Below are 72,089 nucleotides of genomic sequence, written 5' to 3' on the forward strand. Positions count from 1 at the left end.
CTTGTGTGGAGCCCTTCCCCTTAGAAACTAACCGTGGAAGAGCAGAGGCAGGCAAGCAGCTCCCCTTCTATGAGCACTGGCTTGTTGCAGACTCAGTGGGATCTTAGGTGGTTGGGGACAGTGGAACTCGGTAAGAAAGGTTGCCACAGCTGGGCAACACAGCTTTAATCATTCGAGCTGTTTGAATTTTGTTTATTTTCTTGATTGTTATGTGACTATATAAGCAATCTGGTTTTAATTATTTATTCCTTATCCTTTCAACTTCCTCAGGAAAGAAAGGAACAAAAGAAATTTAATAAGCAAAGAGAGGAACCTGAAGTATTTCCAAGGCCTTCTGTCCTACAGCCTCAGGACTAGAAAGAGACTAAGTTAGCGAGTGTACAATTACAAACTACAATTACTACAAAAGTAGTTAGGATATTGAGAAAGCAGAGATATCATGGAAATAATCTCTGGTGCAGGGATGGAGCCCAAGACTTGCTACCAGGCTCCAAAACTTGCTTTCTTTCTTATCCATTCATACCAGATCCTTGACCCTATAATATCACACTGCTTCAAGAAAAAGCGTGGTCAGGCGCTCTGTGAAATCAGAGCTCTGAAAGAAAACGGTGGTCTTTAAACATCTGTTTCCTTTTTTTTCTTTTTTATTTTTTTGGCAAGTAATCACTTTATTTTACAAAAGATAACAGTAGCACCGTTTCCTTGCAAGACTGTGCTTTCATGGTTACCTGTGCCAACCTGTGAAAAAGGATTTGAGGCTTTCCCTCTCAATCAAACTGAGACATCTAATAAGTGTATCCATGTGTGCCTAAGCTCAAGAAAGGAAAGGAAATTCTGCCCCACAACAGCAGTGTGCCTACTACTTCTAGCAGGAGCACTTATTTGCTTTTTCAGACATACACATAATTTTTGCCAATTTGCCAGTCTTCCAGTAATTCTTACTATGTGAGTAACGGCATGGCCTATTTTGGCACTTCTCCTAAGGCCAAGAAGCAATGGTTTAACTGCCCTGGCCCTGTGAGCAGACAGAGTGGCATTTTGGAGAGTCAGGACTCTTTCCTCAGGCACAGAAACCTCTAGGAAATTCACAGCTGCTTGTCTGCAGGTTGAGTCTTTTATCAGAGGTATCCTCTCAGGAATTGCACTAATCTCTTCTCAAGCCACTGGGATCTTCTTTGACTTTGTAGGGTCCTAAAAAAAAAGTTCTTTCTTTTTAATTTGCCAGCATCAGGCATGATCTGGATATAGCTTTAGGTAGGATATGACTTTTTATGCTTCAAAAAAAAAGACCTTCATGTATAGCAAGCACAAGGTCTGGATTCGTTTACACATTAAGAATCTAGATCACTCTCTTCCCAAGCTCATTCCACTGGATTTTTGAATCTCATTTTAAAATCCTTCAAATAATTGCCCTATAATAGGCATAGTGGCAATGGACACAAGTTGGAACATAGGAAGTTCCGTTCAAATACGAGAAAAAACTTCTTTACGGTTAGGGTGACAGAGCACTGGCACAGGCTGCCCAGGGAGGTTGTGGAGTCCCCTTCTCTGGAGATTTTCAAGACCCACCTGGATGCAGTCCTGAGTAATGTGCTCTGGGCAATCCTGCTTTAGCAGGGGAGTTGGACTAGACGATCTCTGGAGGTCCCTTCCAACTCTGAAAATTCTGTGATTGCGTGATAATTTATGCTGATCTTTGCTTAACTCCTCCTGACCTGTACAGCTGCCACCAGACTATTATTCTGCAAACAAGGGGGCACGGCAGTTCATCTGTAAGAAAGCCAGAAAAAGGATAGACAGATGGAGCAGGTAAGAAACAGAGCAGAAACTATTTTAGGACTCCCAAAGGGGTTTTGTTCAGCTAACAGCAAAAGCTTGTTCTTAGTAATTAGCCTGTGAAACCAGTTGCTTTCATACCCCCTACCATAATTTCTCCGGTGTTCACTCCATCTCTGGCTACAGAAAAGGATTTGGTATCCCTGCCTCTACATAATTTTCTCTACCCTCCCGCTACAGGATTTCTACATGATTTTATCCCAAGAGTACTGAAAAACATAAATTCTGACATGGCAATCAAAGCTGTTAATGTACTGCTACGCAAAGGTACCAGGCAGACACATTTACCCATAGGGGACATAGCCCAGGTAGCAATAATATACAGTCTCACTATAAAAAATTACTACAGCTAATGAGATTAAGCTATCTATTTATACTAGAAAACAAACTCAAAACTTACAGCTTTGGTGCTGCACAATGGATAACTGATACCTAATAAGTATGCTCAGTTTTTACAGGAAAATCTGTGAGAGTGAAGGAGAGAAGGCTGTTGTAACATATGTAACTATAATAATACATATGCTTATTTAAGTTATCCAGAATATAATAAAATCACTCTTTAAAAGTGACCAAAAGAGAGAGAATTGCAAAGAGAGGACAAACAACTGTGCATTTACAGCCTCCAGAGCCAAAGAAACCTGGGGTTCCCAGCAGGGCAATTAGCTTTGCTAAACTGGTAGCGGCAGCCACCAGAACCAGGAGCCCTGCCTGCAGAAGGGAACGGGATCACACCGCTGTGAAGCACGGTGGGGTGGGATGGGTCTGTCCTTGCTCCCCTGCCCCCCTCAGGAAAAGGGGCTTTCTCTGCAGGGTGACCTATGCCATAAGAACAGGCCTGCTCCTAGGGAGCCACGTGCTAAGAACGCGTTAGAAACATTCTCCCTTTCTAAGAAGGCTGTTTCTTCATCCAAGAAGAGGCAAATGAATTCTCTCCACTCGGGTCCTTTCAGCCTTGTTCCTTTTTAATTCATTTTGGCTGTGTGACAGCTTCCCTTTCTTACCCCGTTGCTCTGTCGCCTCTTCCCCCAGCGAGCTGTCAGAGCTCTGCTTTCTCTCTCTGGCTGCTATTTAACATCTCTGTGCAAACCCCAGACCACAGGCTCTACCCCACAAGTCTTATTTTATTTTTTTTTTTTAATTTTTCCTCTTTTCCCTTGGACCGTGCTTACAGACTCTCATCTTAATAAAATATAATGGAAAAAGACCGCTCCTCATTTTGGCTCCTGTAGCTATGCTACCGTTATTGATAGGGTCTGCTGAAAGACAGGCAAGACGTGTGGGTGTTGGGGTTTGCACGTTGCATAGTGGGATGCTTCGACACCTCCGTCACAAACGCACCTACTCAAAACGTCCTTTTGGGCTGCGTGCTTGTGATTTAGCAGGTACCAACAGGTGGAGGCCACCGCTCCGCGGCAGAGAGCAGGTCCCTGTCCTTCTGCTCCTCCGTGCTGTCACATCTCCCGGCACTGCACCACCACCGGCAGGGTTTTACCCTCCCCAGCACTAGCTCATCCGCCTCCTTCCACTTTATTAACACCAGCAGACTTTTGCAGAGGTAAAACTATCAAAGAATCAAGTACTAACTTGAGTCTAGAAGGACATTTACAGCGACCGCTCATGGCAGATGCTGGATAACCACCTGGAAGGTACTAAGCCTCGGCTCAAGTGGAAACAGGTGATGGAGGGTGCCAGGCTCCCTTCAGCGCAGTGTCCAACAGCATGCAAAAACCCAGCGTACCACAGGCCTTCAAGAGAATTTTTACCCACTACTTGGATACTGTGGAAAACTCAGGCTGAAAAAAGGTCTACAGGAGCTCTTCGTTGGAACGTGACACTGTCATTGTACATGAGGATGACATATTTCCAGCCTGTTGGATCACACTTTTTTAACGACCGCGTGTGGGACCTCCATATGAAAATATTTTACTGTAATTATAAAGGTTTTTCTTGCCTGTGAAATCATGCGTTGAAGAGTTCTTATGAATCACTTTGTCCTTAACTTATCTCCCAGCTACTTTTCTGGGAGACTGTTTAAAGTGAAAACCAGAAATTTTGATTCAGGTTTGGATTAGTGGTTGGGTTGGTTTTTTTTCACAGTACTTTGGTGCTAGCCCAAGTACCATACTTTTTTTCCCTTCAAAATGCCGGATTTATACATTCAAAGTTAATAATCACCGTTGCATTCAGTTAAAATGGAAACATTATGATATTATCCCACTATGACTGGCTTAAGGGAGATAGACTCACAGACATGGGAAGAAATTTATTATTTTGTTTTTGTGAAGTGCTTTGAAACTCACAAACTATTAAAGAAAAAATAATCTTTCCAGTTTCATTACCATGTTCAAGTATAAGCCAAGTTTACAGGTGCCATTAACATGATGAAAAATCTATTTTTCAGTGAGTAAAGGCAACCTAAAAGGATAACAGAGCATATCAACATCACAGCCACCTTAAATCACGTCAGAGCTACTTGTGCAACCTTGACTTAACTGAATAGGGAGTCTTTAGTGATTACTCAATTAAATAGCTGCATAGTTTTCATCTGAGCAAAGCTATGATTGCCAATCTAGGTTAGAACCTTTTAGAAAATATCAGGAAAAAACAAACAAAACCCAGAATTACCTTTGTTTTGGAAAATGCTCCCATTAGATGCTTCCCAGTTAAATGGACTACACTTTGTGAGTGATGTCTACCACACTTACTGACCCTAATGATGCTGTCACTTTCAGAATCACTACTGTTTGCAGACATAAATATCACAAAATATGTACTTCAGCTATAAAATATCAAGTTTGGCAGGCTCCAAGGATACAATAAAAATTCTTGTGACCAAAGTCTCAAAACTCTTGAGCCTCTTTGTACTTTAAGTCTACACTTAATGTCTCAAAGAAATCCTTGATTTCTCTCCCACAGCCCCTCCAGAGGTCCGTGCAATCTCCTTTTGTCTAAGGACATTTTGAAGCTCCCTGGCCATTTACTTAAATTCTCAGTGCAGAGTCTCCGTCTCCTGATTAATTTGTATCACTCCTTTTTGAATCAGGACCATCAGGAGGAATCAGAGCACTTGGTGCATGACAGTCGATGTTCTTGTTATCTCACTGTACCTTGCCGGGCTTTTACTGCTATGTATTAGACTTGTAAGATTATGATCAGCAGTATTAGAACACAATACATAATGTATTCAAAACACAGCAAGTTGAAAGTGGAATCACTTCTATACACAGTAGTATAAAGCCATTAAAATGCTTTTAATAGTGCTGTGGCTTATTTTTAAAGGAAAAAAAAAAAAGAATGCTTTTTTACAACACACATTGGATTATAAATTCATGCTTTTCATACAAGAAAAGGACATTCTGTGATCCCTGACTAAAAAGACAGTTCATGGGGGAGTAACGCTTGCCAAGTTAACTAAAGAGGAGCCTCAATTCTCATCAATTCAAACAGGAAATGAGAGAGGAAGAGAGTTTTGTTTTTCTGTACGTCTTCTCGAGATCAATTCTTTAATTCCAAATTTAGAAGTTTGGAACTAAGCCTGGTTGAAACAATTGAATGATTTATTATTGTTTCAAAAATATATTCTACAACTGTGGAGTATACTATAAAAGTACTTCTGTGGTTATTTTATTCCTTAGGGTTTTTTTTGTTTTTTTTTTTTTAAGAGGGAGAACAATTCTTCCTCTAACCTCCTGCCACCAGAAGAACAATTCATGTTCTATTAATTAACAATGGTCAAATGCTTCTTGACTTTGTCTGGAATATTTTTCTTTTTCATTTTATGGTATTTCAAAAGAGGGGAATTAAAAAAAAGAAAGATGGTGTTATTACTGTATGTACATAAACTGATTGCTAAGTAAACGAGGAGTATATCACAAGAAAGGCATTACTTGGAAATGTCATTAGTCGTCTTCTGTTTTCAATTAAACATATTCCAGGCCAATTCCCATGGTACGGTTTTCAGTGGAGTAGGAAGAAGATGTACTCTCTGTATCAGTGAAAGCCAAAATATGATCCTCACGGGTCCCTTCCAACTTGAGGTATTCTATGATTTGAGGGAATTATTTTGTTGTCATGAGGAGCCCTGCATAAGCAATGTGGTAGTTATACATTTGGGGTGCCTGAACAAAGTTGGGTGCAGACAGGTCTATGTCTTCAGACCTACCACACAACTGTCACCCAGCCCGAGGAACAGATGTGAAACTGCTTCAGCCTTTGCCTTGACTGCCTGTCCTGCACGAGGTAATGTCTTCTTTTCTGAGAGGTCTCACTGTGCTCCATTCCTGCCTGCGATGAAAGAGTTGGCTGGCAAGTCGAACACGATCATACTTGGGTTTGTGGTTCCTGGAAGGGCTTTTTTATAGTGACGCATTCTCTTTCCACACTTCAGCTAGCTGTACGGGAGTTCTTCAGCGTTTATGAATCATCCAGACAACCATGTCTGGTGGAAATGCAAGCACAATGTTACAAGACTTCACTATTTGCCAGCTTGTCTCATCACCACAGAAAGAACTGGGTGGAAATAGGTTTCTGGTGAAATTTCTTTATCTGACAGAGGCATATTTTGAGCAGCATCCAGTACTCCTTGGATTCAATGCGCATCCAGCAACACGCGAGCACATCAGTCTTCTGTCCCTCAGCTTGCAGAAAGCTGGGTTCTACGCTGATTTCAACCGCCGTCCACAAGCCAGAGAAAGGCCACACTGTCTAGACTTGAGGAAAAAAAAAAAAAAAAAAAGAGGTTGAATGGCATGGCGTTCACCTCTCCAAGGTAAAAAAGTTTATAAACTGCTGGAAACTTTGTTCTACACATGGATGTGAAGGAGGTAACATTCTTTCTACCATGAGCTGGTTGACATACAAAACCAGTTTTCTCCCAAATGAAGATCCAAAGCTGTCTACAGAGACAGCAAATCAGCACCACCTTCTAACAGAAGAACTTGCTTGTCATGAGCAATCAGCCTGCAGCAGTTGACATCAACGCATAGTCCATTTCATGACTTCAGACTTCCATTAAGTCCAGAGAGGTTAAACAGTCCTTCCACAGCATTTGAAAAGACAAGGAACTGAACAAATTCCTTAGCTCATTATCCCAATATTGCTGAAGTTAACATTGTGAGAACAAGGAATTTATTAGTTGTTTGGAAAACTTTAAAATGGAAAAAAAAATATACTAAGAAAAATGCTTCATTTTTTAGTGAAATAATAATAAAAAAAAGTGAGCATTGTATATTGTATTTTCTGAACTTCTGAGTTCCAAAAATGTCATTTGGGATTAATGCAAAATACTGTTTTATTGTTTTGGCTCTAAGTGGCCCTGTGTGAGCAGGGGGGTTGGACGAGATGACCTCCAGAGGTCACTTCCAACCTTAACCATCCTGTCATTCTGTGAAATGGGCAAGTGAAAAAGCAAAACTTTTCCTAAGTATTTCCTTCCCCCCCTCCAAATTAATTTACCTAATTTGATCTTTGAAGTTCTGAGTCCCTCTGGTGTAACATAAGGCACTGAGTATGAGATTTAGAGAGAAAACTTTCAAAACCAAGAAAATAACACGTCCTCTCCCATTCCTGAGACGTAGCTATTCTTTAGTTTCAAGTACTCTCTCCACCCTTAGGAAGCTGCATCTGCCTTAAATCAACTACTTCATGGGTGGTGGAATTTTTTTAGTTGGTTTTGGTTTTATTCTTTTAGAAGTAAGAGGATACAGTATCAAAGGAAATAGGCGTTGAAGATTGCTATTTCACATAGTCCCATTCCCAATTTGAAAATAAATAAAAGCCCAACCAAAGAAAGGAACACTGCCTAAATGTGCTATGGGGATACCAGGAAACAAATTAAATGCAGATACAATTTTTTTCCCCTTTCTTGCCACAGGTAAATATTTTTTTTTTTTCCACTTTTCCCTTACCCAGAGACCCTCTTTTTCCAGCCAATTACTTACACCCCTACTTACTGACTTCCCTCTATCCAAAAAGTGCAAAATGAGATAGATTTGGTAGATGGAACAAGTGACATTAATAGGAGAAATTGCTTATTTTGAAGAGTTTTAACTTAATCATGTTAATGGAAAACCTTTTAAAGCATGACAGGGCTTTCTGAATAAGAAGTAGACTAACAAAAGAGAGACATAGTCTTTCATGTGACTCACAATAGTGCATTGTTTCAATCTGTAATTTATTGCTGCTATCTCCCATAACACCTTCAGAAGAAACAGGTTTTTCAATAGAATAAACAGAAATGACCTCTACTGAACATCACCCTCAGGGCAACAGAGAAACAAGTTTGAACATGAAGCGAGCACTTCCAAAACAATTCAGGAAAATACAGCTATGGATTTCTTTAAAGGGATCTAGCTGGAAGAAGCCAGTACATGCAAAAACTTTTTGGCAATATACGAAACCATATTGTAACTCAAACCTGACTTTCAAGGTGGCTTGTATTTTTCCTTCCAATACATCATATGCTATGGCCCTGTGCAGAGACCCCCCACCCACACTTTTGGACAACATATGTTCTAAAAGTCATTGACTGTTTCTGTAGTCTTCTTGCAGCTTTTCTCTTTTTAGCTGCTTGAAGCTATGCCAATCTAAGATCAACCAAAGAGATTTAGAGAGAAAAGTTATGGACTGAATTATTTTAAGTAGGGTGAAATCTCCTCCATTCAGTGTACAGAATACACTAGAAGCTTAAAGATATAACAAGGTAAATTTCCTATTTACATTTTAATTGTATTAATTACTATTATTGTTGACAGTTTGAAATCAGAAAAAAAAACAAAACAAACAAACCAAAACACAGAGACTCTAAACAAAGTTAAATAAGGACAATTCTGTACTGTTCCTGATTTTGGCACTGGCACGATAAGAATGCCTGTTTTTATTTTTGAATGACAATGACAAAATCATACGTCCACTGATCACTGAAGCTTCTTATTTTATACTTGGAAATTTGAAAAAAAACATTTTGCAACTCTTGTCTATCAGCACCAGCCTACTGAGAGTTTGTTTCCTAGGCTGTTAGGTTATCACTACTGTGAGGCTATTTTACTCCATGAATCCCATCTGCTGGTAAACTTGATAGCTATAAAAAGATATCCACTCTGCAGCAAACCCAAAGCTGAAAACTTGCTTATATTGGCAACTTCACTCTTCCTTTGACATCTTCCTTGCTTAACACACATACAGGAACACAGGCGGTGAAAAAGCCCCATGTTTTAAAGCTGTAATGCATCCTTTGCTTTAAAAATCCAACATGTCACATGTTGAACTTCAAGCCATTTAATATGTTTCATGTAGATACTTACTAATTTTGAATTTAAGAAAAAAAAAATAACCACAACAAACCCCGATACCGTTAACACTATTAACCCAGCTGCTCCTTTTCCACCCAGGTAAACACTGCTTTTTGGGGTAATAAGCCAGGTTTTACACTTCTATCAAAGACTTACACTTTAAAGTCATACAAAAGGCATTTAGACTATCAATGAATGGCAACAAACAACAATTTGTTTTCAGGACATAAGTGACCTCGAACACATCTCATTGATTTTTTAATGAAAGCATCCTAGTAAAATCTGTCTAATACAAAACAGAGGACAAGCTCTGCAGCATTCACCATGATCTGGACTGCAGTTTTGAGAAATGCCCTGTAGGTATCTCGGCTTCACTCTTAGACATTAGCTGGTGCCATAGCTACATTTTTTTCTATTACATAAGTTTTCACCCACGGGCGGAAGAGGAATGTGTGCTAACCTCCTCTTTTCATTCTTCATTCAACAGCTTCCAGTTTTAATCCCCAGCTGAAGAATTGAAATCAGTCCACCGTCCTGGTACCCATTTATTCAGACAATATCACTGTATTTCCAATCTTATATTTTACATCAAAAGCATTGATATTTTAAAATATCTTGTTCTTACATCAAATTAACAAATTTTCTTCATTTGACTGCCAAGTCAATGTATTGAAGTATTAAAATTTTTAAAAAATTAATGTATGAATTCCAAACCTGTTATACTTTGCATGTAAATAATCATCAGCTGTATAAATAAAATTTAAAATAATTAATTACTGGCACAATCTACAGAGCCTCAAAACAGACTTCACAGACATTTTCACAATCCAAAAATTTATTATCTCAAAACCAAGGGTCAACAAGAAAACCTGACTGAAGAGTAATGGTCACTCATGTACTGTTGGCCTGCTGAAGGGGAAAAAATAAAATAAAATAAAAAAAAATAACTCCCCATAAAACCCTCCCTTATCTCAATGAGCAGACAGTGAAATCAAAGAACAGCCACAGTCCCTAACAATGCTTACTTAATAATCCACCACCACTTTTTTTCTTGCATCGCCAAGATTTTGCTGGGGATTACATCAGTCACAGGAGCTTTACATAACAATTTTAAAACGGGTTTCCATTTTGTGTTGCTTTACAGCATATTGCAATAATCTTGCTCCCCAGTGGCAAATACTTTGAGAGAGAATAGGAGGACTTCAGCTACACTCAGTTATTGCAAATTCCTGTTCAGATCAACTAAGTAGTGCTTTTGATCCAAAGTTCATGTTCACAGCAGGGAAATATTTCTCATAGATCAGTTGAGTTAACGGGCTGACTTATTGCTGCTATGTGGATGATGGCTGACTGTTAGAAGGAAGCAAATGTCATGGCACAGGACTGCAGTGCTGCTTTAAGACAGAGCCCAGTAAGAAAAATCCTAAATCTGAGTATGTTCAAACCAAGAATGTATTAATCTGGAACAAACTTTGCTGTTCCTCGATAACGCATTTACATACGCACTCCCAGCTCAGTTCTATTAACACAAAGATGAAATAATTTACCTACTTCTATTTACTTACCTATGCTTATTTGTTGGAAAATGTGTTACTAGAATGGGTAAAAGCTTGACCAAAACCTAAGAACGGAATGTTGTGTAATTTAGTCAGCATGCCTCAAAGGAAACTGCTCATTAGTAGAAATCAAAGACATGCCACTTGTGAAGATTTTACTACACTAACACAGTTTAGCAGCCCTGTTTCAGTTAAATATTTTACAATCACCTTGATTAGAAGGGGGTCCAAAATTAACTTAAAATTTCTTTTTAATTGAGAAATTAAAAGCAGGTCAGAGCAATACTAGATATTACACGCACAATTTGAAACAGTCTATGTATGACATTTGTTCAGTGAACTTCAGAAGCACCGAACAGCTGAGAATCTTTTATTTTTGTATCCTAAAACAAAAATTGAGCTAAAACTTAACTTGTGAAGAAATGTGGTCTTAAAGAAAACTGCCATTGAAAAGTTCAGAGTTTTTCTAAGGCTCAGTCTTAGTCTTTGCTAAGATGCTCAGTTACACTCACAAAGCTGCTGAAAGAAAAAAAGACTCGGTTGTTCAAGGTGAGAAGACTTCAGTTTAGGCTCTGAAGGAAGCCAGACACACTGCATGCTCGAGCGAGCTGCTGCCTTCTTTGTGTGGTTTACAACAGCAGCAGGATTCAAAGCACAACCACCTCCTCTGCACAGCTTACGCTTGTGCAGAACAGAAAATTAAGAGGATGATGACTGTAATGCATTTGTTTCCTTCTCCAACCAAGAGTGTTTAAGTCTCTGGGATTTTCTAAACTAGACTAATTACTGACTAAAGATGAAATAAACTCTGACTCCTACAACTATCTCTTTTTATACAATACCAAGGAGAGCAGCAAGTTAATAGCTTAACAGACAGCATAAAGCTAGAATAGGCACGATTTTCTCTATAACATTTAGTGATAGTGCAAGTACATGTACAAGTATGTACTGTTCAAGTATACTAAGATATTTCTTGGATTAAAGTCCAATTCAAGCTCATTTGTTTCCCAAAACAGTTTTCTCTCTTCCATTTTCCTTCCTTATTACCACAGTCCAGCATACGGACAATACGCTGGAGACAAGAAGGAAAACATAAAAAAAAAAAATAAATCTCAAGTCGGTTAGTTAAGCTGAAACAGACCAAATTTCTCAAGGTATCTGTGATATACTCTTGAGAAACTAAGTAAATCAGACCAGTAGAGACAGCACCTGCACGGTGCCTTAGAGCTTCCCATACCAGAAGTAAGATAGACCTGCATTTTTGTGCTTCGGGTTACATATCAGTTTCGGGATTCCCCTCAGAGACTTCAGTGGCCTGTTCTGAATTACAGATGCGGTAAGAGATGCTTGGCTCCCAACTGCCCCAACAACTCATTTTTATTGGCACTGAAACAAATGCAGCAATTCAGATAAAACCATACCACAAGTCAAAGCTGGTATAACATAGCCCGACTTACTGCTAAAATTTTCTGTTGTCACGCTTTGGAATATTCCTGCACAAGACTAGAAAAATATTTGGACATATTGAAAGAAATTCTTACAATTCAGCTTGGTAAAATTTTACAATAGTCCTGGTTTCAAGGAGAAATATGAAGCTGAAATACATTCATGCGTGGCATTTCTTAAAGGGTAGATGGAAAAGAGTGGAAGAAAGAAGAAAAGCTAGACTCTTCCATTAGGACAGCAGAAGACCCTTTACCACCCCTGTGAAGAGCTGCTTAAATTCTGAAGCTGAGATTGTAGCAGCTAGCAGGAGTTCACAGGAGGAAGAGCTCAGTATGTGAATTATATACCAATTCACAAAGTATTGGGCCAGTCAGAGTTGCAACAGTGCCAGTTGCTTTCAACCATTTCTTATAATGTCATACTGTTACCAGTTAACAGTGGGTCACAGAAGGGTGGGTTCTTGTCAAATGTTGCTTTAACAGCATTTTGCACTAAAAAGGGCTAATGAACCATGAAAGTGAGACAGATTTGGGAGTAGTGAGTAACGCTATGTGAGTATGGTCCAGGCACAGTTATACACCAGCAAAACTTACCTGCCCCGCATGAGTGAAAAAGTGTATTTAAAACGGCCTTTGTTGGGTAAGATCCAGAGTTACACGTGCAGTCAAAAAAGATACAGTACTCGGGTTAGAACAAATGTACAAACACTCTACCACATGGCAAAAGGCTGGAGTAAGAACAAGATGCCAAACCAAATTCTTTACAAACACCCTGGACACTTGCTAACATTCAAAATTTTGGTATGTTTCAACTGAGCAGTTCTTTTGATTCATGTCAAAGACATGACTAAAAGCTTGCCAGGGCCCATTGCAGTGTTCCTTCACTTTCCATTAGCAGTTTCTTGAAGCACATGACATAGTGGTTTTATAAGGAAAAAAAAAAAAAAAATCAATGCAGAAAACTTAGAATTAAGCCAGGCAGAAAGAAAGCACAAAGTTGTTTTTGAAAAAAAACAACCCTTAACTAGTCCAAACTCTGTCCAGTTGGTTCTATGCCTACATAATTATCTCTGGAAGATTAAGCTATCTAATGGATAAGAAATAAAATACAATTGACCTGGGAGAAGTAATTGAACACCAACAGCTAAAAGAATTTTGTTAAAAACAGACTTTTGAAGTTCCTGATGGAAGATGAAATAAAGATTTAGTTAGGTGTGCCTGACATCATAAGAATATTTTTTGACGCTTAAAGAAACATTGAAATGAGTGTTCTGGACAGCGTTCAGGACATTAAATTTTGTAAATGTCAAAGCAATTAGGGTCATATAATCAAAGTTTAACGAGAAGTCTGATTTAACACTTTTCATTATCGGTGCACTACCTGAAACGAATTTAAAATACACTTTTGGTGCTTCTTCCACGCCAACTGAAATACATTCCACCACTTGTGTCTTGCTCTGGAAAGACCCAACTCCTGAAAAGAAGAAACAGTTGTTTTTCTACTTCTCTCCAGTTCATCATTTTTTTTGGATGAAGAACCTCTACCTCCTCCCTACATAAATGGAAGCAAACTAGGTTTAAACATTTAAAAAGATATAAAGGTTTATTAAATGAATCCAGATTTGACAGATATTACATAAATTAAACAGCAATAAAATTTTACTAGGGTTTATGTACAGATCACAGTGATTTTCGTTGTGCAATGAGGGCTGACTTTGTAACTTTGAACAGTACTTATACATGTGAGCTACAACAAGCAACCAGCAACATACAACATTAGTCCAAGTTAATCTCGCAAGTCTAGCAGTTCAAACGATTATGCAGTACACAAATGCCTGCTACCACTACCACTACTTACTATACAACAGAGTATTTATAAAGCAGTCAAGGTTTGCCATAGAAAAGTGCAAAACATGGAAAGTCTGTACACAGTACAGTACAAAAAGGAATCATGCTACAGTCATTGAAAGCTGAAAAATAATTCTATAGCATAGGAAGCACTGCATCACAACTCTTCTGAATGGCAAGCAGATGGGCTGAGGAACAGCCATATCTTAATTGCTTTCAAACCTGCAAAATCCCTGTTCATCCATTTAAACATAGTTTAGTACCTATATTTGATCCATTAACAATGACTTTCTACAGTGGAAGATCACATTAGTTAAAGCTCAGTAGCACACATATTCATTGATCAAGCTAATTTACAGGAAAATCTACAGCATGTTCTCCATTGAAATCATGAAGCATTTATATCATTTGGTTACAAGGCAATTGAGTTTACAATGCACGTTTATCACTTAAAACCTCAAATCGGGCAATTAAAAATATAGGTATCTAAAACTCAAAAATAAAGGCTGTTTTTTAATGTTTAACATTCTTGTTCACCGAAGCAGAATACCAAAGGCCTATGGGCTCTTGCAAGAAAACAGTCCTTATGCAACAGTCTATATGCAAAAAAGCATGTTAACAGAAGCAACCATAATAAGATGAACTTCAGAGAATACCATACTTGAATAGAAAGTAAGAAAGTGTTCTAGTCTGCTTAAGAAAAACATAAATTCATAGTTCTTAGTGCAGTGTGTATCTGGGGACTTCTGTGTGAGCACTCTGTGTGAGAACTACATTAGTGGGCCGTGAAGTCCCAAGCAAAGACTTAAAATAAAACAGACTCACTTGTGCAAATAAATGAAATGGGCAGGTAATAACAGCTCATTAAGTTCAAGACTGTAGAGAAAATAACTGATCACTTAAAATAATGCTTCAAAAATGTTTTGTTGTTGTTTTTTTTTTTTAGTGAAGGACTTTAAAAAAATTGAAAGCAGTTTTGTACTAGAAAGCATGTTGACGAGGTCAGTAGTTGGGCATATGTACACATGGCTCTGGAAACAATGTAAAGTCAATGGATTAGCATTACTAATAAGATTGTATTCATTTCTTTAGTCTCTATCATAATGAGTGTCAGTGCATCCACTGCCAGCAATGGATAAGATTCATAAAAAGAAAATCCACTATCTCCTGTTGTTCAAGCATTCAAAACTTCTAACCACCAATGTGGCACACTAGTCAAATTCAACTTCATTTCCTCAGTTTTGAAGACTTAAACAGTGCATTTTTAATTTGAAAAAAAAAATTATATTTAGCACACTTGCTTGTTTCAGTATGTACATTTTTAAATAAGAAACTGGTTTTGTAGTACACAGATTCCATAAAATACTGTAATCTTACACGTTAAAAAAAACCCCAACACCCTGAACTGTGCTTGGTCCCCTTAAAGAAAGTAATGTGTTTTATGTGCTTCAGTTTTTCTGATTGATTTGGAATAACCAATTCCACATATACAAATACAGTGGACCAGATTCATTTTTTCAAGAGAATAAGGTATTTTTACCAAGTTAAAAGGATAATTTTCTATGGATTTTCCTGTTTTTCATTATGCATTCCTACACAGTATTTACTGACTGGCAGCTGGGGCCGTCGACTTGTGGCACTTGCATAACATCAAGAAAACTTTGTGATATTCCAGAATTGCTACTTTGAGGTATCCTGATTTTGTGACACATTGTGCATTTTTGCAAAGAGTTATGCAATCTCTTAAAGTTAGACTTGCTTTATGAAGAAATAGATTGAAAGTTCTCACCAGCACTTCTGTACTATTTAGAGCTAAACAAAAGAAAATGGAGGTGACTTTTCCACAAGGAAAATTCTGCCGCAGATCTGTCATAAAATTATAAACATGGTAATTTCATTAGTGATTACTAGAATGTCTACTTCATAAGCACTCAGGATTTAGTTGAGAAAAATGAATCTTTGGCCTACATTTCTTATGCTCTTATGGCATTTCAGATCAAAAATGTGGAGAGCAGTTTGTGGGAGGAACTGTCTATGATCTACTTAAACAGTTTTACGTAGAACCATCAGTCATAGTAGTGGAACACCAGTGAGCTGATGTGCTTTCAAAAAAAAAAAGAAATTTTGGTCTAAATATCATAATTTCACTAAATTTTATCTAAACCCACCATATCTGAAAGAATGTAATTACATTTTGAAACTGAAGCACTTCAAAATCAATTCCTCTATATTAACACAAGTATCACAATATGTAACATGAAAAAACCCTAAAAAAAGAACCTGACTTCTATACAATGTACCTTCATGTTTATATGTATCCATGTACATAGATACATACATATGCACATACTGATACGTGGTGCTACTTAAAATGAAGCAGTATCACAAATACTTCCTAAATACAGTGTACTCGAGCTGCTAGAAATATGTTAGTACAGGATGAAAAAAGAGACTCTTAACATTTAAGGTTTGAACTCTATACATATGGAATTCCTGGCAGCGGAGTCTAGGACTTTTCCAAAAGCAGGAGCAGAAAAATCAGGCTCCAGTATATATTCAGTCTTCCCTCTGATAATCTGAAGTGCCAAGCATTCAACAACAACTATTTCAATAATGAAAAAAGTCTGTTATGGCTCATGCTTTACATTTGGAGAAGACAACAAGCTTGACAGAGAGCAACCCTTGTAAGAGGCAGTTAGAGCCCTTTTATCAGTATGCACCGAATTGCATGTTTACCGAGAGTCTTTGTGTGAGGAATCTCATTTCAGACAGTGTACAATCACTCAATATCCTGGTTTGTAAAGAGACAAGACTGTAACAGAACTTCATAAATTAGCCATAAGATGCATCTTAGTCAACAATAAAACATGCCCTTGTCTTTCTGCTTTCAAGTACTATGGTTGCAAGTGTGAGGCATTGGAAATTTTAGGTACAAATCTTTTTTAAAACTTAATTATTTTTATTTTTTACAAAGAATTATAAAATGTATATAAGATGATGAAAAACTCATTTATCCTTTTAAGATTTTTATTCCTAGAGAACTTCTTGAAAAACATTATTTGAAAAATAAAAATCATAGACTCTGCAAAGTACAAAAATTTACATCTTTGCACAGTTTCTGTGCTTTAGTTGTATTGTATTCATTATATACATATATACTAATTTGTGCTTTTAATTACACAAGTTTAGTATAAACTTATAAAATTAAGTCTATGAGCTAACTATGCAAAAAGGATCTGGGAATAGCAGGAAACTTAACTAAACCATAAGTTAAAAAAAAAATAATCCTAAAATATACCATTTTAGTGAGTCTACTTCGGAGTAGACTACCAATATTACAATTTACTAATGTCAAATGTTTACAGCAAAAATTATTCTTGCCTGCCTTCTTTAGATATTTACTATATACTAATACACATATCTGAATGCAGTATCATTCTTATCCACAAAGAAAGTCTTCGTTTATGTATGAACTCCATTGTTCTTCAGACTTGCTCTTAGCACTTCAATATCTTTCCAGTTTCTAAGACAAAAAATAATGAGAAAGGAACACAAAATACAATGTTGAACGTGTGAATGGAATGACAAGTATTAAACTATCACAGTTATAAGACAGAATGCAGGGTACAGAATTAATCTGACAATCTTATTTGTCTAATTGAAGTCGTCGTTCTTCATATAAAAATCTTGCAATCACATTTCCTTATCTCTCAAATCGATCTAGATATCTGCTTTTAACACACTGTTTTAAAAGTTTTAAGGACAGAAGGATTTAAATATCTGTAAACAAATAACTCTTCATCACTGTAGAACACCAAAGCCTGTGAGATAAATTACCTTTGTCATTCCGTAAGCCTGCTTTACAAAGTTTTATTTCAACAGTTTACTTTATGCTACCTATTGCTGTGATTCATGTTGGTTTTACAAGCTATAAGGAAGTATTAATCACTGTTATGAATCATAGAATAGAATCATAGAATAGTCTAGGTTGGAAGGGAACTTCAAGTTCATCAAGTCCAACCATCAATCAGAAGATGTAATTTCTGCTTACGGCTCTCACTGACAGACCTGCAATGCTTTGAAGAGGATTCCTCACATTTGGACATACCTCGCCCAGTGTACATGTTGCATTCAGAAGTTCTTGAAAATTTCTAGGTCTTTAGGGGGTACTGGAGGCATCTTGTTCCAGTCATCTTCAGGATAAGCTTCAAAATTGGAAGTATCCCCATCATTGGATACTTTCGGTACTATGGGAGGCTAGTCAGAACAAGCACAACAACAATCTTAGTAGTTTCCTCAATGAGCTCCTCTCCATCATATTAAAGCAGAAACTCTGTAAAAGACTGATTAAACAAAAAGGGAACATATTTTTAAAGTTCACCTTTTTCACTATTAATGAATGGCATGAGAGAAAGAAGCTTGCAGTGACACAGACGTGTTCCAACACACTGTCTGTATTGCAGTTAAACGTTTTGGTTAAAAACACTTATAATACAGATACCTATTTTATTTAGCACTCAAGTTCTAACTGCTTTGTAGACTGAAGGTAACTACTGCAAAAGATTACCACAACTAAGCTTCCAAGCATGTGCCCTTACAGTATAAACTGTTACTCTCCTTCCTCACTCCTCCGCTCTTCTGTGGCCTATGAGCAAACAGGAGTGTAATCACGTTAGGTTCCTGTCAACTAAGAGTCTTAATAGTAGTGTGGGTAACTGTTATCATAACTTTCATCTCTTATCTATTTTGCAAGAACTCAATTTAAGATACTTAGCCAGAAATCCATTGTAAGAAACTAATGCAGAGAGAAGGAAAACTAAACATTTAATCGGTACTTGATTGACTGCACATGGCAACCTATGTTACTGAAAAACCACTGCTGTAAGAAATCGGACTAGTTAAAACTTTGAGGAAGAAAAGAAAGAAGGCGGTTTTATTTCCAAAGGACTTTAAAAAGTGTTTTGCAGTGTTGATAGCTTTTGCAAACATCTGCCCTCATATAATAGTAGAATTCAGCGTTGTTAAAAAGCATGTTAGAATTACATTCATAAATCCTGCTCTCTCACCCTCCCTATTCCTCCTACTCCCATATGCTTTACATTTCATTAAAACATTTACCTGAATTGAACTTGGCACCAAAATTTAAAGCCCAGAGTAAAACACTTTCACAGATATAAGGGCAAGGAAAAAAATAATAAAAAAAAGATAATAAAACCAAACCACCATCCCTCCTTCCCCCTCAAACAAAAAAAACCCACCTACAACAAGTAATTACTTACAAAACCCTAAACCAGAAAATTAAGTGTTTTATTAACTGATCAACTTCAGAAAAATAAAGCAGGGATTATTTTTTTTTTTTTTAGACATTTTATATACAGACAAAAAGACAAGCAGACATTCATATAATTAATTCAGCAGTGTGAAAGGGAAAAATGCATGTAATTATTGATGTGTGCACATACACATGTGCTCATACACACATACGAACACACAGATGCAACAGGCCTCAAAACCTCAACAGATCAGCTTAAATGAACAATGATTTCTTGTTGCGATGTCCTATAGAGTATTTTGCAGAATATACCTTTAGTCTCCTTTGAGGTACAGCGTCCCAATCTATAGACCTGAACCATCGATGTCTCTTCACATCATCTGCTCCATTCTTTAAAGAAAAAAATCAAACTAAATATTTAGTAAGGTATATGTATGCCAAACTATCTATTTCATCGTAAGAAATGGTATCAAGGCAGACTAATAGGCCGTCTAACCTTTTTTTCTTTTCTCAGGTGATAATCATTAAAAGATTCTACAGGATAAATTCATAGTGTTATTTCCCTAGCAGATCCCAAGCTCCAGCAAGAAGATCCAAACTTTTATTTTTTTTCTTTTTAGCAGCATTCTCCCGACCCAAGGGAGATCAAAAATAGGCTTTAAAATACCCACAAAACCATTCACTGCTGTTCTACTCGCTTCTATTTTCTCCAACATTTTAGAGAATGCCTCTTATTCAGATATACTTTTTAATTCTTACACTAATAAAAAAAACTCAACGGAGGGTTGACGGTGTGATGGTGTCTTAAATAAAAATAATGTCTGAGAAGCAAGTAGTTCTATCAAATATTACAGATGTTTAGTGCTGACAACAAGAGGCTCTCAGTACTGTTACAAAAATATATATATAAAACCATTTGTTTTTATTTTAGATATACAGTTAACGACATATTTGTCTTGTAATGGTTATTCTCTATGGGCTGACTGCTTTGATTATGTATATAAAGAACAAAAAAGTCTTCCCCCTTCCCCGAATGAAGCTTGGTTCAAGCACAGACTCATTCTCAAGGCATTAAGCACTGGGGAAAACCAGCTGGGTCTCTGTCTCAGGCCTGACCACAGCACAGTTTCAATGCACAGCACTTAAGCTCATACTACATGCAGCTCCATGGAAGGAAGCATACCACACAACATTTTTTTTCAGATTTATATGGTGTGGGACTACCCATGCTCATATCCAAAGAGGCAACAAGAACAGTAATTTGTCACTTAGTTCCCTCAAAAGCAGATCTGATTGAATGCTTCACCAGAAAATGTCCAATGGGATTTAAATCTTTTAAAACCAACGATGATTGTGGAGAAGGATCAGACTTATGACTCACCTACCGCCCCCTCCCCAAATCCTGCTTCGAATTAGAACTATTTTTGATTTTGACATTTTAGCCAATTCTAGGGAAAAACCTCAAAATAAACCAAAACAACCACAGACTAAAAAAAAAAAAAAAAAAACTTGAAAGCCAGCCAAACACATTTCCCAAACCCCATGTTTGAATAAACCAAAGTTTTGCTTTTGTTTTCCTTCAAAACTGTCAAAAGATATAAAAGTTTTCACTGGTTAGTAACTTTCTAGATTTTCAGCTTATGAAAGTTTGGTTTTAATCTCCCTGCTGTCCCCTTGAAAAACGCTGCAAAGAATTCTGAAGGATAAGAAAAATGTTTACTTCCAAGCTTTTCTTACCAGTCTAAATTTGTGCCATAAAAGGCTCTGAAAATGAACTTTGGACAGAGGGTTCTAGCATCTATACTTAGATCGATATGTTCAAGGAGACGGGATGACTCTGCATCTTTTACCTTCTGCACCTATGAGCACCATAAATTCTGCTTTGTGCAAAAAAGCAAACTTTTAACCTCCCCTGCCCAGAGAAATAGAAATTTTAACTCTCGCTAAAGAAGCAAAAGATTACACAAGCTAATTTAAGTATCTGCAACACTGTAACAACAATAACAAGTTATTAAATATAAGATTAATTTACTCTGCCAGAAGGGTAAATTAACCCACACTGAATTTTGTGTGGTGCTCTGGCTAGTCTGTTAAAGTTCCTGAGCTCACATGCAGCTAACTTCTCACTGCCCCACCAACCATAGCTACTGCACGGCTGCAGAACCAAATAATCTTGTAATACAGCTGTCATCCTCTTGGCATGATAAGCAGTACAACATCAGGACATCTCACAGAATTCACAGGATTGCTTTGTGTTCCTCCTTGAGGTATCACAGATACAGATGTATTTCCGAGGTAGGCTGGAATGCCAGCTGAGAGATGTGAGCATAGTTTTGAGTAGTAAGCTACTGCCTTCAGAAGTCTGTTCAGAATAGGATGAGTAACTCTTCCTGGTGGATGACTATTCGACTGTGCTTAATCAGCCCCACCACCAAACTACCAGGACAGTGACCAGACAGCATGGTACTACAACACCACTTATATTCTTTAAAATAATTTTTAAACTGAAATTTGATTAGTGCTCCTTCTGGGATTAAACAACCCTAAAGAAAGAGTCAAATCAGCTGGTCCTCTGTCCTACACGTAGCACCATGTTTCTAGTCTAAGATAAGTCTCCAAATTAATCAGTAAACAGGTAGCGTTTTGTTTGTTGGTTTGGATTTTGTTGTTGTTGTTGTTGTTTTGTGTTTTCTTTCTTTTTGGAGGGGGATGAGGAGGAAGGGAAACTATCATGAAGGACAGCACTTATCTAGACAAATAGGAGTATGACTTCCAGAAATACACAGTTAAACTTTGCATTTAGGATTGCACAACTGAAGTAATGTATGGGAAAATATATTTCTATTTCATGCTTACAAAAACAAAGGCCTATGGCTTTTTAGAAGATATGTTCTACGTGTTCCTACATCTTTCTTTATGTTCTACATCTTTCCTACAGAATTCTTCCAACCTCATGCTATATTCTGCGTTACACCTAATATTTTATACTGACCTTCATATTTCCTAATCGTCTTGTCCTGTCAACCACAAGCAGCTTCTTAATAAGGTCTCTGCAGTAAAGAAAACATGTCCTTTGTTAAACTAAAGTAATTTATATTTGACTGTAATACAAATGTTACAGAAGATGAACATAGTTCCATTGGCTAGCTAATACTGTGTATAATTTACCCATTCATTTCCATCATATTTTAGGACACTTAAGAGTGAATGATAAAAAGGAATAACCGGTTCTAAAAGGAACTTGCAGAATTCTTGCAAGTTCGTTTTAGACTCTTTCAAGAAACAAAGAAGAAAAACTTTCTCTCTCTTCTCCCCTGCCCCCCCCCAAGCAGAACCATAACTTTCTTTGTATTTTGCTGGGCATTCCGAATATCAAAATGGATCTCAAATCTGTTTGGGAGAACACAATTCTAATATACATAAAACATACAGATAAAGCCGTACCCTCAACTTTATACAACTTATATAAATTGACGTTTAAATTCTGTGGCAGCTAAACAGGAGAAACCATGGAAGAGGTAGTCATCTGCTTAAAACTAGTAACATCTATAAGCTTTAATTTCATTGAAAATGAAAAGCCTCCCCTGAGATTCTAGTTCACTGAACAGTTCTACAGAAAGCTAAATCAACATTTTAAAAGATGAATGTAAGTTTAGAGACACAAAGGACTTCCATTTTAATAGCAAAGTATTTTAAATATTAGGCAACAGAAAACTCCAACATAAATCAAAGTGAGTATCACAATTTATTGAGTTAGCTTGATTACTTATGAGTTAAAAGAAAAATATGGCTTCACATTTCTATAAGCAGTTGCTTTCAAAGATTATTTTGCTCTTTATTTTTAGAATAGCAGCATTCTGGTCTCATTGCATAAAGTACCAAGGACAGGAAAGAAAAAAAATTAGCCATCCTTCTTCTTTCTACAGCCTCAAATAAACCTGAGAGATGCAATACTGAATGAAATGCTGGGGATCTACAGAGTATGGCTAATTCCAATATTTAACTTCACAGATTTAAAAAAAAAAACCACACCAGCTTTATTTACAGAAAAGAATACAAACAAATTAACCACACACCTGCCTCTTTGTGTCTAACTGTAACACCTACTATCCCCAAACAAAACCAGTATTCTGTCACCTGTCCTTGAAATCACAGAAGCATATGCACAAAGAATATGTGAACTAAAGGTGAACGTGCTAGACCATTTGAAGAGCTGTTGTATTTGGCAGGAATATAGTTTAAAATTCAACTGGAAAAAAATATCAAATTGCCAGATAAAAGGAGAATAAAAAAGTCAAGGTACAAAGCAATTTTTAAAACTCTTATGATCATTCCAGCCAATCAATATTTGGATTAGACTAAATAATACGACTGACTCCTTTTACAGTCACCTTTGCAGAAACACCTCCTTCTAATTCTATGGAGAAGAATATTCCTTATGGAGAAAGCTACAAGAATGGCTATAATCAGACTTTAAAACAGAAGTAGGACTGAAAAGAAATCCAGAAGCCCAGAACTAGATTCACAGGCTATATGGCCAAAGATAAATCATGGAGTTTCCTATTCCTATATAACCAGAAAATGTTTAATGGACCGTTCTATCCTTGCTTCAAAAATTCATCTTAGAAAAGAACATTTAAGGGACAAGCTTGCTCAGTGATACTATGTTGTCACTGAAGATAGAATACATTTGCTGCATTCGATAGAACAAAAATCCATTAAACTGAAAAAAGTAATCGGTAGTTTAGTGCTTCTCTAGTACACAGTTTATAAAGAATAATTTAGAAATGATCGTGTTCAAGTGAATCCAAAAGATATTGCTGTATGGATTTGGGGAATTAAATTCTACATCAAGGTCTTTCCAGACCAATAATCATTAAACTGCTGTAGCACTCATATTTCGTTTGGTATTTTCCAAAACTGTCTTTGCCAACAAAAGTTTACACACACACACACACACACACACACACACACACAAAAACCCTAACTTATGAACTCATTAGTGTCCAAAGAAATAGGTGCAGCATAATTAATACTTATGTTTATCAGAAATGAAGTTAACACAAACCTCTGTTGACAGTCTTATTTTGGAATTTCTAGTTGGTTAATTTATTATCATCATTATAGCAGAAGCTGCTCTTCAGAAGAGATCTGAGCAGATGGTCATATGTGGCAAAGACTTCATGTATATAGGACAAAGGACTTGGAGTAAACATCTGATCAAATTGCAAGGCAATTTGATCAAACAAAAGGGACATAGTAGAGAGCAATGTGAACAGATGCTAGCTCAGGCCAGAAGGAACAGCACTTATGCAAGACTGACCACTTGGGACGAGTACAAGAATGCTGTCAGGGTATGCAGGGATGAAACGAGGAAAACCAAGGCAGCCTTGGAATTGAACCTAGTGAGGGATGAGTAGGCCAATAGAAAGGGTTTCTTTAAGTATATAGGAGACAAAAGGACAACTAGGGAAAATGTGGGCCCGCTGTTGAACGAGACAGGTGCCATGGTGACAGATGATGCAGAGAAGGCGGAGTTCTCCATCATCTTTGAAAGGTCCTGGAGGACAGGTGAGGTGCCTGAGGACTGGAGGAAAGCCAATGTCACTCCAGTCTTCAAAAAGGGCAAGAAGGATGACCCGGGAAACTACAGGCCGGTCAGCCTCACCTTGACCCCTGGAAAGATGATGGAGCAGCTTGTTCTGGGCGTCATCTCCAAGCATCTGGAGGAAAAGAAGGTTATCAGGAGTAGTCAACATGGATTCACTAAGGGGGAGTCATGTCTGACTAATCTGATAGCCTTCTATGATGAAGTGACTAGATGGGTGGAGGGCAGTGGATGTTGCCTACCTTGACTTTGGCAAGGCTTTCGACACTGTCTCCCACATCATCCTCACAGGAAAGCTTAGGAAATGTGGGTCAGATGAATGGACAGTGCGGTGGATTGAACGGTGGCTGGCAGATAGCTTGGGGTTAGTGGTACAGAGTCTAGTTGGAGGTCAGTAACAAGTGGTGTCCCTCAGGGGTCAGTACTGGGTCCAGTCCTGTTTAATATATTCATCAATCATCTGGATGAAGGGATAGAGTGTACCATCATCAATTTTGCTGATGACACAAAACTGGGAGGGATGGCTGACATGCCAGAAGGCTGTGCCGCCATACAGTGTGACCTGGACAGGCTGGAGAGTTGGGCAGAGAGAAACCTTAGGAAGTTCAACAAGGGTAAGTGTAGGGTACTGCATCCGGGGAGGAATAACCCCATGCACCAGTACAGGTTGGGTGCTGACCTGCTGGAGAGCAGCTCTGTGGAAAGGGACCTGGGAGTCCTGGTGGACAACAGGATGACCAAGAGCCAGAAATGTGCCCTGGTGGCCGAGAAGGCCAATGGCATCCTGGGGTGAAACAAGAAGAGGGCGGCCAGCAGGTTGAGGGAGGTCATCCTTCCCCTCTACTCTGCCCTGGTGAGGCCACATCTGGAGTACTGCATCCAGTTCTGGGCTCCCCAGTTCAAGAAGGACAGGGAACTGCTGGAGAGGGTCCAGCAAAGGGCTATGAAGATGATTAGGGGATTGGAACATCTCTATTATGAGGAAAGACTGAGGGACTTGGGTCTTTTTAGTCCAGAGAAAAGAAGACTGAGGGGGGATCTTATTAATGCTTACAAATCCTTAAAGGGAGGGTGCCAGGGGGATGGGAATAGTCTTTTTTCAGTGGTGCCCAGTGGTAGGACAAGATGTAATAGGCACAAACTTGAACATAGGAAGTTCCATCTTAACATGAGGAGGAACTACTTTACTTTGAGGGTGGCAGAGCACTGGCACAGGCTGCCCATAGAGGCTCTGCAGTCTGCCACTCTGGAGACATTCAAAACCCGCCTGGACACTGTCCTGTGCAACCTGTTGTAGGTGACCCTGCTCTGGCGGGGGGTTGGACTAGATGATCTCCAGAGGTTCCTTTCAACCCTGACCATTCTGTGAAGACATGCAGCAGTTATACAGCACAGTAAGAGGCAGTGAACATCAACAAGCAGGAGGGAAAGCAGAAGTAAAAATTCAAAAGTTAAAAACTGTGGGAGGGTGACAGGAGGCAGGCACATAGAAAAATGTCAACCATTACGTTTACGTAGTACATCTGGGTACAAGAGTGTTCTCAGAGTTCAGAAAGGAAAATAGTTTTGTTGCCTAAGAGCAGAGAGCTAAAGTTCAATTGTTATAAATACTGTATAGTACTAAATACTTCAGACATAGCCTCGATATGACAGGACTCAAGATAGACTTCATCCTTGCTGAGATACCAACTGAGAGGAAGAAGAGAGAGAAAGCAAATGGCATACAAGTAAGGTAAGAAGCAGACTGTCTTTGTACAACAAAATAATCTTGGCACTTGCTTTAAGCTAATGGTGTAGAGATATTAAAGACCAGCCAGTACCGCATACTGTGGTTTAAAGAAAGAAGGAAGAGAAGCTGATGGGACAAGAAAGATACATTATGCTAACAACTGACTGCAGAAAAGTAGGTGAAGCCACACAAATCAATGAGATCACCCAAAACCAAGTTGTGAAAGGAGGAAAGCCCAAGCTAGAATCCCATGAGACTCCCACAATGGCAAGAGTGTAATGAAAATGAGCTGCCAACCACACACTGAAAGAGCATCTGGATGAGAAGAGCTGGGAAAGAGGTGTATCAACAACTACTTTGATTAATGTATCCTACAATTCATTGGCAGTCATGTCTAGATTCAAGTGCAAAACCTGCATATGCATGCTTACTACCATAACTAGGAATTTTCAGGTGTCTTCTGGATAGTAGAAATCAGTGTTGGTCTGTGAATGTTGAGCACTAACAGAAGCCAACAGCATCTCTACTTTTAAATGCTTTCACCATGTTAGACTAGTTGCTAGTGACAATAACCTAGTTTGAGCTGTTCATCTGGTCACACTCTTATACTTTAGTGAACACAATACTATATGAAATACTCAATTTTCTTCTTAAGACAGACTGGGTTAGGAAGGTCAGACAATAGGACTACACTATATTGGAAACAACATTGAGATAGTAAGGGAAAACTTGAGAACAGATACAAATATGAGATACTGAACAGCCTAAGGTGATGTAGACATGCTTGATTCAGTGCACCTGATGATTCAATGGAGGCTTAGAAAATGCTCGCCAAATGATTATTTTTGCAAGAGAATTCATAAAAGTTCAGAGAAAGTTGGACAGATTTCATTAGATTTGCTGTGCAACATTTTATCTGTTTACCTAGTGGTGACAGTAAGCAAGTGCCATCTCTAAGGTCACTTCTTCAAAACACCTTGAATAATTATCCTGGGAATGTAAGAATAACTTCCTGTCCTCCCTCACTCATGTCAGCTTCCGAGGAGAAACTTTGTGTTTAAAATTGCACTTCCTCTGTTCTAATGTTTACTAATAATTATTTCAATTATGGAATTTGTTAATAGGGGAAAAAAATCCATTTCATCTGCAGTATACCTGTAATGATTGCAAAATACTATGAATAAAACCCACACATGCATATATAAGCAAGGCCCCAGTTCAATATGCAGTCTATCAGAAGTGGAAGTCATTCTCACATTCATTTTCTGACACGGTGTTTTGGAAAATCAGAATCTGGTATCTCATCTTCTATGAAGATTCTCTAGAAATAGTGCTCAGGAGGTTTTTAGAATATAAAAGTGTTAGGAGTCATGAACTTACTTCACATATAAATCCAAATGCCTCGGGAAATCTATTTTGCCAGCAAGAATCTTCTGATATATACCAAATGGATTGTCATCAAAAAATGGAGGAAATCTGTTTTAATACAGCAAATGTTTAGATGTTAGAAAAAGAATTTCTAAAAATCTGATCAACAGTATTATGTTACAATAATTCCCTTCAGAAATCATTCATTATATAGTTCTTTTTGGTAGGGCATCATCAATCAAATACTAACTTGAAGAATAACTTAATTTAAGACTGCTACTGCAAAACAGAAAACATTTTTGCATGCAACACATTGAATACTCAATTAAAATTACAAAAGAGAGTTTTGTTACATTAATACAATAAAAATATCAATTAGGAAATACATTTTCAATGTTAAAGTAAAAAATGCTTTGCCTTTATCTACAAAATCCATGGGTATACTTCCCAAAACAGCATTACCACTTTTGATCTTGTCCTGTAACTGCAGGCATACCCTTATTCACCTGTTTCTACCTAAAGTGTCAAAGGACCCTCATATGAATAGATTGTCCCGTTCAGTTATTTATTGTACTTCTCGAATTCAAGTATATGTTTTGTTAGAGAAGGTTTGAAAGAGACAGACTGTTCAGAACTTGAAACTCTCTTGAAATGAAGTTGTTTGTCTGTGTTGGACAGGTAAAGTACTTATTTCATAATCTTCCCAAGATGATCAGTTAATCAAGATGCATTTCAAATTCTACACCTACTATTTTCTAGAAAGGTCTTCATGCATTTACGAGCTAACAGAAAGACTACTTCGTGTCTTATAGCTACAGTAAGATTTGAGAGTGTTTTCTGTTGCGCTTCCTTTACTAGTGTAATACATAACCTTATTACTGCAAGAGGCTCAGAAAATGGGTGTATCAGTACAGTCGGTACAGCAGCTTAGCACAAGTGCCAACAGGTTTTCAGAGTGGCAGTCACCTTTCTAGAAGTTACCACAGAAAACCTTTTAGGGGAATAGAATGACTAACTACTTGTTCACTAATCTCAGTCCCACTTTGACTTTCATAACATGACCAAAACATCCCTTTTACTATGCTCCTGCCTCAAAACCCCTACAGAATTAAAAAAAAAAAAAAAAAGGACTTTGAGTGTTAACCATATTAATAACGTCCAACCACTATTACAGCCCAACATTTAAAATATTTTCACATCTTCCTAACATTCCATAATTACTTTCTAAGAGAACTTAACTGCTTGTGTACACACACAAATACAGCGCTGGAAATCATTGGTAGCAAAACAAGGGTGAAAACAATGTCTCTTCATTTCATATTCTTCCTTAATTTTATGCTACACAAACTAGCTTATTCCTCAACAAGTACTATACATTATTTCCATTACATAAGTGTTTTCAGGAGTACTAATTTCTTCACTATTCAGCTGATGGTCAAGTAGATAAGCATTTCATTTGAAATACTGTAAAATTCAGCCACAGACAAAACTAAATTCCATCAGAATAAGTAAGTAAAGCTGCCTGTGTGCATAAGGTAAAAAAGTAATACTTTAAAGCACAGAAAAACATGCCAAAACTATATGGTTAAAGAAAGACTGAAGGAAATTTCTTGCTGTTGTTCACAAAGCCAGAGTAGTTTCATTATGAAAAACTGAATAGTCTCAGCTAGAAAGAAACTGGAAAATATAAGAATCTCAGGAAAAACTATTTGTGTGTTTATAAATTCCTGCCTTGACACTGAAGAACAAGGAAACGTTGATAGACATTTAACATGCGCAAAATTTTCCCACACCAGAAAGACTATCATATAAAGTTTCTGTTTTAGTCAGGCAACATTATGTCCCTCATATTCCCCAAGCAAGTTGACAAACAGTACATTTCATTTCCAATTATTTTTTTTGTTACATATTAGCATCTATAAATGCATAAAGCATCAGAATGAGACTTTGTAACTATGTATTACAAAGGTGCCAGCTGCAGTAAGCAGACTGATGTGAAATGTAAGGGTTTTCATCTCCAAACATTCTGTACACTATTGAGGTGTGAAATCAAGAGGAAAAGTACATACATGTTTTTACATTTTTACTTATGTTTAAATTGCTCTTTGCTTTCACACTTTGAAATCCCAAAATTACTGTCTAGAATTCTCGAGAGAAATTTAAATCATGCTTGGCTACATAGTAATTTAATGGCAATACTGCTTAAAGTGCATTTGAACTATATGCAAAATGAGAATAGCTTTGAAAGATTACATCAATTTCTTACAGACATTGACTTTGATATTGCTTGCAAATATGAATCTGCAACACAGCACAGATTTTAGACAAAACAATGCAAGAATTGTGCTGGAAGCTACCTAATAAATCAACAAAAATCCCCTTGAGTTTCAGACTGTCTTCACACCATAACACAAATACAAACAGCTGCCTTTTTTCCACCAACTGAAGCTAAAAAAAAATAATAAAAAATAATAATCTCTGTATATGGGACAACAGCTGCAAACCATTCCTTTTGCTAACTGATGCATAACAATGGCACTGACATTGGTCTCAAAGATAACAGATAGTTTTAACACTGAAAAAGAGAAGTTGTAAAACCTCAAGGGAAAACAGACAGGTCTGAGAACATGAAACTGTAGACAGCATCCATTAGCTACCTAAAATGATAGACCAGCACATCACATATGACTACCAAAGCAAAACCAAAAAAACACAAAGCCTTCATTAAATGAGAAAATGCAGTTAGCTACACATCTGATGACAGTACAATTATGAGCTAACGTATCTAACATTAAACAACAAGTATGTTTTCCTCTATGGCAGATTGTAACAGAACACATTTACTCAAAATAAATAAATCTTCCACCTCTCTCTATTGACAATTTGTTTAGCTTGTTTAGATTAACAATATGAGCTTGGTATTCCTAATCTGTTCTGTAAAGATTTCTTCGCACTTCTGGTTCTCCCTGCTCTTTCTCATTCCTATATTTTACCATCTTAAACCTAAATGGGACCTTGCTTTAAATCTAGTATGTGCAGAACTAGAATTCCATGGGCCTCTAGAGATTAAGTTAGAGAAATAAGACACTGCAGAACAGGAAAGTGTGGTTTTGTTTGTTTGTTTTTAAGAGAGACCATTTCCTTACCCACACATCTACCAATTCTTTTCAATTGCTTTTCGGGTTCAGGGAGAGTAACTCCAGGAAATAACTACCAAATGTCTTAAGCAATTTACTTGCAGACCATAACTTAGTCTCGAAGCCAGGTTTTGTTCACCTTCAAATAATTTTCATATTACTTAAATTTTCTTTGAATTTCAAAGCATAAAGTTACACAGGACTGGTTTTGCATTAATAGCCTTGATAGCAGATATCAATCCACATCTTGAGTTGGTGAGGAAAAGTGTTTTAAAACACTACTGCCAACAACAGTGGAAAGCTGATAAAATGTTAAAAGCATATCCCTATGTGACAACCTGACCTCCTAAAGAAAACACACACAAGCCACAATCCCTGCCCCTCCAGCCCCTCAAAACCCCAGAAGCTTAAAAATTCTAAGCAAGTAGTATCAATCTACACATCCCACCCCCCCCCCCCCCACACAAAAAAAAAAAAAAAAAATCAAAACCCAAAGAACACCCCAAAACCTCCAAACAACAACAAAAAAAAATCAACCAAGTAAACTTGGATGGAGTCCTTATCCCAGCTTTGGATAGGGACCCCACCTGAAAAATAAAAAGAAGCATCCAACCATTATGAAAAGCAAATCTACACAAATACTGTAGTAAAAAACCTTACAAAACCACTTGCAGCAGACTGTCAATCTGTGTCTGTCAATCAGCCTATATAAGATCTCAGTTGCCTTTTAGAAATGTGTAATTTATCTCTGTTGGTTAAGAGATTGTATAGCCACAGTATTTACAGTAAGCTTGGGGGAATCCAGGTCTCATCACTTGAGCCAGATAGTGTCAGGACACAGAAGATCCTACATATAAATGATTGCAGCTGCTCCTTTTTTCTTTTTTTATGAAGAATATATACCAGTCATACTTGAGTTGAATATATAGCAGTCAGAGTCTTGAAGTCTCATTGACTACAGAGATGAGCCCTTGCTTGACTATGACCTCTAGTCAGTATGTTAACTTTGGAAACCATGTTTCTATTACTGCTTTAGTAGAGAGAATGCTACCAACATCTATGTAAAGCACACAAAGGAAAAACACCCAATATCCACTTACACTGAGACCACACAGACCAAACAGAGCTGTCCCACTGAAACCTGTGGCAGGAAGGTAAACCACTCGGACTACAGCTGGGAGACTGCAGCACCTGTGCTCATGTTACAGCACCAAACACTTTTACCTACAGTCTTCATGCTGTCTAGGACTAAGATGAGTGACAACAAGGCTGCTGGGAATCTCTTGCTCCTTTCATCCCTCTGAGAAGGATTCCCTTGACCAACTTGGGCTGCTCACCCGTACAGGGAGTGGTGGAAGAAAGGTGAAGCCTGGCCTCTGCACAGATCAACCTACATAAATAACAACTTCTTTTTTTTAGACCAGTCAGCCAAGCCTGCCTGGGTCAGTAGAGACCTACTAGTACATTTTTATGCTTTTTCTGTCTAGAAATTGCCTTGAGATTCAAAGTAACTGCATATGCAAAACTTCAAGAAATTAAGAAAGCAACCAGCGGGCAGCAATGCTGGCTTGGGATAAAGTTTTGATGCTACTGGGTGAACTTCTTCACAGCAAACATGTGATGGATTGAAGCTCTTAAGCGATTGTCTGTCAGAGGAACTGTCTGCTCAGGCAATCTGACAAGCTCATCCAAACACCAGAAGAGTCACCGAAGTAACCCTGAGCTGACAGTACTTTCTATAGAAAAGGAGGAATAAATCCATGCAAGGATGTTTTTGTTCCAACTTTGCTCTGCGGGGCTGCAGATCCAGAATGGAAGGCCTCAGAGGCAACTGACACGCACTCAGGGAACGAGAAGGCACACAGCACATTGGGCCTGGTACCAAAAAGATCTAATGACTATGAAACCAAAACTGATGAAATAAATTGTTTCTCCTGAAGCTATGAAAGTCTTGCTTTCACCTGCATTCGTTCTACTGCACCAACCATGGCAAAAATGATTTCTTTCAAAATTCCCACTCTTCCCCCCCCCTCTTTTTTTCTTTCCAGTTATATTTATGCCAGAAAGTCTCTTTTTAGTTTGAATTTGTATCTTTTGGAAACATTGCTTATCAAGCAAATTCCAAAACATCAAAAGTAGCATTTCAGCAAACTGATTTCCAAATAGACCTTTTAAACTTTTCCCTTTTTTGGTTTAAAGAAAACCAGTGCTCAGTAGTAATACAAGCTGTACCAAGAAAAGTCTTCCTACTTGCCACTATGCATTTTTACAGACTAAAGTTCCCACTGCTAATCTTATTTCTCTATGTTAGAAATTAATTACAGAAGTTTCAAAGAAAACTCGTAGTCGTCTTCTTCACCCTTTAAATATAAAGGATTTTATGTATAAAAATCTAAATTTCAACAAAACCTGAATTTCTAAAACAGATAAGGAAACCAGCAGCTGTTAAAAGCCTTAGGTAAAAAAACCAAAACAAAACAACCAACAGACAAACCCAACAAACTCAAAAGACTAAAAAAACCTTGGTAACAACAGTGATACGTATTCTTTTTTACAGCTCTCAATTCCTTTCTTCAGAGGCAGAAATGAAACTGGTATATCAATAACAAATTTAGCCCAAATTTGCTATTCAAAGTATCATAAACAGAACTAGTAAAGAATCCTGTATTACTGTATTACATAATATTACTGTGACACAGTAATCATTATCACTTACCCTGACAACATCTCAAATATAAGAATCCCTAGGGCCCACCAATCCACAGCTCTTCCATGGCCTTTGCTTTGTATAACTTCTGGTGCGAGGTACTCAGGAGTGCCACAGAGTGTCCATGTCCTGGGAGGAAAAGAAGAATTAAAAAAAACCCCAAACGCACAAAACAAACAAAACCAGAGTGAGGTGAAACCGAAATAACAGTAACAGAAAAAAACCCCCACAGATGCATAGGAAGTATACCTATATACCTATGTATTTATTGTATATAGGAACAAGATAAAAAAGAAAGACCTCTACAGGATCTAAAAAGCCTGCTTTGATGATGCTCTCCAATTAACAGAGATATACAGAAATTAAGAAAATTAGCCGCAGGAAATATCTGTGCAGTGAGTTTCCCAATTGCTGGTGTGGTTATCTATCCATTAGGCTATACACTGCTTTGAAATTATTAACAGCGGTTTTCACCCTGTAAGCTGATTCCTTTTACAATTTAAGTAATGTTTTTCAAATAGTATTGAAATGTAACCTGTCATCACTTTGACAATACCCATTAAAAGGAAAACACTCTGTATTAATTATTTTAAATATTTACAAGGTATAGTTAAGCCAGTGTGAGGTATGTAAGTAATACTATTTTTGATATATTTTAATTTCATTTTTAGTCCTAGCTTTTTAATACAAGCTCAAGATATAAAAGTGTTATATTGCTACCAAATTGAAATGTGTATTTCAAGTTCCATAAATTAATGAAATAAATTTAAGCTAAGCAGTCAATGCTTACAAAGACCAAATTACAATTTGAAACAAAGATTATTCTGAAACTGTTTCTTTCAGAAATGTGAACTCTTCTTTGTAAAAATACCCATGTAGGATTTGCCTGGCTTCACTACCTTGACTTATATTTAGAGAAAAAAAAAAAAAAAAAAACTGTTCTCATTCCGAATAAATTACACTTCCCTGATAGCAAGTCAGAAGATGAAACTTTGAAAAAGTGCACACTAATCAAGAGAGGATGAAATAACAGCACAGAATAAGAAAGAAAAAAGCACGCTGCATTTTAGTAAGAGTTCTATTAAGATATGACAAAGAATATATTCACAAAATTAATGGTCACTGCACATGATTTCTAACTTGCAACAAAAGAAACTCTTATTTTATTTGTGAGTGCAGAAAGAATCTTCTTCAATCAAACTGGTAACATGGTCCAGAACAAATGCATTAAGATGAACAGAAATCTCCTTTAGAAGTAATACATACTCCTTTCAACTTCTAGGTTTTTCCTACCACTATTCTGCTAAATGTGACAAACCTTCTTTTTCCTAACCACAAATGGATATTCAAGATGGACTTACGAAATCACAGACTGTCAGGATTTTTAATTTTTTTTTTTTTAATATTAAATAATACATTTTTCTGAGATTGCAGAATTATTTTAAACAGAGCTTTTTGGTGTTATTTTCTTGTTTTCCTTTTGTCTGGTTATTTTCTTAAGCCTTATCCTTGATTCACAAAAAAAATTTAAGATCAAGGAAGAGGAGCTGTACAGTCAGTCAAGAATTTAAATGAAAATTTATGATGCACAGAGTTGAATTTCTCTAAGCTTGGTTTTAATATGGCAAAAGCTAAATTACTCCAGCTAAACTGTCAAAATGCATCAGATGCACTTTGCACTGATGTGTTCCATGGTTATTGAAACTGCATTCATTAGTGTAAATAATACATCTTTAATTTTTATCATAAAAGGGTGGCATAATTTTTATTGCTAGAAAATATAAACTCTCATTTTCCAAATCAAGCCTACTCTCTTAAGAAAGTTCTTAGGAACAGCAATAGCACTGCTTTACACACTACTGCCATCTAGCAGTTGCCTAGATCAGGACTAGGTAAATAAGAAAAACAGCAAAGCTTTGTTGTCTTTTAAAACAAAATAGTCCCCCCTCCCCAAATTTAAAAAGCTGCATAGTATGAATTCATCATATGAATTTTCATTCACACTGATTTAGCTAGCTCTGCAAATGAAGCAACTGCCAGTTTTACTTTGGGAAAACGGGCTGTACAAATAAAGCAGACAGGGCAGGCACATTTGTTTTAATAAACAAGCTAGACTGCTTACAGGACAATGCCTCACAACGGTCATCCTTTCCTACCCCAAAACTGCCAACACTATGAATGCACAAATTCAGCAAAGATGCAGTCTTTGGTGGTTTTCATCCCTTATCAAGATAATTTACACACACACAAAAAAAAAAAAAAAAAATCAGCCTAACATTTGACCATGACTTCCAGGACCCTATAATTTGCTGGTGACAATGTAACTAAAATGACCCACAATTAACATACAGATTAATAACAAGAACTTTTTTATTCAAGCAAAAGCAAACCCACACATTAAGGAAAGGCCAACATCACCTGAAGTTCCCTGGGTGCCCTAGGAAACAAAATTTATTACCACCAGCAGGTCATCTACTTTTCTTAATTGAGAAAGTTATGTTTACTCAATACACAAAAAACTTGAAAGAAGCTCAAATTCCTTGTCAAACTGTGTATCTGTGCCATAAAATCATGACTTTTATTTCCTCCTTTGTTGGTCATGAAACAAACTCTTTAATATTTTGGAAAACACATCAAATAAATTCTATAGAAAGATCAAATCATCTTAAGTATTTTTTTTATCACTAGTGTTTCATGACTGTTGCATATTCATCTGAAAATCCAGATCATTCTTTTGAAGAAAAACTATACAGCAGAAGAATAAGAATAAACTGTTTCCTTCAAACTGCTACAAAAAGTCCACCTCTCTGGGTTTTCAAGATAAAAGCTGAAATACAGGTAAGCAATATTGATAAGGTTGAGCATGTAATTTGAAAACATGAAAATAAAACAAAGAATCTACTCTGGTCACGAAGATAAGCTATAAAATACTATTTGCGGGACTTGTTAACAGTATTATTTGAAGAAGTCAAGTCTCGATAGTTAATGTACTTTAGCATTCTGCACCATTCAGCATCCCCCTCTGTAGTCCCTGACAGGCTGCTTGCATATAAACCAGAGATTAACAACAACGTCGGTTTTGGTATTCTCTTCTGGAAGTTTCTCCATAATTATATTCAATGGAGATTGCTTTGTTTCCAGCCCACAAAAGTTTGTTCTGCAAAACATTCTTGCAGAATGTGACAAACAACACACTTTGCAAACAAGACATGCTCTGTCTTCTTTTGGTTTTTCTCTTTCAATCCACTCTGCAGAACAGTCACAAGGCACATCCAGCTTAAGCAACAGTGCAGAAGTATGCCCAATATCTTTAAGGTAATTACTTCTCAAGTTTCTAGGAAGATTTTTATAGTTTAAAACCTTTGGTTTTTTTTTTAACAATCTAAACTGAACAAACTAAAATTGACAGTGAATAACATTCCTTAAAAAAGAAAAAAAATCAATCATGAAAGTCCTAACTTTACCTAAAACTTTCATAACATTGAGTGAAATCTGTGCACAAAAAATACAGAATTCTATGAACTTCAGTTTTGTGCTTCTCTGAAGGAACATAGGAATTAGAAAAAAACCAAACTAAAACCAACAACAAAACAATACCCACCCGTAAAATAAAAAAAAACCCACCCAAAATGAGTGAGAAAGATCAGAAGCATGTTTAATGGATATGCTATACCCAAAAAGTGGTGTATGTTTTCCCAAAAAAGAAAGGCCTAAAAATGTAAAGGCTATAAAGTTCAAAGCAAATCCCTTCTACATCCTTCAGGTAATAGTATTTTATAAACAGTCCTCCCCTTCTTTTATTAAAGTAGTGGGACATCTATTTTATGTGAAAGCGCTTATAAGAAACTGAAAAGGTTATTAAATCACCAGTTAAGCAATACCAAGGTGGAATAGAGAAGAAATAAACAGCAGCTGAGACAAAGACACAATGTTCTGCAGAAAAATTTAGAATTTTTAAAAGCACACTGTGACCAAAAAGGGAGGAACAAGGATAAACAGAAGGACATATCAACAAGGAACAGAAGGAGACAAGAAAACCTCCTCTCTTTCCTCTCTCACTAGGAAAAAGAAATATTAAGAGTCTGGCCCTTCAGAAAATGTACTAATAAGAAGGTAAATGTGCAGGCTGCTTCCCACAGTGGGAACATGAGCTACAAGCCAGCCACTCTCTAAAGAGCTACTTAATTGTAGATGGACATGGTGAACACTTCACTCTTTCACACATGGTAATGGGAAGAAAGGAAAATGCGTACAGAAAAATCTTAATTGAGCAACTACATAATAATTCATGTGAAGCCATTATGTATCAAGAATGTGTAACTGTATTGAAGGTGTCCTGCAGCCCATGTTTTATTTTACATATCGTGTCTTCTCTAAGAATGCATTTTTTGGTCCTAAGTGGCAGTTTTCCTCACAGCTGTTTGGAAAACATATACTTTGCATTTTATTTTCACAATTCATATATGCTATATATATGTATACATATATACACATATTCACACACATATGCATAAGGTTCATGTGTACAGATGTTTGCCATGCATAAAAATGAAAAAAACATCTCATATACTTTTGATCAAATAGTCTATGAAACAAAATAACCTACTGGAGTGCATTGGTGGATAAATTACTGACAACTGCGTAATTTTACAGTGACACAAACAGCATTGTGAAAACTACTACAGCTAGAGGGGAGAATACTATGTAGTTCCAAAAAAACCAACAAACCAAAACGAAAAGCTAAACCAGACTTGCATAGGTAACTACCCCGTGCTCTAACTGATGAAGTCTGTGCTCCTTCCATCTTTATGTTCTATATATATATATATATCTCATGTGTTGTACACTTATAGGTAAATCAGCTATGAATATAAAATTATTATAGCATTCTATGACTCAATTCAAAACAAATTCATTAACTTCACATCACTTCCCAACACCATGGGATGCAAAAAAAACATTTAAAAACAGTAGTGATAGCTTGTTTTGATGTCCAAAAATGTATTTGAACAAATTCACTCTTATAGATTTATCTTCCAGATTGAAAAATATGCTTTGATGTGAACTATCACCTTATTTAATGAAGGGTTATTTCTGTTGTGCCTTAAACCCACAGAAATCCAAATTAAGAATAACCACTAAGTGGCAGTATCTACATGTAAAAAGGAAGCGGTAAAAATTTGTATGTAAACGTCTCAAAGGGATCATCCTGCTTTCTTACATGGAAGAAGCCTTACCTCTTGTGCAAAAAAGTTAGTTTGATTTAAATCCAAGATATTAACAAAAAAGCCAATATTTGTAGATGTATCTGCCTGCTCAGTGGAAACCTGAATTCAATCAGACATGTTGATCCTGAAACACTATGGTTTTAGAACAGACTTTTAGACCTTAAGGGTGAATAGAACCAGCGTTCTTATTATTGCTTACCATTCCTCTGTGCTAAGGTAACTCAGCACTGTGAGCATGTAACCTATAGGGAAGCAACCTTTATAACCTCCGTAACACTGTTTGATCTGTCTCATCTGACTTTTACTTCATAAGGGATCCATTAAGAGTAGCTCCCTCAGATCCACCTTCCTTTCAAACTGATCTTGTAGAATTTCCCTCCCACACCGAACTGTTGCAAAAGCAGCATCAACCAGGTAAACAGATGAGTGAAGAGAATGACCAACTTGCTTACCAGGCTGCCTCAACTAGAACAATCAGATATTGTCTGCCTCAAGAGATGGCCCAAGGGCATAACACCAAACCTTGTCACACTGCTTTTCTAAAATGATAGGCTAGGTGTTTTTTTCTCCCTTTTTTGAATCCCAGTGAGAGCTCTCGTTTCTTTTTAAGAACATAGATTATAATCTTGGAAGAGTAGTTCAAACAGAGAGAACAGAGAAATCACTGGGGAAAAAAAACTCTGCATTATCAAAAAGTTTACATATGCTACTAACATGGACAGAAGGCTGACAGTATTGTAGAAGTTACAATTAAATAAATCACTTCTGCTGAAGCTGGCCTTATTGTTGCTATCAAGATTTTGCAGTTTCATTTCAGCAACAGGTTGGTGAAAAACAGTATCCAGTTTTAAAATGTTAATCCCACATTTCAAAAATCTCTCTAAAAGGAAAGCAGAAGGAAAACAGCAGTTACAAAACATTTAGTAATTCAATGTGTATGGAGGATTAATGTCCCGTTTAACATACTGATGTACATATATCAATATTTGCTTGTATTACTTCACTGAATTCCCTTTTCACAAGATTACTGCTGAAAACTTAAATATAAATATATATAAATATAACTACTCATATAAAAATACTTTTCTACAGTAGCTTATCTGTGATATTGCTCCTAGTTACACCTAAGGTGTAATATTGGTTTCTATTCTAAGATGATCATTTCCTTCATATTAAGGGATTTGACATGTGTGAACCACATAAGAGCACTAGGTGAAATGCTAAACTCTGTAATCAAACCCTTTTTTCTTCCGTTTAATATGTAAAATGTAATTACCATAACAAAAACCTACTTACCTATCCACCAGTTTTTTAGCAAATCCAAAATCAGTAAGCTTGATATGTCCTTCTTTGTCTAGCAATATATTTTCAGGTTTTAAGTCTCTGTAAACTATTTCTTTGGAGTGCAGGTATTCTATTGCACAAATAATTTCCGTAGAGTAAAACAGTCCTGTGCTGTTGTTGAAACGCCCCATGTTGCGCAGGTAGCTAAAAAGTTCTCCTCCTGGCACGTATTCCATCAACATATATAAAAAACGTTCATCATGGTTGGTCCAAAATCTGTAATAAAAAGTATCATTTTATTGAATAAACAAATTAACTTTCTGATTTGCTTTAGAAGTAAATTTTTGTAAAATGACCTCTATCGCCCCAACCATGCACATAATTAATCTATGATTCTGCAAATATTAAAACCCCAAGAAACTAGTAGGATTATGTATCAGACATTCAAGTCCCTGACTTAACCCAAACAGATAGTTCAGGATGGACACTGCACAGGCCGCAAAAGAAAATCAAACTGATAGACTCCATTGCACTGTACAAAACAGGTCTCTGCCAAGCACCTGACTTGATTATACTGACTTATTATAATGCCAGTCTGCTAAGATCAGGCAATTCTTACATGCCTTACCTTTTACTTAATCAAATATTGTTAAAGTGATAGGGGGCGAGCAGAATCTTCTTTTGTAAAGATGTTTCTGACAATATGTTCAAAAACAGGACACTAGAGACTTCTCCTTCCCCCCTCCTATCCCATCCTCCCCGGAAATATACAACCCCAACTAAAGCGCCAGATCACAATGCTCGCTCTTCTATGGTATCTTCAACAAAATCAATACAAAGGCAAAAATAACAGCAAAACAATATTCATTTCTGTACCTCAGAATTAACCTAATGGTAAGTACCTTCCATTGCTCAAACTGTTGCCTTTAATTTAAGAACTATTACTGTGCTACATTCATTACTATAGTGCAGTAAACAGCAGCTAAGGAAGAAATAAAATCATTCCACGTGGCTTTCAAATGCTTCATTACAGAATACAGGAATCTACTCTCCCACATTCCCCAAAACCAAGCTGTTTTTCTTTCTACCCATATTAAACAACTCATACACCACACTCTCAAAAGTAACTCAAGAGTTAAGAAGCAAATAAGCATCTAGTAACGTCTTGAAGAATATCCTACAATTTTAAAACAAACAGCTATCCCTATTACTGCGATAGTAAATAAAGAACACTGTATCCCTACCTACTTTATTGATATAAGAATAGAAGTTACTTTATCTTCTAGTAACTACTTCTGTAGTATCATAAGAATGGAAAGATCAAATATCTTTTTCTTTTTTTACTCTCTTTTTTTTTTTTCCTTTTTCTTTTCCTTCATTAGCTGGTTCCTAATCAAGGCATCTCAGAGTCTAAAGAAAGATAAGCAGAGCAAACTGAGCTCCCAAACCCATGAGTGACTTTTGATCAGTAAGATTTTCTTTCTTGATATGGGCACTGAGGGCAACAAAGAAAATGAGACAGAGTATCAGACATCAGCAACAGCTCCTCCATTCCTTCAAAGTGATGAAGAAAGCAGAGCCCAGACTTGCCTTTTGCTTTTGTGGCACTACTTCCCTATCACAGTAATCAACATCATTAATTGTCTATTGATGATGTGCACAATATCTTTATTGACTATGTAAAACGACTCTTGAGATGTATTTTAAATGAGTTAGGCAAAGTTGCACCTACAATAAACAAAGAAAGAGGAACAGGAACAGGCAAAATGAAGCAAACCGCGTATTTAAAAAAACATCTACAGGGGAGAGGAAGGGCAAAATCTGACTAAGAACACGGAGAAAAAATGGAAGACCTAGACCATTAAAACACAGTATTTTTACTGGAATTAATTTCTTCAAGAACCGACTATCCACTTGTCTATCCACAGAAAAATAGATACATTATTTGAAATATATGAAAAATAGCAAAATAAAGAACTTTAATATTTGCAATATAGATTGCTTGAAAGGTATTTTAATATACAAAAGGAAAAGATCACATTAGCTGTAATTAGAATAAAATGCATGGTGTCATGTAATTTTACAATTCAGCTTCACGACATGAACTTTGAATGCCATTGTGAACACTTATAGACAAATAACCTTTTTTTTTAGTTTACAGGACTATAAGACATGGTTGATTTTTATTAACTCCTGTTCTCTTGAAAAAAAATAATCAAAGATACATGTCAAAATTACAGCATAATATGAACCGCTGCACCACAGAGTTATGATACGTCACTCAAACTTGTCAGTAAAGACTGCCTAGGAGTCTCCAGTGACCAGTTGTTTCAAGAGCACCCAACAAGCATTTCCAAAAAACAGTTTAAAAGATGAGTAGGTAAATAACTTCAGTATCTACAAAAAAACTGATTCAGGAGCTATCAGCATGCACAAAAGGCATTTCTTAAAACTAACAGGAAAAGGAAAAAAAACTCCTTATATAAAAGTCTTTATATAAAGGAAGATATAGGAAGGATGAACGCCATAAATAAATTACATGCAGCATTACTTTAAAATTCTCCATTATAAAGTGCTAAAAAATACAGTATTATGCTGCACTGACACACGTTCCTTGTTTTGCAAACAGAAGAAGATACTATCCCTGTTCAATGTGGTGACACTAATTGAAAATATAAAAACCAGACCATGTAGATAATACAGTTCAAAGGCATTGAAGCAGAACTATATAGATTTTTTTCCTCCTTTTTGCTGATCAATTATACTCAAAGAATTCATGGAAAAAAACCCACTTATTGAGCAGGGGAAGAGGTGGCTGAAAAAAGCAGTCACACAAAAAGCTGCAGAAAGTTTTATTTGTCATACAGTCAGTGATAATCGTCCATGAATGCTTGTTTAACCTAAAGCACACAAATGTTAACATGACTTAAAATTTAACTACCTTATTTCAGCTAGGTTGCTTTGAGTCTTTTTTGCCAGGGGACAAAGGCAGCACGTGGACAATTACATGAGCATAGCTGACGCAGCACCTCATTGAACATGTCAACAGAAAAGGCAGAGCGCTACAGTACGTGAAGAATATTTGCCTTACACAGAAGTGAGCTTCCATTTGAACTGTGCCCTTCCTTCGGCAATTTTAAAAAATATGATATTTTGGAACTAAGGCATGACTGAAATCCAAGAAAACTTATCAATTTGGATTTTTGATCACTTCTGTATGGACACAAACCCTCACATCCCTGTCTCTGACTTCTCACCCAAGTCTCTCTATTCCCACACTTCCGGCACTGTTTCACATGCACAGATGTACTGGGTTGGGGTTTATTTTCAGTTGGTTGGTTGGTTTTGTGTTGGTATTTTTGGTTGTTTTTTTTGTTTTTTTTTTTCTTAAAAAGAACACATGCATGTACCTAGATATACAGAGAAAACCCCGTTCCTCGTGTTCCACCCATATTTTAACCAGTCTAACCAGATGTACTCAGCCACTCCACCTTGCTTTCCTGCACACATCTCAAAATCCATATACCCTAGAACTCATCTTACTGATACTATGCCATACACAGGATTTCTGAACATTGGCTGGAAACTAATAGCATCATGATGCTGGAAAAAGCACCAGCACACCAGGGAAAAAGTCTCCTCCTGCACACCTCTTGCATCTTTCAGATCACTACCATGTTTTTGCCTCTTCCCTCTGATACTTTCTTAGCCCTGGATGAAAGCTGCACTCCTTCCAGCTAGAGATCAACTAAGACTAATTTTGTCTAATTTTATGTAAAACTGACCAGGGCAGGTAAATGTGAAATAAATTTTGGTCAATGGCCCTTTATCCATGCATGAGAAAATATAAATGGAAATTAACTAAACCTCTGGGTAACAGCACAGTTATCCCATTAGTAAATATTGACTAAGATACACAAAAGGTAGTATGGTGCTGCACACAGAGAAGTCTGATGTCTTCTCTTCTTAATAAAGGGATCACTAGAATCATCACAATTCCACTAAAAAATGTATTCTTCACAAACTGTGTTCAAATCACGTTTCTCAATAGAGTCTATCACTTAGCCTCAAATATGGGAATAACAAAGCCCAAGAAGTGCTCCAGTCATTTAAACTCATTAAAAATAAAGTTTGCAAAAGCAAAGTTCACAAAAGTTTTCAAAAAGCAGATATTTAAATCTAATTATATCTTTATCTAAATATCCACAGGAAACATATATGTAAAAATACTGCTTTTTTTGCCTTTCTAACATCAAGAATCATTCTAGAAATCATTTTGATGAGCCAATCCTAACATTTCTTCATTAGTATTTTCCCCTCACTTAAGAAAACTTCTCTTCTGCAGTATGAAAATAAGAGACAGAGTAGCGCTACAGTATAAAAGTTAAGCTTATAATAAATTATTGCTTAAATGTTTAAATTACGCCTCTTGATTTTAAATCCTTGATTCTTCTATAATAAATATTTTAGTCTGAAGTCTATTTCAGTCTAGATTACATAATAGAAATTAAGTGCTTGGTGTTGGTAAAGTACATAAGAACTTGCAATGAGATTCTGGAACACTTTAACTGCACTCTATATATGAGCTAAATTAATTAAAAAATACAACAACTTACAATCTGATCAAAAAGGGGTGGTTGACCTCTTTCAAGACTGATTTTTCATTGTGCACATGTTGCTCTTGCTTCAGTCGAATGACATCAGGAATGCTCATTACTTTCAGTGCAAAGTAACGTTTGGCCATTTTTTCCTTCACCAGATGAACACGCCCAAAGGTACCCGTACCTGAAAAGTTGAAGAATAAATGTCAACTTATTGTAAAAAAGAAAAAAAGCAAAGATAATTTACTAAATTAAAACATACAGGAAGTCAATTCCTGTTTTGGGTTTTCTTTCTCATCAATACATCAGTATTACATTTTTAACCTGTTTTCACACAATTTTTTTCTTAAGATTTCTCAATTTTTAGTGGTAATGATTTAATAAAAATAATGGTATTGTGATATTCTTTGGATAGATACTGAAAGCATTTCTTGCAAAGAAGAGAAGTGGTCCTGAGAAAGGGTAAGGGAGTTGTATTAAAAAAATAAGTATGCAAAGTATAGGAGTCAAATGTAACCCATATAAAAGAAACAAGCAAAACCGCTCTCAAGTGCTGAAGAACGTCTACAAAACACTTAAATTTCAGAGATCGGTTTTAATTTAGATCAGGTGGGGAGCAGCAGGATAAACTCAAAAGTAGCATTCAGCTTATTATATCCACAGTGTGTGCCATAAAAGAAAAAAAAAAAAAATCACCACCAACCAAGATTGTAACGTTCAGTTGTAATGGATTTAATAATTCCTCAACACAAGAAACTACTTAACTTTCCATATATTATTTATTAAAACAAGGTAGCTAAAAAATCAATCAGGGTTTCAAGTGTAGGAACTTGTAACACAAAGACTACAGAATATACAAAAAATTATGACAACAAAAAATTCAAAATATTCATCTATCAATGTTCAGTGACTGAGAACAGCTGTCTGCAATTATTCAGGTGAGGAGATTATTCTCTTAAGTGTGCACAGAGACGTTAGGTGATTCAATAGGATAAGGGAGTGATGGGAAAAAATACTTAAAAGTTGTTGACCCTTCTGAAAACAAATTAAAAAAATATGCTTAGAGTGCTGCATCATTATATTAGATGGCAACATTAGATTGCAGGCAACCTTTTTTTATAGTTAATATGTTCCTTTTTCAATTCACTCTTAAAAATATAAAAGGAAAACAAAAACTTATTGCCTTTTAAATAATGTATTATGCATTTCTCTGTTCAATACAGTAGTCATTATAGCTCCTTTTAAGTGCATTGCACTCAAGAAAATTATACATAACTGAACTGAGTATTTCTGTTAGTTTGAAATGAAAGTTAAAACTAGCACATTTAGCCACACTGCTATTTGTACTGTAGCACAGTATTATACATTTGAAGACGAACACACATTTCAGCTCGTTGGGTGGCTGCTCATTGTTTTTTCGCTCATTAAACAATGCCATGTAGGTTCCATTAGAACAGTACACCAGATATTTTTAATCCTATTCTCTGACAGAAATATGTGCTACTATAAAGGATGCTTGGCATTCAAACCACAACTGCCTAATTTGTAAAAGGTCACTCTCTTGTTAAGAAATGCCTTCCAAAAAAGTCAAAATCTGAAGTTCATAATTATCCCTTTCTTTGCACATATTCTAGGAAGGCAGCCCATAGACCGTTTCAGCATTATTAACTGGTATGTCAATTGATTTCAGCTTGTGATGACTGGTTATTATCAAACTATACTACAAGACAATTTTCTAAGACATGTAGTAGGTGCAGGGAGATCAGTATGTAGGTGAGAAGCAATAGATTTTTGAGAGAGGCGCACAGGGGAGAGACCAAAAAAATAACTTCCAAAACTGCATTACTTGGGGAGGGGAATAAAAACAAGGGAGTTTTTGCCTCTACTAGGTTCAAGAAACTTGAGATTATTTTTTTTAAATAAATGTTTGTTTTCTGTATGTGTATTCTCACTTAAAACATTTACTTTTTATTTAACAGTTATTCTTTCCAGTCACTTGTAATAGTGTTTAAGAGCATGGCATTTACTAAAAACCAAAACAAAATACTCATTTTACAAACTAAAAACTAACAACTTCAGCAATCCAGTTTTATGGAACTTGCAGCTTCATTACCAATGCAGCTTTCAAAACCAGCTTTTGAGATAAAACTTCTCACTACACAAACCCACCAAGGATTACAGTTGTCCAAGTACAAAGATTCTATCAAAGCAATTTTAGATTCCCACCTGTCCTGAGTTACAGTTCTTTAACCATGAAAACGGTAAACAGGTCTCAGATAAAGCCTGCTGTTGTACTGAAGTAAGCCACCAGGTTACTCTGGAAAATTTATCATGCAATTAAATCCTTTAACAATGCAGTCACATTACACACCTGTAAACAATCTTATTTGCACGGGGCTGGGCTTCTGCAGTAAGAAAACCCATACCAAAAAAAAGGTCTAAAAGCTTCCAAGCAGAGTCACCTGTTCAAGCTACTTAAAATACTGATTATTTACATCTACACTGAATGCATAGACAAAAAAAAAAAACTTAGGTTATTTCAGAATTAGGAGCTGAAATTTAAGTTCTGAGTAAAACCACTGTAAAGAATCACTGTACTTGTATTGCACACTGAAACTAACACTTATCTTAAACTTTTAAGACTTCCAAATGTGGACTCAGGGAAATTAAAAGTACCAACCCCATAAGTAAATTCTGGTTTTATATGCATTTTGATACTTGCATGAACAAAGTGCTTCCATAGACATATTCAACAGGAAAGTCAGAAGTGATCACAAACCTAGTTGTTCCTAGGTCTCCAGTGATCTCAAGTTTCATGACTTGTTCTACTTGTCCTATACATTTTTATTTTAGAATGCTTTAATTTTTCCTTATGCTATTGGTGTAACTTTACAAATGGTGCTGCTCAGAAATTGTAACAGTAGTAGTAACAGCAATCACAAGTTCCATCCATTTTGAAAAGGACCTGTTGGGGACTTAGGTAGCAATAGTTCCGATTTTGGAAACACGGGCTCTTTAAAAACATCTCTGCCAGGAACAGCAAAGCCTGGCAGGCTATTCCAGAATAGTGACAAGCACCTACTCTAGAGAGCCTCCGGGAAAACCAGAAGACCACACAGACAGGCAAGAACATACAACCTCCCTAACCAGTTTTATTGTTGAAATGATTACAGGCAGTCTTTTTTTTTCAAATATCTTTAGCCCAATTTCAAGCAACTATGGAAATCAAGAAGACAATACAAACCAAGAAGCCATCTAACATTTTGTTTTCAGACGTCTCTTCTCATAACATGAATATTCTGCCATTCAATCCTTCTCAAAAAATCTATTAGGCCTACATCAGTTGGTAGTGACAGTACCCAGACACACAACCACCACGCTTCCAGTACTTTTGACAAACAATATGCTCTCTTAAAGCCCTAAAGAAAAATAATACTGATATTCTGGAATTTGCTTACACCATTTAAGCTGTGCAGTCAAACTCCTCTCACTGCAAAGAAAAGCAAAGTGCAAACATAGTGAGTACTATGTATTTTTTCAACCAAGAAACAAAAGACCTCAACCGTATGAGGCCATTAACAAGGGGGAGCAGGGGAACTTGCTGAAACTTAAAAACAGTTGTATAAAGTATGCAAATGGGGTTTAATTTATGCCTTTGAACAGCCACATACAAGACTAATTGTTGAGCTGGGTGGGGTTTTTCGGTTTTTTTTTTTGTTTGTTTGGTTGGTTGGTTGGTTTTTTTATGCTTAGCCAGTCTTCAGACAACCAGATAAAGTTTGCATACAAAGAAGACTACAATCCAAATATCTCACTTCAAACTTTTGGTCTGGATTTTCTGCTCATGCTTTTAGCCATTTCTGCAAATATTTTTAAAATTGTCTTTTTTGCAAGTGGGGGTCAGAAAGGAGGAACAGGATGGGACATGACGGTCAAGGCGGGAAGCTGCAACAAGGTCTTGTTACGGTTGTTTAGCACTGTCAAGATAATCTAGGTGGTTTATAAAAAACAGGTCTTACTGTTATGAGTAGGTGGAAATCCTGCCCCTCACATTCATAGAAAGAAAACTAAAAAATAGAAGCAGCAAAGTGGCAGCATGTAAGATGGAGGCTCAGCCTAATAAATAAGAGGGAAGGTTTTTGCAAGCAGATAAAGGCAGCATTACTAGTCTTCTATCAAAGTACCACTGCCTCCTGCCCTCCAAAAAGGAGACACTAAGCTCATGAAACAGTTTCTGTTAATCTCCATGAAAGAATTGTTAAATTTTTTGCCCTGATCAGCTCAGAACTCAGCTGTATGGACCGGGTAAATTTGACCTTGTGTGACAGATAAGTAAACATTCCTTAGGATTTCCTTAAAATAGAAATATTCTGTACTTGCCCATCTTTCACATAATAATGAAAGAAAACATAGATTTGTTTACAGATTTGCATAATATTCTACTGACGTTTATTAAACATTTAGTTCAAATCAAGAGAACTTGAGGGACTGTGTAGTGTTCTGGATGAATCCTGGGATCTACCAAGTACAAAAGCACACATGCGTGCACGCACATGCGTATCCATCTCTCCTTATTACAGCACGTAATGCCAGAGTTTTAGAGCTAAAATGTGCTTTCATCAGAAAATTATACCTCATGAAAAACAGTGGTTATTAGAAGGTCTGAAGGAGGATTTGTCATTTATTTGCGCAGTCCCCTTCTCCCTGCTAAAGCATATAGCAAATGAACGTTTCTGGCCACCAGTAACAAAAGCAAGTGAAGAGTGCCTGGGCTATTTGCAACATGCAACACAATTCAAGATTTTCAGGACTAAACGGGTAAACAGAATAAAACATGCAAAATGCTAACCACTAATCCAGTCTAATCTGTTTACAACAGAAACAATAAAATTTTTGGATCCCTTTGCAAATTTAATGTGGTTGCAGAACATGAAGGAATGCCAACAATCTTCTCAATTAGGTAACCTTCTCATGTTAAACACACACAAAGAGAGGCCAAAAGCTGCAGAGGACTGGCCTGGCCTAGGTATCAAATGCAAGACAGGCACTCTCAGTCTTACAAAACAAGCTGGATTCCCTAATGCCATGCCAAAATACCAATAGCCAGTTTCCAGGATTTTACTCTCTTTGAAGCCTAGTAGAAACGAATAAAGAATGTGGGAATATTTCTGATGCAATTTTAGATACTTTTGATGCTAGGAAAACTAATCCTGCAACTTTTGATCAGCTAAAACAATTGAGTGAGTAGTTATGTAGTGACTATTTTGCTATTGATGTAGGTGACTAATTTAATGCTCAGTTTGCCTCTTTATTTGCTCCCATTAATTAGGCCCAGCTGTTCCAGCTTCCCATTCTTTTAATCCCCAGCTCTTTCTTGAAACCAAGTTTGCCTTGCTCAGATAGATACCATCTGTTTTAATGAAGAATAAACTAGGTCATGTGAGATCCATGACCCTGAGGGCTGCTTTCTGAGTCCCAAAGGGGTTGGTCTTGACTTCCACAGATGCCTACAAAAAGCATCAGATGTATTTGCTTTTATTTACAGTTAGAAGAAACATTTCCTACTGTGCCACATATTGGTAGCCACGAGCACAACAGACTTAATTCTGCTGAACATCAGAGATAAACTAAGTGAATTGTATCAAGTCACAAACTCACTATTGAATGTCAAATTTGTCTACCATTTAGTCTCTGTCTCACCTTGGGATGGAACTTGAACAGACTAGCAATACATGTCTTAAAGGGGGCAGTGAGGGTTGTCAATAATTCTTGTCAAAGAAGGGGAAGAAGTGGCACAGCAAAGGAAACCAGCCTGCCCAAATAGACTGGTAATCTGAAGATTAACACTTAAGAGAGAGATATGGGGAAACCATATGACACAAGCAACTGTGGGCTTCTACAACAGAAGATGTGGTTGGCACATGAACACGGCAACACAGAATGAGGATGATGATTTTGTACATCATAGTAGCCGAGTTCAAATTTTTGTAATTTTTCAACCCATAGACCAGTGTCAACTGAAAATGCCTTGCAGACTACCATTCAACCTTCTCAAATTCAGTGTCTTCACAATGTTCCACACACCAGTTGTGGATTGCCAAACGTAACTCTTAGACCACTGCTTCTATACTTCTGTACCACTCTAGAGGCTTCTGATCTAGACCTGAAAAACACGCCAGAGAAATAAAGAAATTCAGAGGAGGTTTTACAGGTTGCCTGTTATTGTCTCTAGAACTGCGCATCTCATAGTATTGAATATAAGAATTGAATGTCAGACAATACTTTTTGTATATCCTTCAATGATAATCTATCCGAGGAGACAGTCTGATTAAAAGAGCTTAAAAGCATAGAAAATAGAGATGCCTCGTGTAGCGTTCACCATGTGCAGCTCTGCCAGAGCAGCCCGTTTCTATGATTTTGTTCATTCATCCTTTGTGCTACGATTTAGTTTACACTAGGATAGAGAAAATGTCTTTCTACTTAGCAATAATGTGAAATACTACACAGCAAGAAATATGCCCTCTACATTCCAGGAAAGATCATCACTTTTCAGACTACCTGTCCCAGAAATTTTATTGCCAGGGGCATACCAGTGGTTCTCTCTTACTTCTATTTTAGATTCTAGACTAATCCCTTGTCAACTCATTTGTCAACTGGAAGTTCAGTGTCATTAGGTCTTTATCCCAGCTCAGTTGAAGTCAAAATGTAGCAATGCATGTTCAAAGCACAGCCTTACTTTTGACTCAAAAATGCAGCTGTAAAAAATTTCCCCCTCTTTGCTGCTTCCAGATTCCAAAGATCTGACATATTTTCAGGTTCTGTCTTACTCAGTATACAAGGTGCCTATAACAACACACCACTAAAACTACATTTAACAATCTAGAATTTGGTATAGTCTCTTTTCAACTTTGCACAAGATTTGATATGCCAGAGAATACCAAGCAATTGTGTCAACAACTCCTGTTGTTGACCCACCCATTTGAATCTTTCTGAATCACGATCCTTAAGAATTAAGAACACAGGAATCACCAGGCTAATTAGTATCTACCAGTCAAGCTTCCTGTTTGTCACATAGTTCAGAGACAGGTTCCTGATTTCCAAAAAGTGCCACTCCATCCATGACAGGAGTTCCTTTCTAATTCCAGATAATTTTTTTTTTTTTTGGCTCACATCTTACTGGGTCTCTATAAAAATACTGTAAATATCAGGGTGTCTTTCAACAAAATAAGCAGAATCCTATGCATTTTCTCCTCTCTCCATATTCTTTATTTATTTATTTTGAAATACCAGGGACCAATAAATAAATGAGACTAGAAAGTCACCAGCCTGCTGGTGATAACATAAGACTTAATCCTTTCCATTTCTAAACAGCTCTTGGAACACTGAATTTAAGTGCATGTCCATGTCCCTTCACAAAACTTTAATATTGATAAACTTCAGAACAATTGTCATAAAACTAGTATTTCCCCACTTGATTTTTCAGTGGTATTTTTGTAACTCTTCCCATGCCTTCTGCTACCTGTGAATTGTTACACGTTGATATAAAGAATACGAACAGATATGCAAATGAAAAGTTTTTCCTCCATACCGAAAATAGGACATTGCAAAGTCATTACTACTCCTACTTTTACCTATTTAAATATGGCACATGAAGTCTTGATAAGCCTCAACTGCAAAACTGTAAAGATGTAAACATTTTATAAGATCAGCTCAAAACCTTTAAAGATGTACTCCTTTTTCACCTAGAAACTAAGCTCTATACTATTGCTGAACTAAATTTAGCAGGCCTGCTGAAACAGAACACTTTAAATGATACCAAAAGCCTGCTAAAAATAAAGTATACCAATCTGTATTGACCTGATTTACAAAAAAACACGTTCTATCACATTGTAAAAGACACGCAGTTGAGATAAGAAATGGGTACCTGTCTGGCTAGCAACACATTTCAAGTTAAAACACTAGAAAACATTAAGTTATATATTTCATCTGATAACAATTTCAGGTAAAGCATTATCAAAAAGTGACACTTTTTAATAGTTGGGAAAGAACCTGTAAATTAGAAAGTATAGTAGCAAGACAGGTCATCTTTGTCATTTTTAAAAGTTGTAAAACATCATTCAAATCCTATTCGCAGAATTGCTTCTTTCAGGTAGGAAGAGATTAAAATAAGCACAGTAATTGAGAGCGTATTGGAATGCAAATATTAAAGAGAAGGATTTTTTGTGGTTTTTTTTTCTAAGAAAAATCTGAGACAACAAAAGCCAGACATACAAAACCCAACAACTAACCATCTCCTGTCCATTAACTGGTGCTCAAAATTCACATCAAGTTTAGAGTAATTGAGCATTCTTTCTAAATGAATTAGTACTCAAAGTTAATATTTTATAATTGCTTTAATTATTTTTTTCTTTATGTGTTTAAAAACACTGTGAAACAGCTTCCTTAAAATAAAACTTAAAACAAATTGAAGGACATTTAGGCTAAAAGTTACTATTTTTAATTAAAGTGTGTTACACTTTCACTTACCACAAACAAAATAATGCATGGTTGCATCACAGAGTAACTAGACTCAGGCACAAAGAAGGAAAACCAAAAAAATGAGTCTAATACTGGTTTTGCTATCATCACATCCCAGATTTTAGGCTACATGATTCCTTATGATTGATTAAGCGAAGTATAAAAAACCAACCAAAAATACCACCCCACTATGACATAAACATTTTATATTACTATTCAAAATGATGAATCCTGATCTCTCTTCAGATACTGTTTAATTTTGGGTCTGCTGTTGTGAATACATCTTGAGTTGGGATTAGTACTACATTCACAATTTTGAACTGGATGTCCCAGAAGCAGCCTAAGTCAAAAGGGATTGATGTCAGATCGATGTCTAATTTTCTGTGAAGACCAATAACTTGCAGTTTATCTATGGCAGTGCATAAAGAATCAATTCAGTTAAATCATTACTACACCATTTTTCACTTATTCTATTCTGACGATGTGCTGGAAGTGCTTCCCAGTGATTTTTCTCCTCCCAATGAAGGTAGGAGAAAGTTGTCAAGTAAAACCTATGCAGGGACATACTAAATTGGAAAAAAACAGCTCTGTGGCTAAGTTTAATGCCCACAATCAAATCTTTACCAAAGAGAACAGTAAAGCTTCCTCTCTCATCACTTGTCAGCACTTCTATCTTCACCTTCAGTTTCCCAGTTTAGAGGAAGCATTTACAAAACTGATTCGGTCAGTTGCTTTACTCAAACTCAGCATGGAGATACTTAGTTTGGTTTTCAACAACAACAAAAAAAACCCAAACAAACAAACAAAAAACCAAAACCCACAATTTGTTGTGTCACAAAGTCAAGGACAGACTTTTCAAGTAACTTCAACTAAAGGAAACAGTCATTGAATTCTTAGATGTTTTAAACAGCATCACTGTAAAAGATACACCACAGTTCGGGTACTTCATAGATTGTTCCAGTAGCTTTTGCTCTGTCAGTTGCTAGTGTTGAACGCATTAGGTCCTATATGCTGCTGTGAAACTACTCTATGGACAAAGCTTGTAAGCTGAGATCAAAGAAAACAGAAAACCTCAAAGGAAGTTGACCAGCCAAGCTACTACAAAACATGGCTATGCCCAAAACTCAAGTTTTCATCCAAGAAAAATAAATAAAAATAACATTTTGATGACTAAGAAACAAGTACTTACAAATGCAATAATCTGTGAAGGATTTAAAGAGTCGCTTTGGTCCACAGAAGTTAAAGTTACACAGAGTCTGATAAAGGTCAGAGATACACGATGCAGCCCCCTCTGAACTATGTGAGGCTAAACAGGGCTACTTAGTAGGTATCTAACACCCAGTTAGCCACTTTCCTTTTCAATCCAGAACCACGTGCCTCTGCACACTGCTAGGATTTTTACATAATCAGCATATTTTTGTTTGTCCTGAAACTCAGCTCTTGCAGATTTTTTCCTTTGTTTTCTCCAAAGTAATACTTGATGCAAGTCAGTCCGATATTAATGCAAGGAAAGTATCAGGCTTAATATCCTTGACTGTGTCCTTTTAAAAAGCAAACAAAAAAATCTTGTTAAAGTACAAAGGTTTATTATTGCTGAATGAATGTAATAAAAGCCACATTGTTTGTACTTGACCGATTTCCTCCTTTACCAGTGCTGGACAGAAGCCTTTGAGGGACTGCTACCTCCTCTTATAATACATTACTTTCAATTAAATTTCACCTCCGTCTTCACCTAAAGCCGTGCTAAAGGAGAAACAAATTGATGGGGACATTGCACGTAGTGCCCAAACCCTGCATTTTTAAATACTTTTGAAACAGATTATCTATTCACTGCTTAATGTGGTATTTCTACGATGCTTTTAAAGTGTGAGAGCGAAGAGTAAATTATGTTGAAGAGCTCCTGGATGAAGACAGATCAAAGACTGACTTTATTTAAACGCACTGAGCACACGTTTTAGTTCTCTCGTATGTTTCAGGAAACAACTAAATAGGCAACTAATAGAAAACTGTTCAGGATTACCTATTCCCTGCTATTTTGTGTGCTACTACAGAATTAGGCACAGAAGGCCCAAGCCCAGAAACACACTTGCATATGTATTTACGCATACGTATACCATTAAAATTGAGATTTAGCTAGAAAGGCCAAGTTGAAATTGAGATACGCTAACATTCAGAAGGCAAATTCTGTCAAATTAGCAGTGAAATTAAAGTTCAGTGGTAGTCAATACCTACTTTTCCATTTTTTTTTTTAAAGTTTAAGCTTTTTTCACTCCAACTTTTTACTTTCATTTTTAAAATTTCACTGACGTAGAGCTAACTTTGGATAACAAAAGAAAAAAAAAAAACACCTCTGGACATTCACATCGAAGACAAAGCCTGTTGACTGAGTAGTAGTTAAAGACCTCAAAGCATCAGAAAGTTTGTTCTTCACATTCTACCTTCAAACCTTAAGACTGGTATTTTTGAAAAATGACAAACTGGAGTTCTTTCTTCTTTCAAAGACAGAAGATTACCACTGAGGCACTGCATTGTATCTTCCACAACTTTAAGTTTTATAAAACAAAATCAAGCTACAAGCCAGTAAGAATCTTCTCCAAAACACTGTTTCAATCTGGAACAAGCACTGCAAATGGATTTCTTTTTGGTTAAGGATTAATACACTGAGAATTCATGAGTGGAACAAAGTATTCCTTAAAGGGAAGGCTTTGTTTACATTCATAAGGCAGTATCAACTGATATTCCTGAGAGACTACAGAGTAAAATGCATTACGTATCTAGAAATTACTTCATGTGTTCATTACCTTTCCAAATTCTCTCATATTATACCATACAAAAAATAATGTAACACTGTCCAAGGTAAGGTGATGAAATCACTGTTATTTGGCACTAGAAGGGACATAATAATAACCTCCACACAAAGAGCTACTATGCGAGAAAGAGGAAGTAAGTCTAGAATATCCAAATAAAGTTATATCTGATATGGAACTGGAACAAATATACTAACACAAATATTAAGTTTCAAAATCCCAGTCTCAAAATTTCATTCTCAAATATCAATTAAACATTTCAGAAGAAAATCTCTATAATGCCCAGGAATTACATTACTGATAGAAGTAAAGACTATGTATTAATACAAAGAATATTTTTAATGTTACTGAAGACATGCCAACGTAAATTTAACAGTTATGTTTCATGTAAACACTTAAATACTCTAGCAGAAGAGGACTGTGGTCTTTAAATTTTTCACGCTCTTCAAGATTGTGTGGACCACTACAGTTTTTTCCTCTATAATGCAGAAAAATAAGTCTAAACCCAATTAAAACTCTGCCGTTTTCTAACTTCAGCCTACTATGCAACTGAAACACAGAACGGATAATTAGTTTTTTCTATTTATACTACGCAGCTTCTTAATAGGAAAGAAGAGCCACTCTACCAAGTTTCCACAGTTAGAAGCCAACTGCCCATGTTAGTTTCATACACACGCTTTCCTTTCCCTCTGATCTCTAAATGGAGATCCAGTCTCTCTTCAATATTACACCTCTAAATATCATACTGAAGAAATCCATCCAAGCCAACAAATAAGACTTTAAATAGAAGGTTGTACATAATTTACAATTATTTAGATGGACAAAGATGAACCAGGATGAGAATATTTGAGAATTTATGAAAGAGTACACTCAAACAACCTACAAATAAATTCCTTTCATGAAAATCCTTGATTTTCAAAGTGACTCTCAAGAAACAAATTGTAAAAGAGAACGGAAATCAAGAGGTGAACGGGTCACTGCAGTCAATACTAAAGTAAGTTTCAGAGGCTATGGCACATATCATAACAATATGATTAATTTTTCAACAGTAAGGATGGACTTTTTGACTGATACCAGATGTCATTTTTGTGCAGGACATTGTTTCTGTACAGTTTTTCCTTTTTTTTTTTTTTTTAATAAGCATAAAATCACCTAAGGTACAATATTTAATTTAACACCATTTGCATTAGATACAGTTTGCTAATTTCATATGTCTGAAAACACAGGTGGGAAGATGCAGTATGTCACAAAGAGGCACAGATATAGGTGAATTACCTAAACAATAAATTTTTCCCCATGCAAAAGCAAGATTGACATACAAGGTTATGGAAATAAATCTCATTTGCGATGACTATTAGCTGCTCCTGAACAAAAATATTTAAAAAGTAAAAATATGTGTATAATAAAGCATTTATAAGATTGGAAATTACTCACGAGTCACAATATGAAACTGAGAATCCTTCACAGAGTCACATCAAGAGCAAAGAGACGGATAAGGTTCAAAATTAAACACCAATGACATAAGGAAGGAAAATATCCTACAGTACATATGCTTCAATCACACATAGGCAAAGGCTTTTAAGATTCTCGAAAGGATGCTTGCTTTGGACAGGTGAGCACAACTTCACTTACCTCGATCTACGGTTACCAAGCTGCAATATTACATTCACTCCTAAATTTCCAAGCTAATATAAACACTGTGAAAGAGCTAAGCTCATTATTTCTTGGAATATTTATATCAAAATGCAGCTAAGTGATTTCAGACAGCTACTTGATAGCCAGTTTTATAGAATGACCAACTTACACAACATAAAACAGTATGTGTACTGTGAGAAGGCTTAAATCTAAGAAAATCAAAACCTGTATTGCTTAATACGAAGTCCCATATATCCTTCTTTAAATTGTATATAATCTTTCAAAATACGTATCTCAAATATAATTTCTGATAGCAATTGTGTTCAAATTTATGATTTCTAAATTGTTTAAGAGTAGGCCTTTCTTAAAAACTATCTGTCAATCCAATGACTAGCTCCATTAAAATAAAAAAAAAAAAAAGCCATCCCATCCTCACCTTCATATTGTAGAATTTGAGCAATACCACAGACAAAAAGCCATGTCAATCCGGAAGAAAAACAGTAGGCACATACCTGAGAAGGTATCCTACTCAAATCTTTCCATAAGACCTGAAAATTTGCCATAAAATCTGAAAGCACTTCAAACACTGTCAAACAAATTTAGTTTAGTTTTCAAACGCATTTGGAAGAAAAGACCACATAACTCTTCGCATGTATTGAGTTTGGGCTGACAAAAATCTCATCCTTACTAATGACCCAGTGTTCAAGACTCACCTCAAATTGCAGTCTCAGCCTAACAATTCACTGGATTCACCCACTAACCTGATGGTGACTAAGTTGAAAGTAGTACAGTGGCAAACCATTTATTATTTGTACACAAGAAAAGTCAATTAAGATGTTAAAAACTGCATTTCAGGACAACTGCATGGACAATACACTGAGTCAATACACATAGACAGCTCTCCATCCTAACTAGACTGGCTAATCTAAAGAATGCCTTAAATGGAAAACAAAGCTTTAAAAAGAAAGCAAAACCAAAACCAAAACACACCCTCTCCGTTATCTGCGATAGTCAAAAGCATCAGTAGATCAGAACCTTGAGATCTAAAACAGATCAGTCCATGACTAGCTTAGCTAATTACACTCCTCACAAACCTCTACTCTAGACAACTTTAACATAGAGTGTATTTAGAATACTGCTAGGAAACCAATTCTCAGCATTAAAGATTTATAAATTGCTCTGTTCCGCTGGCCATAAGGAGTTACTTCTCAGCTCTTAACTCATAATGCTCTGTACAGTCATAGAGTAACAAGTATATTTTAAAGTAGTACTAACAGTGAAGACTACTAGACTTTACTAATAAAAACAAAATTTCCAGCCCATCATATGACAGTTGCAGTTATGAGATAGTCAGCCATACAGAGCCCTTTCTATATCCCCAGTGTTCTCACTTTCCAGTCACTGAAAGCTATTAGTCATTAATACTCAAATCTTGAAAACAAACCCAAGTTCTCTTTTTTTCAGAAGAACCTCTATTTACCTCTTTTAGATTTTCAGTTATTTCACTCTGCTATCCTATGTATGTCTTCATCATACATCAAATTTTTTAGCAACATATACCCTTATATGTAGATATATAGTATATAATATATATATACACACATGCACCCATTTACCCAACCACAGGTTAATTTATTTCATTGTTTACTGCCATAGTTGCTTCTCACTTCTACTCTCTCCCATTCTCTCATCCCATAAAGTCTCAGAATTAGTTATCTGAACGTAGCCTGATATATTTAAAAACAAGATCACAGTCTGCAGTAAAGAAAGCAATGAATAGCAAATCCAACCCCACCTTGATAAAATAGATTAAATTACAGCTAATTGAATTTATGAGGTGTAGTTCACACGCCAAGAGTACTTCACACGCCCTTGCAGACTCTTTCTCCAAAATTGTAGCTTCATTGCTTACTAAGAGGTTCACTCACTATTATAGCTGACATAGCACACCTTTCAACAGAAATGTATTTTAAATTATTCATTTTAAAGAATAAGCATTTCAACATAACTTATAATTCAGGACTTACTCTTAAAGAAATAGTGCACAAGCACAAACATACTAAAATTAGAAGGCAGGGCCAGATATAAAGATCAGAAATGAACACAAAACCAATCTATCTGGGCCAGGTCACCGATTCATATATAACCCAAATCAGTTGTAACTGAAAGTTACTGGTATCTGATGGTTATTAGTTTATCATCCATTAACGCTTTTTACAGAAGCTGAAGCACGTTAAGCTTTCAGCAGCAAAGATAAATGGTATACTTCTGCCCTGGAGAGAGATGAAATATGCCAAACAAGAAAAATTATTAGGCATATTAGATATTTACTGTTCTATGAAGTGCACTGCAGTTTGTTTCAGATGCTTGCATGTTTCCTAGGAACAAGTAATAGTCTCGGAAGACAGGACAGAGACTGATAAAACTATTCTTTCATATACAAGAGGTCCTCCTACATCACTGATGGAAGAGGAAACTAGCATTGCACTATCCAAAACCTACCTCCTCAGGGGGTACCAGAAGAAAGCTGTGCCGATGACCAATACAAATGTCTTACTTCTTGACACAAAAATTAAATGTTATCCTTAATAGGATTTGGCAGCATACAAGTTAAGTACCATCAATGTTTAGAGAGTCTCTAAGCACCTGTTTCCACTGTACTGCCCTTTTTAGTCAAGTCAAGTTTACCGAGTTCCTCAGTCTTTAAAATGAGGTCTGTTATATGACATGCAAAACTCTTTAGAGATGACTGTACTTTATGGTGAATTATTCAATAGTTTGCACCAAAACCAAAGGATTTGTCTGGCTTATAAAACTAAACCAACTGTGCTATAGAAGGATCTCTAAAGCAAAGTGATCAAACAGTACGGCTTTTTTCCTTCTCTCCGCTCTCCCCCTCCCCCAAGTGTCCTAGCATTTCTAGGTTGGGTTGGTTGTTTTTTTTTTCCCCTATTACTACAATCATTGTTTTATTTTATTTCAAGAATCGTATTTCAGGGAACCAAAGGAGGCCAAGCAACAAAGTTGTGTTTGTTCTCAAACAATGCAGCTCCTAACATCTCTATCAAAAAATGAAAGCCAATTAGGCCAAAAATCACAACTAATCTGGGAGTATCTGGAGTTCTGAATCTCTCCCTAGCCGTGACATCCAATTGCCAGCAGGAGAATTTCTTCCTCCTACAGATATTTTAAATGCCAAAACATGTGAAGATTGGAGACAGGTTTATCAACGCATTTTATTACAAGAGATAAACTGGCAATATTTCATGCAAGAGTGCCCAACTTTAGGATACCAGTGAATCCATAGCTGGCTTATTTTCACGTAAAGTTGCTGACATCGCACACTCAGTATTAACTAGCAACAACCACAAGTTCAGATAGACCTACCAAATCAAGCACTAGTAACATTTGTTTCTTCACATAGAATCATTTAGAATACTCAATCATGCTCCAAGCAAGACTTTCACTCTGCTTGTAGAATCACAGAATCATAGAATGGTTTAGGTTGGAAAGAACCTTGAAGATCATCGAGTTCTACTTGTTTTGCTCTGAAAAGAAACAATATGGAGGAAGCACAAACCTACCTAACCAAAATGGAGGAGTGTCTCAAAACAGCATTAAGTCCCCTTATTCTACTCTCTTCTTCCAACATGTTTTTTAAGAAGGAATTCCAACATTCTGAACCAAAAGTACAATCTCACTTATGCATTCACCTGCATTACTGCCTGCCAGCTTTCTCTAACTATTCATCCAGTTTGGTAGTCCCCATTTCACTAGGAACCCTCTTTATTAAAACGCAAATAGCAACCACACAAAAAAGTCAGAAAAATTCACAAAGGATATTTAAAATTAACACAGAGGTGTGAACTCTCGTCTCCAAATACATAGTGTCAAAGCATTTCACCTGCAATTAAACATTTCAGATCAAGATTCAAAGACAAACTTATTTATATTGCAGGGTTTTATCACCAAGGTACACTCCTATGAAACTCTTAAAAGCAATATGAAACAAGCATACTCTAAGCTATGAAATCAATAGCTATGCAACCAACTCCTGCTTTAGTTTTAAGTTAGATGCGTTTACCTGCAGGCCTATCAGAAAAAAAATAAATATTGCTGAGGGACTGGCTAATTAGCCTCAAAGCCAGTTGTCTTCCGCATCTCCCATTTCACAATGTTGCTTCTCTATTTACTATTAGCATGTATTGCAAGCTCTTCTCAACAGATAATTCACTGATAAGTAACATCACCTGCAGTATAGTACAATTCATACATATTTCATGTTAAAAAATATTTAAAATCCTTGCTAAATGGCATTTTGAGATTCTATTTCTTAATCTGCCTCTGATGTCAGTCAGGTTGAATATTTATGGAATTACACCCTAGCCACATCTTCTTCTCACAAAATTAAATCATGTTACACCTTTTTTTTTTTTTTTTGGGGGGGGGTGGGGTGGGGAGAAAAGCCATCATTCAAAAATATCCTTTAGATTTCAATGTCAAATACTGCTATTACACAAAATGCACATGACCTACTGAAATTGTCCTATGACAGATTTCCAGGGCATTGTTTTCCCAGAACTATCCCAAATCAAGCCAACAAGGCTGTACTCTGCCTAACCCACAACTGACAGTTGTGGTTACAACTCCTACAATGCAGTAGGAGCATTGAAAAATTTAATCCTACCTAACAACAAAAGCAGCAAAAAATCATCTCCATTGCCACCAAAATAAATCTTTTGGCTTACAATAAGTCAAGTGTTGCAGATAAAGAGTTGAGATAATTCTAGAAACTCTCTTCAGTTAGACTTTTAGAACAAAGGATACAGTTTATTTCATTAAACACTTAAAAGGCATAGCTTTCATAGGCTTTATTGCATCAGGAATGGATATGGCCCAATTTGTTTCTACTTTTCAACTGAGGAAGGATGAAATGTATACAACTGAAATAAAAAGAAAATTAACTTAAAAACACCCTTTTTTTTTTTTTCTCCAGAAGAAATATATTTCCATGTATTTTAAAATGTTTTTGCATTAACTTTGGTGTTAGCTCTTTTTTTCAGATTTCCAAATCTCTTCCCAGTTACTTTGTTTTCCTTCTAATGATTCTGTCTTGTAGGACACAGTGTCTTTCTCACAGCTTCTTCACAGCTGCCCCTTTTCTAGCATGAAAAAAAAAAAAAGTAACAAAACCAACTTTAATCAAGGAAAATTTTCCATTAACGGATCCAAGGAATCACTGCTACTCACTGTGAAATTACTAGAAGAGATGCAGAAAGCTTTTCCACAAAATAATTTGAATTAAGTTGCAATACTGGGAAACTTTTAGAAATATTTTTAAGTTTATTATATCCCAAATGACACTATTTCCAAAGACACTAATGAATGAGCAATTTCTACATATATGGTTGCTAACGTGAATTTATTTTAAGTGGATTAAACTATGTCATCACTAAAAAAAGGAAGAAGAACAATGTTGTTGATTCAATATAACCTCTATATCCACAACTTCCGAGTGTGACAACTGGGTGCGTTAAATAAAGACATACTGCAGAAGTCTTCATATGCCTTTGAAAGTCACCAAAGTCAGGGAGTTTAGTGGCCTCAGAGCACAAATTCAGCAGACCAACATGCAACCTGAAACATCTTGATGAAAGAGGGGACAGGAATCCCTGTTTAGAAACAGACTGACCAGCAGCTGTCCTTATTGTTCGTTCTCCAGGGACAGACAAGGAGTTACCCACTAATCTTCCTGAAAACAGACTAAAATTTTACAATGCATACTCTGAAGTTATTTTTGGCAGGCCATGCAAATTAAAATTGTACAGGCTATCATCTCCTGTACCCGAGGGGCTGTAAGAAGCCAATACCAAGCTGGGGGGAGGAGGTCTGAGGCTAGAAGTCTTTCATCAGTTTTGGGGCAGGTGGCTAGAGGAGTCTGCTATTAAAGCACCCAGAAGTTTTACATAAACACAGTCAGCTCTCAGCCTCTTATTTTTTATATTTGCCACCCATACATACATACAGCTATTACAGTGCATCCTAATTAGTAGATCAGCAAAGTAAAAATCTAACACCCAGTTTAGCCTGTTTTTGTAGTCTATGGAGGGATAGCTCTCTTAACATCTACCTAAATAATTCCGGAACATTTATTTACTGACTAGAGCACTACCGGAGAGGCATAAAAAGCAGTACTGACTAGACATTTTTCTTTAATCCAGAGAGACCCCTGCACCTTCAACAATAATGCCAATGTCATTACCATAAACATTTCAGATTGTATTGGGGAATGTGGGGACTCTGAACAAAGAGAATACCACTTAAGCAAATGCCACTAATGCTGTGTAAAAATCTGCATTTTAATTTAGAACCATACCAACATTCATATACTGCATAGTGGGCACCCTAAACGGTCACTTTATATGACTTTTGGTAACAAACCATTACCTCCTATGTAAGAACCATGTAAAAAACCCACAAACACACCCACCCATACCCGGGCAGCTCCGCATGCTCTTGTATTAGACAATGTAAGAGATTACATAGTTGCTTTTTCCAGGCAAAATACTGTATTGTATTGACAGGTTTAGTGCTTTTTAAAAGTATGTGTAAGATAATGCCAAGTGTACACAAGAAAAACAAATGTGTGTTTAAGGTTACAGGTTTACAGGTTACAACTGCTAATAATAGCTTATATGATATAGCTCTTTTGCCTTGAGTTGCCTTTCCCAAGTACTCCAATAAATACAAAATACAAATCATTACATCTGAATTCTTGCAAATTGCATGGTAGAATCAAATTAACAAATATCACGTAAGTGACCTTTCATGAAAAACTAGCTCAGAATCAATTCTTTAAGGAAGTAAAAAATATCCTAGTTAAAAAAAAAATGGTACACACTGTAGATACTGTATGAATAGTATGTAGAAACAAAGAACTGCTAAGTGAATAGATAGCAAATTAAGAAGTCCTATATATGCTGACAGAAAATGAGAAGATTCTTACGTATTTTCACTCTTCCTACAGCACGCTGTAGGATTGTAGAACTTGTTTTATAAGTTTATATAAATTTAAATATATATGCATATATATATGATTTAGAATCCAATAGAGAAAGCTGTAGGTGATATTCAAACTGATTATCCAGAAAAGAAACATGAGCAAAGAAGATTTTACATAAAAATTAGTCTGGTTTAGACACCATAACCTGCTGGCTTAAGGGGTATGAAATACATTGCAAACCAAATAAAATCATATAGCCAATCTGCGCTTACTTTGGTATTAAAGAAACACTCCCCAACAAAGAGTCACAAGACTCGAAATTCAGATACTTCACAAAGTATTCAAAATGCTCAAGGGGCACAGTTCAGATTTACTTAACTATAATTTAGGTCAAATTGAGCTGGACTTCCCTGCTCCCTTAATAGACTAAGAAAGTCGGAGGTCAAAGCAAGACTTCGGGAATGGTTCCAGTGACCAGATCAACCCAATAGACAAGTCTAACATTCCATTGCCAACAGTATTATATAAAAATATGTGATACCATGCAATTTAGTCACATGGAAACATTGCTTTCTTCATTAATTTTAATGTGTTTCAGTCATAAATAAATAAATAAAATACACACACTAGCAATTTGTCTGAGGTGAAGCGTATCAAAGCAGACCAATTGATTCCCTGGAGAAAAATGACAACACATTTACACAAAAGTTACTGTCAGTCAATTAATAGACCAACTATCAACTGCTCCAAGCTGTGACAGAAACGAAGAAAGAAGGCAGCCGAGTGAAAAGTTTTCATGAACAAATGCCACAGATCACCACAATTTAAGACTGGATAGGGCTGCTGTCAGAATACACCAAAAGAAAATTTGAGCATTCAGAGAGTTGAAAAGCAACTCTGCAACGCAAATATCCTCAAACTACCTTAAAATAGGTATAGATATTAATACAAATCCTTCAGCACGAGCATTACACAGCAGCTCAGCCGAGCTTATTTTACTACCCCAAAAGCACAAGCACTTTAGCAATACAACTAGCAGATGTATTGAAATGGAACGAACAGTTTAAATCTGGTATAGGGATGTCTAAAAAGGAGAACTGTAATTGTATATTCTGCAACGTAGATATGCCCAAAAGAGCACATTCTGCGTACTTCTAGTATGCTAGGACTTACACAGTTTCAACACTATTTTCCCTTCTCCAGACATCTTTAACCATTCAGTGAAAGAGCTTAGGTATTTACAAAGAACAGTTAAGTTGCTTAAATTGCATTGTAAAAACACAAAATTTAGAGTTCAGTAACACTGTGACCCTTAAACCACGGAAAAACAAAATCTTAAGTTAATCCTCATAATGAGATTGCTATTTTAATATTTCCAGTATGCTCTTCAGAGTAAAACAAGATGTTTTCTTCAAGTTCAAAGAAGCTTTCCAAAGTGATAAATCTGTATAATTCTCGGTTTGGGGTTTGTTTTTGGGGTGTTTTTTTGATCATCAATGGGTTCAGGGCAAAACTGCTCACAGAAACACTGTATCTATTTTTACACCCTGTCCCTCTAAACATTTAGAAGAAAAGAAATATTGCTCACTGCTTCAGAGGTAACATCTTTTCAAACACCATTCCCTGAAATCCCTCGAGAAAGAAGCCTTTAATTTGTCAACTTACAGTCTTACCCATTAAAACTGAAATTATTCCAATACCCTTGAAATATATTATTTACCCAAAATGAAATGGTAAACATAATAGAAAGGGCAAAATTTTGAACATTTCTTTTACCAAAATAAGCAAAGCAAGACTACCATTATCCATAGGAATACAATAATGAGACATTCCAAATATAATGTGTTTTGTTAACTACTTTCACAATTTACTCACCTGTCTCCCAGGTGAATTTCCTTAGCGCTCTAAATTTACTGTCTCTATAGTAAAGAAGAGGCTGTACTAAGAGAAAAATCTCCAATCCACCTTCAGTATTTAAAAAGAATAATAACAATAAAGCAATATGTATTTCAAATAAAAACTAAACACTGCTCTAATCTGAAGTGTAAACAGTGGTTAAAAAAATCTGGTTATACCTCCCTCCCCCCCCCTCCTTTTTTTTTTCTTTTTTAAAAAAAAAAAAGGGACACATTTGTTCATTCATTTGAAAGATAGTCTTCCTGTGGTAAAAGAGAAATACAGTCTAATTTTGAGAATTGCTTTTCCCTGTCACCTCAATATCCCAGATGCACACTAACACAGTACTCAGCAAAATTTTACTTACCAACACCTTTGAAACTGCTAAAAATCCTCTAAAACTGTGTAGAAATGGGAGGATGTTTTCCCAAGTAAAGACATCATGTTAAACTACTGCCGAGTAGCACAAGCTAATGCTGAAGATGTTTTACACTGATAAGTATCAACAGTAAGGGAATTGTATTGTTTAACCTAAACTAATTTGTTTAAGAACACTTATGCCCAGACAAGCCCTTGCAAGGTAAACACAAAGTTGCCATCTTTTACTTCAGAAAAATTCACTCTTCATTGCTGTATACATGTCTAAGCCTCTCATAACACAGAAAAGTGGTACATAAACTCCACCACATTTTTTCTTTCTTCTAATATTTGTATATGGCGTATCACCCTTAAACTGGACCAAACCAGGATTAAATGCACTTTAGCTGGGGATTTTTTTTTTCCTAAGTTTTCATGACATAAAAGCCAAAATATCAAGACATCAGTCTCCAAAAGGTTGCTCTCCCTGTCCACTACAAACAGTCCAGACATGCAAAATCAGGAACCTAAACATAGAAAAGGTGAGTCAAGCCCTAAGAGCCAACATGCTGTCAACCACCAGTAATTTAAGTTCTTATTCACTCCCTTTGAAGAAGGTAAAAGGAAAAAAAAAAAAAATCTTTATTTCTCTTCAAGTTTTCTATCTTTTTCACAGTTTGGGCTGACACACAACACTTAATGGAAGAACTTTTCAACAGTGTCTTCACCTGGAACATTAGTTTTATTTAAGCAGAAACTTGGCAGGGGGAAGGTGTGGTCTTAGGTGCTTTTGATTTTGTGTGAGAGGAGTTTTGCATGCTTCTTATTTCTGAAATACCAGCACTAGTTGGATTCCAGATTATTGGATTATTTGCATTGCAACAGCACTTCTGGGCATCTCTGGGCTATTTATAGGACTTAAATTATTTACCTTCAAGAAGTATATTTGAGTGTCAAAGCCCACTCTATAACATACCCTCAAGCTCACAACATCAGAGAAAGAATACTGAATTTCTTTCTGCAATCAGTTAAATATCTAAATAAGATTAAGGCAAAAGAAACAGGCGACAGGCAAATACTAGCCATTTACCTCAACACTGACTTTAAACACTGAAGACAGAACAGCAGAAATGTGAACTTTCAGTTTCACATGTTCTGACTTCTTCCATATACTCTCACTTTTCTGACCCTTCTGAAAGACAAAACAGAATATGTGTTTCAATCTATTATTTTCCAGCCTAATGACACAAACCACCTTATGGGAAAGGACCTGTTGCTGCCTACTCCACAATAAACATTATGCTACTGAAATTCACCTCGGCAGTGGATAACAGGAAAAGCAAGAGAAGAAAGCTGAGTCACACCTGGTCATTTTCTCTCTAGAACATCAGCTATAACAATACTAAGGATTTATTTTGGGACAAGTATGATCTTGTGGGAGGGAAAAATGAAGCAAGAGAGACATTCCACAGACAGAGAGTGAAAACAAAATCCAAGTCATTTAGCTTTATGACTAAAGTCTCAAAGATGTACAAATGTAATGGTGAATTCAGGTCACCATTACAGTCACAACATTCAGACCATGTTTTCTTTCAAAACTTGCGGTATTTAAGGACATTGCCAAGTAAAATCATGGATTATTATTTATCATTTCAGTATCAAGAAAAGGTGACAAAACAGGAAAAAAATGCTCACACATCCCTCAGAATATAATATTTTAAATAGGTGAGGAGCTCAGTAGTGAAACCAAAAATAACACCTGGTAAGAAACAGAACTAATTTGAGCCCCTTAAAAAGAATTAAAAAAAAAAAAAAAAAGCCACTACTGTTCCTTGCTAGTAAAGATGAACATAGCTATTCCAGTGCAGAATTTTTTACTTAGACTATAGGACTGTAATGTGCTATACACGGGAGCAGATTCCTTCTTACAGCATTAGACGACAGTTCTGTACCTACTGTCCTGCTGATGTAATGTCATTTGAAATATATTTGGCTAGCATATTTTGTGCGCGTACACAGTGAAATTAAGTATTTAAAAATGTGTTGCACCTCAGTTTTCCCATGTACTTCTTAAAATTTTCCCATGCTCATAAAAATTAAAATACTGGTTTGCCCGATTTTTTATTCTGCATTTGTTAAGTGTAAAGCACTTCATGGGAACAGTTGTTTAAAAGAATCTTTTCACATGAAAATACTACTATTAAAATATTTCAATCAATTGAACAGATTTACAAAACCCAATTTACATTTATAAAGCATGCTATGGAATTCATTGCACTTTGAGAAATGGGCAAGAGACAGATCTCACAGGAGTGAGGGCAAGAATAAGTTTGTCATCTTTCTCCTCCTAGAATTCTCTGCCTTCCCACTTCCCTATTACCATACATTTCATTTAGGAACATAACATTTGTTCTCCTAACTTCACCTACCCAAAAGTGAAGAAATATCTTCTGGGTTTCTTGTGGTTATTATTCTAGTTTACCTGAATTACTTCTTCATTATGGCATAATTAAAAATTTAGTATCTCCATTTCAGGATATACGTCAGGGGTCTGACTGCGGCCACTCTAGCTACTGGAATAGGAAGGTTGCTCTTGTTAAATGATCATCAAAACCAAGGATGGCTCAGAAACTATGCCACCAGTGTTCACAGTCTCTCTTCCAGCGAACAGACCTACAAAAAGTTTGAAATGGGTTCAGATATGCATGAGTGGGCTGTGAACTTTCAGCAGCTAAATTTCAATCAACATGGTGGTCACAGCATATAAATTTTTGCTTCTTCAAAGAAGCAAAAAGAAGCAAAGAGCTACTTCAGTCTTGGCACAGCTGAGTATGTAAATTCAACTGAGATTCACAGAGTATTTCAGCCTGGTCTGAGCAGCTGTTTCTGAGCATGCTGAGCAAACACTCGGATTTTGACCTCCTTTGAAAGGAAAACTAATTCAAAACCAGAGGTGGACAACCAGGCACCTTCAATAGCTCCAGAGCAGGAGTGCTCAACTTTCATATGAGGACTAGTTAAAACAAACAGATACACCTCAAAGGTTCATCTTCAAACTCTCAGGAAGTACCCTCAAAGAAATATTCTTCCTGTTCAACCTCTCTTTGTGCCAGAAACCAGTATGCACCCCACTCCTGTGCCCTCCCCAAACCCATAACTTCACTCGATCATCTAAATAGTACGGTACTTCTCCCAAAAGCATACCTGTACTCTAGTCTCTGCTCCCAATGCCTTTTACCAAAGGGCCTACAAACACAAAACAAAGGTTGAGGCCTGGGATCTTTGGGAGGATAAATGTCCTCCCAATCATTATGCTAAACTGTTCACCCCTTTTGTTCTTTCTTCCCTCACAGTCAGTTCTTTGCTAAAACAGGCACAACATCCAACAGAAATCACAGAGAACACCTGCAATCCAGCCTGCATCATGATGGCCACATTAACAGAGATTTTAGTTCTCTTAGACTACGAAGGATATTTAAAACAGTAGCTATTCAAACCAGGTACTGCTTCCAATTTTTTTTTTTTTTATTACTATTTTTACATGAACTTTATTCCATCCTCCAAGAGAACATGCCTAAAGCCAGGGATGACCACAATCTCACAGGCACCAACGCCATTTTGTCACCTTAAATATTACTCATAAACAGCTGTAAGAGCATGGAGCTCAGCTCCCTATTTTGCCACTTTCTCAAGTTGATAGTTTTCAAGTCCATGTTTCTAAGCCTGGGTGTATCTATAAGCAACAATGATTCTAGTAGAGAAGACACCAGAACTTCCTGTCTTGTAATTTCTGGGTATCCCCCTCCCCTCCACAAACATCTCCAAATATCTCAAGATAGAGCACGCAGCTTCTGAGAACATCATCAGAAAGAAAATGGCTATTCTTATCACAGCAATCAAACCGCAGATGACTCTAAATTGCTGTATTGAAACTGATGACAATACATTAGTCTCATCTATTTGTGCAGGGAGATCGAAACGGAGGATAGGGCAATATTGACTTAAACGACTGGTAAAAAAAAAAATTGTAGATATACTCTTTCAGTACATGGGATATAAACCTTAACTGTACTTAACTAACTAAATTAAAAAAAGGTTTAAGCCAAGCAAAAATGAGTTTTTCAAGCTAAACTACACATCCACATATTATTTAGTATTCTGCACTGATTTAACTTGCAGCCCATTTAACTCAGGAATGCAACGTAGCATGTTGGAAGGTGTGTGCAGAGCAGCCCAACCTCACACAGAGTTACCGGCTCAGATCTCAGATGCACTACAGAGACATTAGCAGGGCACTGCATCTTTTATAAACTCTGCCACTCAGAGGCAGGTATAAATGTGTTCAGTTTCAGTATCACTTTGAGGCTGCTGTATTGCTTCTTGGTCAAGAACTAGATCCCCTCCCTCCTCACGGCCCTCTATTGAGGAGCATAGGCATGTCATAAATTCATTTAAAAACCAACCTACAGTAAGCCAGCTCAGCTTCTTTGATAAGGTAAGGCCTTACGCATTTATCTGTGCATGTTTTTATACCCTTCAAGTTTTGCGTTTTGTCTTCCTTCTCCCTACAAAACCACCAATGTCACGGTTCACAAGAGATGCAAAGAATGGTCACCTTCTCAGACAGAGCTATTTGAGAAAAGAAGAAAAGAAAAAAAAAAAAAAAGCAGATGGGGAAGACAGAGAAGGGAGACTGTTCTTTAAGTATTCTGTCAGTGCCCTGATAAGCAGCTATCTACTCCTTTTACATTTTATTCCCTTCTCTGTGTCTTCATAGCAAGCATGCTCACTTTTTTTTAAGTCTCCCTTTGTACCTTGTGGACTCACAACTTTCCTCTTCATTAACCTCCAATGAGCACCTTAAAGAACATTCTGAAAGATATGCTGTTTAAAATTGACAACAGGATTATTTCCACATTTCTTTATTTGCCTGAGGAACACCTCCACGACTATTATGCCTTCTTTA

At 36.5% G+C, this 72,089-nt stretch overlaps 1 protein-coding gene across 1 annotated transcript; it reads right to left on the reverse strand.

The window, feature by feature from the left end:
* Window positions 1-17,063: 17,063 nt before the first annotated feature.
* On the reverse strand, window positions 17,064-45,086 carry PRKX (protein kinase, X-linked). Its single transcript, XM_009889449.1, has 8 exons — window positions 44,924-45,086; window positions 40,320-40,583; window positions 33,805-33,924; window positions 27,964-28,059; window positions 22,239-22,296; window positions 19,559-19,636; window positions 18,083-18,231; window positions 17,064-17,497 (listed from the first exon to the last, which is right to left on the reverse strand). Exons 1-7 carry the CDS (start codon window positions 45,049-45,051, stop codon window positions 18,106-18,108), a joined length of 870 nt encoding a protein of 289 aa, XP_009887751.1. The 5' UTR covers window positions 45,052-45,086; the 3' UTR covers window positions 17,064-17,497; window positions 18,083-18,105.
* Window positions 45,087-72,089: the final 27,003 nt, after the last annotated feature.

Source organism: Charadrius vociferus, unplaced genomic scaffold (genome assembly GCF_000708025.1).
Source record: "Charadrius vociferus isolate BGI_N301 unplaced genomic scaffold, ASM70802v2 scaffold26, whole genome shotgun sequence".
Classification (NCBI taxonomy): Eukaryota; Metazoa; Chordata; class Aves; order Charadriiformes; family Charadriidae; genus Charadrius; species Charadrius vociferus.

Bases quoted from the DNA above. Each gene is read 5' to 3' on its own strand.
- PRKX (XM_009889449.1), bottom strand. From the start codon at position 45,051: ATGGCCAAACGTTACTTTGCACTGAAAGTAATGAGCATTCCTGATGTC. The intron at 33,925-40,319 runs GTAAGTAGGTTT...TTTTCCTCCCAG, and splicing joins GCTAAAAAACTGGTGGATAG to GACATGGACACTCTGTGGCA. The intron at 19,637-22,238 runs GTCAGTATAAAA...TTTTCTTTAAAG, and splicing joins GACGATTAGGAAATATGAAG to AATGGAGCAGATGATGTGAA.